Below are 71,644 nucleotides of genomic sequence, written 5' to 3' on the forward strand. Positions count from 1 at the left end.
CTTGTCCCCTGTGTTCATAGTAGTTGTATTTCTGATGTTTAAGAATGTTATGCTTATCATCTGCTCCTAAGAACAGCCAGCCTTTACGTCTTCCTAAGGTATTTGTGTCAATGATGCCTTGTAGCAGTAAATGGATTTTAAAATTAATACCTGAGTGGTTTTTTTCTTTTTAGATTAATTGAAGGTCCTTTGTTTTGCTTTTATTGTTGTTTCATCGTCTCTGCAGGATTAAGTTGGAGTCAGATTTTTAAAATAAATTTACAAGATTAATATTTTCTGAGTTGTCTGTAAGTTTTACTTAACATAAAATTTCTGTGATTCAGAACTGAAGAATTTTATGGAAATGGGTTTTTTCTTTGTCAGTAGTATGCTTTAGAAAAGGAAGCTTATGTGAGATGTTTTTTTCCCTCTTAGTAACCTTGGAATGGATGTATGGGATGCAGATGAAGATATTATCCCACCACCACATGCAATGGAAGGACCTGTAGAGCGGTTCCCAAATGAAGATTTTCAGGGGTAATAGGCTGAAAAATGGAATTCAAAACAAAAAAAAAAAAAAAAAGCCACCAAAACAAAAAAACCACAAGAGAAAAGAATTTTTTCTTATTGAAAATACCATAGATACTCGACAGACATTTTATTAATATAGCCTACCCACATAAAATGTGTTTACAGGATTTGACAAAAAAGCAACAAGATAAGGGTAAGAAAGGGAATGTATGCTGTTAGAAGTCTGTAAGTAATTAGTTCACTTTAGGAAAATTCAGTTTTACTTTGCCTGTCCTTTTTCATTATTCTACAATAATCTGCAGTTATTTTTAATAAATTTTGAATCACTGGTTTTTCCAGTTTAACAAGTACTATAGAATTACAACTGAATGTTTGTCATAGCTTCTGCTTTAACACTGAGGGTTTTATAATCTTACATACAGTTTGGATTATTAATAATTTTGATACCTTCATATTTGATTAAGGTCTTTCATGTAAATTCTTGGTTAAAAAGGAATTGTTTTCATTAATGACTTGTAGGACTTTTAAGAATGATATTCAATACTTCTCAACAGGTCTGGGAAAAGATTAAGAATTTATGATGACCACTCTCACAATGATTTGCAAGGACAGATGCAGTTGCGAGATTTTGACTTCGTTAATAAGGGGCCTGGACAAAGACGAAGACCATTCCATGACCATCAAACTCAGGATGAATTAAGAACATCAGTGCAGATGAGAAACTGGGACTACAATAGGGGACCAGAACAAAGAGCCTTTACTGATCACCAGTTTTATGATGATTATCAAGAAGACACGCAGCTGAAGGACCTAGACTTCAGTAGCAAGGGACATGGACAGAGTTTGAGACCTTTTCATGGACACCAGTTTCATGATGATTTGCAAGCAGACAGACAGTCCTTTGACTTCAACAGAGGACGGGAACAGAGGCAGAGATCCTTTCCTGACCATCCACCTCCTAATGATTTGGAGGAAGACAGGCAGTCAAAGGATTTTGATTTCGGTGGCAGGGGCCGTGGCCAGAGGCGAAAACTGTTCCATGACCACCATTCTCATGATGAATTTCAGACTCAAATGCAGTTAAAAGAATTAGATTCTGCCAGTAGAGGTCCTGGCCAAAGACTAAGATCCTTCCATGACTACGAGTCACATGATGGCTTGCAGACACAGATGCAATTGGGAGATTTTGAATTTGTTAAGAGGGGTCGTAGGCAGAGGTTGAGACCTTTCAATGATCACCAGCCTCGTAATGACTTAAAAACAGAGATGCAACTGAAAGATTATGATAATAAAGGTCCTGGACAAAGGTGCAGACCTTTTCATGACCCTCAGCCTTATGATGGCTTACAGGAACAGACTCAATCTAAAGATTTTGATTATGGTAATAAAGGGCACGGACAAAGGCCAAGACCTTTTCACGATCATCCAGGTCACAATGACTTGCCACGTGAATGGTGTTCAGACAGGTAAAGCATCCTTGAGCTGTAAGAACAGAATTAGAGAATAAAAGTGTAAACCTGAGCAGTTTTAACTTAAATTTCAAATTATTTTTTAAAATAATTTTAAAAAAATCAATCATCCTTTTTCTGTATAAATGATCAGTTCATTAACTTTTCTTGTTTTGACTTATGGAAGTGTTTGATGTAAGCTGGAGTGCCACAGTTTCAAAAGCCAGTGTTTCCTTAATTAGAAGGTTGTGCTTCTTTAAAATTTGTGTTTCCTTTGCCTTTTAGTCAGCTTGAAACAAAACTCTTGTCCCACTTTGTTTTGTACAGAAACTTATGCTTAAAAAGAAGTCCTCTGGGCAAAAGAGGATATGAAATATTATTTATGCCCTCAGATAAACAGGAGTGCTACAAGGAAGTTTGATTTGCCTTTGTCTATTCCATGAGTTAATAATTTGTTAGGAATCTGCTTCAGAACTTGCATTATATTCTCACAGATATGTACATCACTTACTAGTAAACCTGTTGGGTTCTGACATATTTCAAAATACTTTTAATATTGCAGAATGTATTTCAGATTCATTGGACTACTTAAGTTTGATTTAATTTGTTCCATTGTACAGCTAAAACAGAGGATGTTATTACAGTGAAGCATGTGATTTTGAGGTATTAAATTAATACAGTTACTACAATTTTTATTAAAAATTTAAGTAATCTTTGTTAAAAGAAGAAATATTTCATTTCATTTGATGTGTATTTTTTTTCCAAATCTTACAACTGTTGGCAGTCTTCTTAACATGCAGTTCTTTTGGTTATTTGCAGAAGTCAGTCCTTTCCTTCCCACGAAAATGTACCAGAACCTCATTTCTCCTCATCTCCTTCACTTCACAGGGATTACGGGTCTGATAATGATGACTTTAACAGAAATTACAGGTAAGTATCAGGTATCATACACTGTTTCCTGGCTTAGCTTTGTAGTATTACTCCCCCTGTTTCCCAGCTAAGAAATACAAATTAACTGCACAGTGTAAAAATCTGTGTTAATATTTTTGCTTAAATGCAGTTTAAGCCGTTGGATCTGAGCACTGAGCAGATAATTTGTGTTCCATTGCTGCTGAGTTTTGAGTGTTACTATTGTGTGAATCCCTGATGTAATCATTGACAAGCACAGTTCAAGGTAATGAACTACAGAATATGAAAATCCAAGTATCAGTGAGCAAAAAAGCAAAGCACAGATGCTGTATCTAACTCCTAAGTGCTGTGTACAACGAGCTGTGGAGCTTTACTGTGTGGGATGGTGGACACTGAACTGGGCTGCCCAGAGCCAGCGTCCCACATCCTTTAAGAATGGACGTAGCCCCTGTACAAACTCTTCTAGTGAGACTTAGTTTGAGTCATCCTAGCTACTTGCAGAGATCCTTTCCAGTCTAACTGAATCTATGGTTCAGTAAGGGAGAAGATTTAAAAATTTTTAGAGATTGTTTTGAATTGGCTTTATACACCATTTACTTTACCAAGTAAGGAACATATTTGAGAGTAAAGAGAAATTAAATGTGTGTGTGTGCGTGTGTGTATATATATATATATATATATAATATCTGCATTTTTAGACCATTCCATATGTATTTTATAGGAGAATGAGTCTTCTGTTGCAGAATAATTAATAATTAAAATACTTTCCAAAGTACACTATTGCCTGTTGAGGCTATGTACTAAAGAGCTTTTGTTCCATATTGTACACAAAAATGAAAACATGGACTTAGGAAAAAAAGGTCCCCTAGATAAAGATATCCTCAGTAAAGAGGGAATTTTAATGGTAAACAGCACTTGAAACAAAACTTGCTCTAGTAGAATTATTTAATGTAAAGAGTTGTAATTTTAATCACTAGAGTTGGAAAATTAATACAAACAAGTCTGCAATATCCATACAGAGGATTTTAATTTCAGGGGGTAAAAACAAGAATGAAGGTTTGAATTGTTCTTTCAGTGTTAGACACAGTTAATTTCTAGTGGTGGCCATCAGCAATAAATCAACTGGTTTATTTCTAAGAATTTCACTGTCATATGTGTTCTTGCAGTAATCGACCACATTGTCCTGAAGACAATAGGAGAGTGCATCCCTCAGAGGAATTTAATAGAGGAAAAAACAGATTTGCACCATACTCTTCACGAACAATGCACCCGTCTTCATCCATACACCAAGAAGATAGTTCAATAGACTATGAAAGAAAGCCTTTTCAGGGTGAAACTACCAGAAGCATGGAACAAAGTAAAAGATTACCAGTTGTAACAGTTGATTACAATTATGGTCTGCCACTAGACTGTGGACCTGGAGAGGGCAAGAGATCCCATTATGATTTACCGCCAAGAGACCACTACAACTGGAACTGATAAAAAGGACAATGTTTGCTCAGCTTAGAATTGCTTTTACCCATTTTATTTTGTATGTGGACCAATTTTCTTTTCAAAGCAAATTAGTTAAATGAAAATTTCAGTAGTAAAGACCAGGTCTCTATTGTAAGATTAGCTTCTACTGATATTTGGTTCTTTACATTTATTAGGTTGTATTTGTTAAATGTCGTTGGAGACAATGTCTCTGTACACATGGAATTAAAGCAGTCCTGCCTTTTAGTAAAATTGCAACCCTGAGACAAACAGCCCCTGAAAGCAAACAACTTTCTGAGTGATTGTGTTTGGTTTTTGTTTTACAGTTCTTTAAAATACATGTGATTTCCAGATGCATAATAAAACACTGTACTATCAGGTAGACTTGCATTGAAATTATAGGGAAAATACTTAGAAATGAATGAAGCCAGGTTCATGTCCAGTTCATCCTTTAATTTGAAAACAGAACTTTGAATTACTGCTAAAAGTCACTGCAACACCACAATTTACTTCCATGTTATCTGTACCATCCACTGAACTGACCTAGTTGCATTCTTTTTCATAGCAGAATTTTTCCCAGATTGTTAAGAACATGTAAACAAGTGGAATTTGAATATTCTAAATGTCAAACTTGCTTTTCAGTAATTGGAATATCTCATCCTGATTGTGTATTTTTTCCTGATCCCTTAGGTTATCTATGTTTCAGAATAGCCCACTGCAGGTAAATTTCACCAGTTTCTCAGCTGGTGAGAATCCTAAGCAAGGTAGGTCATGTGTGTCACTTTCACTCTCTCGACTGGCCAAGGGACTGGTGCCTATGAACTTACACCTCCTTGTTTGTCAGTCACATCTGTCCTGCTCCTCAGTTCTGTTGTTTACTAGTTTCTTCTTACAGCAGAGCAAGGTAATCAGAACAGAAAACTTACTTCTTCAGGTGAGCTCCTTTTAAGGGCCATGTATTGAACGGTCTCCTGAAATGCCTGTGGCTCTCACAAAGGTAGTGCAACAAACAGTAACTGAATTTATGCCAGCAGCTGCACTGTAGCACCAACAGCTCCTACTATGGATAAGGAAATCATTTCATAGGATGGAAAACAGTATTACTATAATACTTAGGTAAATTAAAATACCTACATTTTTCATTACTATTACATTTTAATGAAGTAATACTTGAAAATGCATCACAATAAATAAGGATAAAGGCAGAGCATTATATTAAAGTAGACAATTCAATGCAAACTACTTAAGTCATACAGTTAAGACACTGCCTTAAAAGCAAAGCTTAAAGCATCAAGCAAGAGAGCAAGAGGGTGTAGGTATACACTAGAAAACTGGGGAAAAAAGCATTTGTACCAAAATCCAGAAAGTTCTTTTTTTTTTTTTTTGGCTTTTAATGGCAGCACAAAACCCACATTTCTGAATTTGTGGTTCTGTACTAAATAAGAAGTAGATTGGAGTATCTTGTAACTCCTGTTGTTTGGTAACACATGCAAACAATTCCCCTAGTCAAAGGACTCCTTGGGTATAAATTCATACTGCAAATGCTTCATTGCCTGTGCAACTGGTAAAACAACTTTGGCTTTGTTCATTGTACAAAGTAAATAGTTTTCTCATTTTCACAGCAGCTTTGTATTTCCCATTAAATTGTATTTGCCATCAAATCTGATGGTGAGCTTCATTCATGTGGTCTCAGGAATGAAGCTCTGTCTGTATAAACCGGTTGTGGAACTGAACACTAAATGTTACGAAAAGGCATTTGTTCCTTCCCTTGCCTGCCTTTTTTTTTTTTTTTTTTTCAATTTGAGCTGTAAGATGAGAATCTTTATCTAGACTTCTTTATTTGGAAGCAAGAAAGATCTGCAACATGGGCTTACAATAGTGCTAGATCCTTTTAAAAAATCAACAATAAAAACATCCTTCCTGGCATTTTCCAACAGGGATCGAAGAATTGCACACTGATATTACAACCATTTGGTTGAGGTTTTTTCTACTATGTATGCAGTATTCATAAAGTGAATAAAGAACAGCAACCATTTGCCCTTTGTATTTTTGTTTTGGGGTTTGTTATTTAGTATTGCAGTGACCCTAGAGTCAATCCTTTGCTACTTCAGACTGAAGAGCTGAAAAGCTGGTGCACTGGAAAGCTCAGTGAAGATGAAACGTGGCATAAGAAGTTAGGATCAGCAGCAGCTCTTACCAGCCCTGGTCAGGTCCTGCAGGACCCTTTGAGGGTTCAGGTGCAAACAACCAGGTGGTGATATTCTGTTATCTAAGAAAATAAATGTCATTTTCCTACCTATGTTGAATGTCGCTCTTCAGGGAATATTGCTAGACATGATGTTTCCACAAGTGGTTTTGAGAGGACTATATGGAAATAGACATAATTTTGTTTATTTATTTATAATTTAGGATAAGGCTTTCCATCTTATTGTTCCTAATGGAATTATGCAGAACTAAGCCCACATAAATACATTATGAACTCCAGCTGACATTTATCTCAAATTCCACAGTTGGTTCATCACTGTGTATTCACATCTGTACTATTTAATTGCTAATTAAATTCACATGGTAGAGAATGAAATTAAATGTTTCTTGGTTTTTTTAAGGGAATATTGTATTACAGCAGCACTCATAAATAAAAAACAATACCTTTATTTATTTCCTAGTTGTATGAAAAGGTCATAAAATTTTTCTGGTCACTTCATGTATGTTCTCAGCAAACATAGAACTAGCTGTTGTTGTATCACAGAGCATAAAAAGCCAGATAGTGTTGGTTTCCCACTGCCCTGAGTGTGAAAATTTTTAAGAAAAACACAAGAATACAGAAAATTCAGACTGAGCACAAGATTATTTAATGAAATTGTAACAGTTCTAATATATATAACTGTTGAACTCAACTCTCAGAAACTTTTCTGTTGCTGTCCTGAAGTTACGTTTTCATTGGATTTCTATCAGATGGTGAAGCTTTCATGCCAGCTTCCCCTGAGCTATGATTGTTCTGAGTTAGGAAATGTTCAGGTAATTCCTGGAAAACACTGAAAGTTTACATGAGCTCTGTGCAGAAGGCTGATTCCCGAGAATGGCTTGGGAAAAGGAGAGGTCAGCTCCAACAGGAAACTAAAACACATGGATACAACTAAATTTATATGTAGAAATCTACAATGTACAGCATTCAGTTTTCTGTGTGAAGAACAAGGTTACCTATAAAAGGGCTAGAAAGGTTTGCATGTGATTGCTTTTTCTCTCAGCTGAGGCAAAAGGGTAAATGACCTACAAGGAGCCACAATTCAGCTCCTTCCCTGTTTATTTGCCTCTGAAGTAACTGATAGCAAGCTGCAGGCTTTCTCTTTGTGTGTGCAAAAATGATCAGTGATGTTACCCATCAAATTTGGGGACACTACTACAAGCAGTGTGCCGGGACCAACAGTTCAATGACCTGAGCAGCATCTTCTCAAAGGAGATCAATTCTTTCTTAAAATATCTTATGTGAAGCATCCAGAAATGCAGGCACCCAAAGGTCATTTGTGGCCTAACAACCTGCTCAATGCTGAGAAAAGAAAGAAGGTATCCCCCATGTGGGGTTTAGCAAGGGGATATGAATTCTTGGCTGCTGTAAAGAGCAGTTTATTTAAAATGTGTGTGCAAACAAAAAGCAATAGCTTCCATGCTGTCACCAACAACTAGAGCTTGTTTCCTCTCCAGGCTGACTGCTACTTGCTCCACTTGTCAGCAGACTGTGCCTTACTGGTTCCAGTGAACAGCAATTACCAAATCAGCAGCTCCCTTTCTTCCTCTCGTGGGGAGCCAGAAAAACAGATGACAAAAACAAACCAGGTGAGCAAGCAACTTGATTCTTTGTCCTGAGATGAGAAGACAATGAAGGGGTTGTGGGGAAAGGGCAGGAAAAGAAAGGTTTTAAAAAACAAAAATGAAGGAGGGAAAATGAAAATGCAAGTGTCGGGGAGAGAGTCACTGGTGTGAGGGAATAAACGTGCAAAAGATGCATGTGTGAAAAACTGGTGAAAGATTACTGGGTATAAAAAGAGGACACATGCTGGAGGAGGAGTTCCTGGCAACTTCTTATCTGGGTCTTCTGAGCTGTGCATGTGGCTCTGTGTGAGCTGATGTAAATAACACTTATCAAAAAAATACAGGAGCACTCAGACCTCTAATCCTACAGTAAAGTCATGTGGGATCTTAAAACTAATTAAGGCTTCTCTCTAAGCTTTAAATCTTGTCTATGTGTAGTATAATATCCTGATGATATTCCCTATAGAATCCAGTGAGAATTTCACACAATCAAGTAAGAAACTACTCCACAAACCTATTCCAGAATTGAAAACAAGCTCAGTTTTTACTGAGTATCAGGAATCCCATCATTTGAGGAATCCGTGAATAAAATTCAATTTGTCTATTACAGGTACATAGTGGTCTTATCTCACACTTTCAGGACAGCACAAAAACACACCATAATGTTGCTATTACTGTATCCATCACACAAAACTTACAGTTATAAATTAGTTAAAGTGTAACAAACAAATCTGAAGTAACTCTCTAAGTAGTACAAGCAGGTCAATAAAATACATACTGAAAGCAGGAGACATTTATTCCTTTATGAGGAACACTCAGGACTGAATGTTCCACAAAGGAAGATGAAAGAACCCTCAACATAGATAAGTCTGATAAAGTTGTTACAGATGAGGATGTTCCCCATGTAGTTCTTCAAAGGGCGTCTTCTAACATAAGCAGAAAGAAGTTTTTATTTTCAGTTATACTACCAAACAAAAGTCCATAAAACAAGATTAACTCTTTTAGGAGAAGAAAAGAGATATTGTTAACATCTGTTTATCTCAGTCCATCTTTGAGATGCACCCAGTACATTTAAAAGAATATAAATGGGTATATCCAAATGCTAGAGCTGATTGATCCTTGTCTGCACACTTCAGATGAAAAATAGGATCATCCCATCCTGGTATCAACATCATGTTGTAGATATTCAGTAGCAATTCTGGTGTACGGTAAATGGTAAATTATGATATTCACACTACATGCTGGAAATCTTTCATAGGCCTAAAAAATATTCTGAGAAACAATATTTGCAGATTAAAGTAAAAGAAAAACAGTTATTGCTTTCCATCACTTAAATATAGGAGTTTAAAAATATAGAGAGCAAAGGGTACGTGCACCAGACTTGTTTTTAAATCTAATTTAAACTCATTAACTGCTGCAGAACTTGTGATGATGGCCACAGATTAGCTTTCTTTTTTATCTTTGAAAAGCAGCAGCTTTTGGAAAGAGCTGGACTAGATGTGAAACCTCTGGCCTTGTTTATTCAGCATTATAGTGTGCTTCTGAATCCTTATGTCCCTGATGACAGAGGTGCTTTTCTATTTATGCTCTTTGTATTCAGTTTGTGCACACTGGAATTATATGCACTTTTTTTTTTTTAACTGCACAGACTAATGTCCCTCTTGCATTAGGTCATGAAAAAATAAAGAACAATCAGACTACTGAAATTAAATAAAGAAAAAAGCCCTTAAAACCACACAACTTTAGATAATAGAAAAACTTAGTAAAAGGTCTCTAGTTGCTTCTCTCATGTTATTTTCATGTTGCATTTTTCCACAGGACTACGTAGAAAGACCTGCAGACTTATAGGAAGAGTCTGACCTCATTATTTCCCTTTCTTTTTGTCTCTGACTGGCTCCTTTGTATCTGTTACGCTGATCCAAACAAGCCCAATTAGATACTAGACATGAGTTTTTCTCCCCTTCAGTTTTCCTTCTGGATATGAAATACTAAATTCATTTTTATATAGGTGTATATATGTATGCATATCTATGTATAAATGAAGGTGTATGTGCATTATAAATATTAAATAAATATATTTCTATGTATAAATTCAGATCTCTGCTATCATAAATGTCAGTCAGAGAGAGCAGGTATAAAGATGCAATTGTCCATGGAAGTTATTACTGTTAATCCCTTAATATTTCAGTATTAAGTTTATTTACTGAATGTAAATTTACTTTAGTTACTTTCTTGACATAGAAAGTGGTGTAGTTCCATGCACAGAGGAGTTAAAAGAGGGAGGCTTTAAATGTAAACACAACAGCTTGTTTTTAAAAAAGACCAACGGTGTGCAATGGATAGATAACACTATTTCCTAAAATGCCACAGGAACAATAAACTACCCAAACTATAAAATATTTATTTAACCTATTTATATCATGGATAACTGCTAGACAAAACTAAGAAACTTACAGTTTTTGTACATAAAAGGTTTCCAAAGGATATCAGTAATTTATGTCTTCATGGGTTATAAGATAGGGTGGAAAATAGAGCTGAGTTAGAAAATGGGAATTTCATGACCATGGAACTAAATGCTGAAGAAATTAGAGTCCATGGCTACTAAAACAAGGTGGTTGTACAACCTTGTACAACAAGGTTGATCAGTTGCACAGAATATCTGTTTAAAATGGAGATGGGCAAGAAGCAACACTTCTGATCAAGTCTGTGCCACCTCATGAGATAAAATCCCTGAGAGGAGAAAATCACAAGAAGAGAAACACAAGTTTTCCCTCTCTATTTGTCTTATCACAAGCCTCTCATTCAGGAAAATTTTTGCAAATTGACAATGCTAAATGTGATCAGAGGTAATGAAATCTAATGAGATAATTACACAGCTCTGGCGACATTGGGAATCTTTTAGATGTTGGTGATTTTCACTACCTAGTGGTTATTGCAATCCACTGAAGCCCATCAAACATTTTTCAGAAATGTTGCTGCTGCATGCTGTGGGTGGCAATGCTTTGCCCTGGTTTGTCTCTCAGAATCCAGCACTTCCTTGTCTGAGGTGTTTCTAAACTATGAGAACTATCAGTCAGCATCCAGCCTGCAGCCACCAGCACTTATTGTGAAGAACTTAAAAGGAAGGCCATGAACAAGTTGACTTTCTATAAAGAAGCTTTCAAGAAGGTTGTGTAGCTACTTAAAAAACCTCCTTGGAGTAAAAATGAGACAATTAAAAGCCATGAGAGTTGGCATGGAAACTAGTGAAAAAATAAATACACCTTTAAATAAAAATCAAGCAGAATAGCAAGAGACACTATTAGCTAGCAAGAAACAAGATTACTCAAGAAAAAAATCCTTCAGCAATTAGGACTCTGATTTTAACAACACTAGTAAAGAGGGGCCTAACCTATAGATATAAAATATCAAATAAAATCAAGAAAGATTAAATAATACTTGAAGAAGAAGCAGTTAAATACATAAAAACAAATAAGAATTTTAAAGCTTAAATGTTAGAAATAGTCTACAAGATATCTAGTTAGTTTGCTGACCTCAGAACAGAAAGCATTACTAAGAAATACATGTTGCAAAGAACCTGCATGGTTTACCTGCATAAGTTCATATTGCATAAATGTATCTCCCAGAAATTTTTCCCCAGATTATCAAAATAATCATAGTGATTAAGACACCAGCAGAGAAGCTGTCTAAGCAAACTGCTAAGCAGGGACAAGCTTCTAAGACTAGCTTTTCTTCAGACAAGTTTTCCAAGGGAATTTGGAAATTAAATAACAGACACTAAAACACATGCAAGCTTTATGAAAATAATCTCTTTTTATCAAACTGAAAGGCAGCAAATGTTATATCTACCACCACAGAGAGGCTGGTGTGATCCTGAGCAATACAAATCTACAAACCTTCAAGACACAAAAAACTAACTGGAAGCTAGTTTTCTTAAAGTCCAGAACATGTAAAAGATTACGTTCTGTCAGGTCTAATCAGGGGGATTCCACCTGAAAAACGGTGCCTCTGTCATCTGCTGTTTGCACAGCTGGAGCTCTTGGAGGCTGCAGCACTTTCTGCCTGGCTCTGGCAGCCAACAGGGCACATACCTGAGCTGCTGTCACTGTGCATCTGCAGCCCAAGCAATAAGAGTTTGCAGGTGAACACAGCTGGCAGGAGGAAGACAGCAAAATAAAAACAGTTGAGGTGAATGCAGGAACTACTGATTAAAACCAAAGGATTAATATCAAAGGAGTGAAATTACTGAGTTTTATTTAATTTAGGAGCAGGTTGGAGAGAATATACTGGCACACAAGAGATTTTGGGGGGATTCTTTTAACAGAAGAGGAAGGAAGGAAATGTATAGGTAGTCCTTGAAAAATAGGTAAAAAAATTGCAAACAAAATTGGTGTGACTTACAGAGACACTGAACAGATGCATGGAAAAAGAAGAATTAGTTTTCATAGGGTATAGGGAAAGGATTGAGCAGAAGATACAAGAGAACAGTTAAGTAATGATGTGCTTTACATAAATGTCATGTCAAAATACAAATATATATGATGTGATACTTGAATGAACTGTGTGTGAGTCCAGAATGCCTGTTATAACAGATCATTCTTTTTTTTGCAGATTGTTTTGCAGGAAGTGCAGTTTATCATAATTTCAACAAGTACTCAGTGCATATGACCCACCACCAATATTTTCACTGCATTTATTTTTATCAGGTAGGAGCTGTCCAAAACAAATTTTATTGCATATTTGATGTGCCCTCTGCCTTGACTGCAATTAAAACTGTTTTTAAGGAACCTAAGAGGAAATAAGGTGTTAGAATTGGAACTATCACCTGAGGATCATTTCAATAATGTCCACAGTAGGACAGGATGGCTGCTGATTCCTGGCTAAACAAACACGGAAATACTATCAGGGATGTTTGCTATACATCCATGTCAACAGCACCAAACATACAAGGAAAATATCTCCGCCCTCAGTCTGTTCCTTGCTGCTCCCTACCCCAATTCCCTGCTTCCCTCCCCATACGTGGCTAAACCAAACACATACACACACAGGAGAGGGCCTGAGATCATGGGCAGGGACCCAGGCAGGTGCACCTGCAACACAAGGGCAGAAAGGAAGGTGTGGGGAGGTTTTGGTGAGAGGCTCTTGGTCTCCAGCTAAATCCACTGTACTTTTTTGTGTGCATTCAGCTACAGAGGGTATATTGATCTATTTAAAGGCAGTTACTGCATCAGAACCATGAGAGGCAAAAGGCATTACCTGGGTCATTGAGTGTGTAGCACTGTGAGAAAACCCATGTCCACCGCTGAAAAACAGGTCTGTGGTTTGCTCTGGCCACACTCTCTGCTCAGAGGCCTCAGGCTGACTCCCACTGCCAGTGTTTGGGGCCACTTCAATGCCAGTTTCCAGTTGCCACAGTGCTCCCACCAAAGGGCAGAAGAGACAGGCAGGAAAGTGGCACCCCGGGCACACTTTAGGAAAGACTGAAGTCTAGGCTGGACCTGCATGGATAAGGATAGATTGAAGCGTTATATCCCAGTGGCTTGATAGAACTGTCAAAAGACAGTGATAATGCAGCCAGCATTAGAATGCTTGTTTGGAATATGTGCTCGTGGAGACGGAATGAGTGAGCCCATGCAAGAAGAGTTAAGTCTCCGGGGAGAGGGAGAAAACCAGAAAGGCTGGGGTGAGCAGAAATCCCTCTAGAAGGGTTGGGTGTAAACACTCACGCCACAATGGGCTTCAGAGGAAAACTTTATCATACAGCACTATGCAAATTCATGTGTTTATCCAAGTTTATGCCACTACAGGAAAAAAAAAATCTATTCTTTTGTTTCCAGCTTATCACATGAAAGGTTACCTGCGTCAGGGCACTTTATGTACCAGTCTGGGACCATTAATTTAAATGATTAGTCGAAGGCTAATTTCTTAATCTGGATCTGATGGAAGCTGATAGCGAGCACTTGGGAGCCTGGTGTGCCTGCCCGGGACAAGGGGCACTGCCGGGCTGGATTCCAGGGATCTTTCAGCATCGCCCGGGACCCGCCGGGCTGGGAGGACGGGCCGCTGGCCCAGCTCAGGCGACGGCAGAGAGCGGGAAAGAACGTGGCCCCTCACAGAGGCGCCGTGACCGGGCCGGACCAGCCGTCCCGTCGATGCCTGGAGTGGCTGGCGACGCTTATAAACCCTTGGGTGTTGCCACCCTCGTGTGCCGTGAGCCCTCAGCGGCACCAGCCCGCTGTGTCACAGCCGCCCCAAGCTGCGGGGGCTCCAGAGCGGCGCCCGCCCGCAAGGACGGCGGGGCCGCGCGACCGAGCCCGGCCACAGCGCAGGGCATGCCGGGAGTTGTAGTCCCACGGCCAGCGACTTCGCGCCGCAGCAGCGGGCATGGCCTATAGACGGCGGACCTTGGCAAGAGGGGGGTGCGGCGTTGGTTCGGGGAATACCGACCGCCCTCTTTCGCCGTGTTGGCGGGGCAGAAGGGCCACCACCCAGTGGACATGGAAAGAAAAGCGTTTACTCCGCGTTGTCGTGTCCTTTTCTCCACCCGGGGTTCGGGATTGGGGCGCTCTCCTTTGAGTTCGCCCCCCTCCATCGCCCTGCAGATAGAACGCCCTGGCAGAGGCCAGCGCCCCCCAAGCCGGCCCGGCGGGCTCCATGGCCGATCCTGCTCAGTGCGGGCGCTGCGCGCTCCCGCCCTCCTTGCTCTTAGAAGCGCTCCCGCCATTGGCTGCGGCTGGGCGCTCTTGCCAATCAGGAAGCGGCTCTCATGGAGGAAGGGAATAAATACAAGATGGCTGCTCATATAAAACCAGGCATTGGGCTTCGCCCTGGTGATGGGGGAATCGAGGCTTTAACCCGCGCTCCGAGGGTCCTTCGCCGCTGCCGCCCACGCTGCCGCCGCCTCGCCCGGGGGAGTGACACTCCGACCGCCGCCGGCCTCTGCCGCGCTCAGCCGCTGCCCGCGGATCGCCGGCGGGGCCGAGGCCGGGTGCGGCGCCCCAGGCCCGAGCGAGGCCCAGCGCCCTCCGCCCGGGCAGCACCCCGGCCCCCCCGTCCCGCCGCCCGCCGTCGGCCCGGCCCGGCTCCGGGCGGCCATGGCCGTCTCCAGGTCGGTGGGAGCTGGGAAGAATGGGGAAAGTAGGGCCGAGAGCGGCGACCCGGCGCTCCCGGCTCTCCGTGTGGCCTCGTGCGGGGGGGGGGCGGAGGAGGGCTGCCTGCGTTCCGTCTCCTTTTGCTTCGGGAGCCTGCGGAGACCTCGCCGCGGCCCCGCTGGGGTCTGGGGGGGCTGCGTGCTCTGGCGCCTGGGTTTGCGTCCTGGCCTGGGGTGATTCCCGTGCCCCCTCCCTTCCTCGGGCCGCAGGGGCTCTGCCTGGGGCGTCTCGGGCTTCCTCCTGAATTCGACACCTTCGTTTTGTTGGCCAGTCTTTCCTAGGGTGGCTAAACTACTAGGGAATAGGAAATTATGATACTGAGTCCCAAAAACTGGCGAGAAACCGTTTTTGCGTTTCAGACCCTTAGTTGTAAAGTAACCAAAATAAAACAGGCTTTAATGGAGAAAAGTGATCAGTGTATTCTGGCTCTGCCTCAAAATGTTGGGCAGTATCTGCTTGCACACATGTGCTCTGGGGTGTGCCAGCGTTTAAAGCACTCACAGATACAGAGGTGTGTCTTAACAGAGCTGTTTTATAAAAAATGCTGAGCACAAATTCCTGTTTGGTTTTTTTTTTTCTTTTTTCTTTTTTTTTTTTTCTTCTCTGTGTGTGTGTGTGAAGCAGGCAGGTTAAGCTTCTGAACAGGATAATTGAAAGGAAACCATAAATCCAAATTAAGCTTGTGATAGATTAGCTTCAAGTCACGTGTTATAGTATCTCTACTTCCTAAGTGCTATCACAAAAGTAAATTCTGTTTCAGTAGCTGTGTGTGAATAAGTTTGCAATTCTATGTAGCAAAGTAAAGGTGTGCACATTTATAATGGAAATCCATTTTTTCATCAAAATTAATGGTAGCAATGCACCTTTTAGAGACTTCTAGTAGCAGGTGTTCTATTTTAAGCTTTGTAGTTTCTACAAAGTATCCCTTTGTTTTTTTCTACTCTTATTTTTTTATCAACTTCTTATATGCTTGTTGTGGCTTTTTCTCATCCTTCAAATCTGTCCAGAAGAACGTGGAAGTAGTAAGGATTGCTGTGACAAGATTATCATGTACATTAAAAAAAGTCATAATGTAGAGTAGAGGAGTCGTCTAATTACCTTCGGTCTGGTCAGTCTGCTTAACCAACTTTGCTACTGTATATGTGATATGGGGGCTAACAGGAATATCAAGATAGAGCTTTTCAGCTGTGTGCTGAGGCTGTGTCTGCTCTGAAGGCTGGTTTCCATTTCAGTTACCAAAAAAGCAGCAGTACAGAGATTTAGTTAACACCTTTTGGGAACTGAAAGTAAAACTTGATGTGGCTCATTCAAAACTCAGTGTGAAGGATTGAAAGTTCTGTGTTAGTAGTAGTGGTATGTATTGCTTCAGATTATAGTTGTAGTATCCAAATGTTGCACAATTGAACACAAGGTATTCAATGTCAGTGGAGGTGCTGTAATACTGGTGAGGTGGTAGAGTCTGTTCAGCTTCACGTGTAACTTAGGTAGAAGGATACACATTTTGCAGTGCTGTAACATCTTTACTATTCCTGGTGAGCACCAATGTTTATGTAATTGTAAGAAGTGATAATGTGTAAATTTTGTCTGTCAGTGTCCCTTTGAAGTTAGACAGCAGCTCCTGATAAATGGAGTTTCCTTTCTGCTGCTGGACCATAGGGGCACTGATACAGTGTCAGTGCTGCTTTTGTAAATAAAGATACCTTTCTTCACCTCTTACTTCAGAACATTGAACTTCAAAGCTCCTTTCAGACCGCAAATAATTGTTTGTGCATTTGTGTATATAACCACATAACTATTTTTTGTTCGGTTTTAGTTGGTCCAGCATCTGTTCTAATTCCACTTTTCCTCTAGGTATTTACTTTTACATTATTTTTATGGACTACCATAATATTTCATTGTTGAATGCCTCTTTACCTGTACAAGTTTGGAGAGTGAGGAAGAGGCTGACTCAATTTAATCTTTCTCTAAAGCCTGCAGTCCTTGTGGAGTGCATACCAAGCATTGCTATTAACAATCATTTCATTAGGGGTAGTTCTATATTGGAACAACTATTCTAAAAATAACTTTTTTTGGAAGTGAGGGTTGGAGTAGTTTTACATTCTCAAACTAATAAATTATCAGGTGGTTGTTTTCCCAGGAAAGTTTAGTTTCTGTTTTTTGGTCGATTGAAAACCTTTCTCAAAACCCTAATCTGTTCAGGGAGATGCAAAAAAAACATAGGGAATGCTTTGAAATACCTCCAAATTAGATGGAGAAGTTGCAGCTTTGCTATTAGTAAGGTCATCTCCGAAGTAATTGTAACCTATTGACAAAAAAGTCTGATATTTAGTTCTGCATTTTATATTACATGGTTTGAAGACCTTCTCTAAAACATTTGTGTTGATGCTTCAGAAAACAGACATAAAGCGAAACAGTAGATACCTCATCCCAAAAGATGTTGCAGAATATTTGTACTGTATATGTTCATCTCTTTGGTAGTTTGTGCTGGAGAGACTAATGAACACCATCCTCCAGAAGTAGGGGATAGGTGGGTGGGAAGGTTGGTATTCCTTCTGTGAATGTGCAAACTAATTTGGTAGGACTTAGCTTCTGTCACCAATCTCTGCCACTTACTTCATCTTACAGATGAAATAGTATAATATTTGCATAGCTAATAAAAAAATCCCAATGTTTTTGATAGTGGAACTGAGAAGGAAAAAAGGAAGTGAGAAGTTTTGCTTCAGCTTCATTCCTGCAAAGTGCATGATCCAAGTGAACAATTGCAGTGGCTCACTAGTGATCTTCTGAGATACTTCAAAAGGAAAAGTAATACTTCCAAGAGGATGACAATTCATAGATTACTCAGGATGGTAGAGTTTCAGTAGGTAATAAAATGATGATAGTCCTTCAGTATCTACTAAAACTTTTTTTCCAGTTTCTTAATGTGTTCAAAGGCAACTTGTGTTATTCTAACACCAAAGTGTTAATGCCTTTCTCCTGGTTTTGAGTGCCTTTGCAGTATGAAGGAGAACCAATGTACTTGTAAAATGTAACAAAATTAAGAGGCTGGTAAGGTGCATTAAGAGTAAACAATTTTATTTTAGTTGGTGTATCCTTTTAAGTTCTCACTGAAGTACCTTGAAGACAACCTCTTCAGAGTATGTTCAAGATAGTTCCTTACAGAAATACAGAGAGCGTAATGTGCTCCTCTTGCAACCCATTCCTGGTTTGATCTGTGTAAGATTAGTACTGTTTTCTAGAGTTTTCAGTGGTTTTGTTTACTTGAATTTTTGTATGACTGGTAATGTGTAGATTAGGAACCTAGTTTTTATTTTAAAATAAATAATGTCAAAAGGCTGTGAGAGTAAAGCTCCTGGGAACTAAGCAGGCCTCTTGTATTGCTCTCAGCTTCTGAAGTTCAGGGCTGTGACTTCCCAAGAACAAGTGGCTGCACTGGCTGGCATCATTACTTATGTAACATTTCAAATTGAATACTGCATCAAAAATCTCTTATGTGTACTGTATACCTTTTAGAATTTTTTTGAGGTTATCACAGACTTTCTCTATGAAGCATTCTGCTTTTAGCTTCTGTGGAAGCTATTACTTCATGGCTGCTCTTGCTTAAAAAGCAGGAGTTAACCTGAGCAAGTATGTGTTCACTACTGCTTAAAGGCCTGTGCCCAAAGCATTAGAATAGATGTTCTATAACCAGTGTGCTTATGGGAGTTCAGACTCAAAGGTGGGGAGAATAATGTAACTCTTCCCTTATTGGGGAGGTTAACTTGAAGACCAGAACAGTGGACTGCCTTCTGTGCTGCTCTATGTGGGAGGGCTGATACAGTCTTAGGAAGAGGGAAAGCAGAGCTAGCATGTGCACTGCTGCCCAAATGAGATGGAGCTCTCAGTTTCTCAGACACACTTTTCCTTCTAATGGATTGAAGTGAAAATTGAAAGTCAGGATTGTGTGCTGATAAGAATGCCAACCTGCTCTAGCAGATGGAATTTGAATAGTCATTGAGGTGTTCACTTTGTAACTTACTGATACACATCTTGTGTTAGTCTGTCCTGGCAGCTGCTTCAAGTTGCAGTTCTCACTCACAGGTTTTGTAATGTAATTGGTCACATTTTGGGTGCATTGTTAGTTGTAGATACATATGTAATAGTTAACAAGTAAAACTTGTACAGCATAAAGTTGTAGGTCATACATGAAATACACAGTCCATATGGAATTAATTATACTAATTTTAGCATTTGGTTGGATTCCATATGCAGTGTATAGTACTGTGACCTGGTGTGGTCATGGAGCTGTTGTTTCATTCCAGATGTTCCTTCAGCTGCTGTGTAGGAAACAAGATTTCTTCATCGCCCACAGTCCCACCTTCATAACTGTTTGCACACCTAGGAGAAGTAAAATCACAATCCAGTCTTTGTGTGTCATTGCACTTCTGGGTTTTGTTCTGAATTCTGTTGAGTGGTTTTTTTATTCTTACGGGCTGATTCTATATTTGAAAGTTGCTTATTTGATTACTTAACTGTTCATGTGAGCAAGTGTTTAGAGCTGACCAAGCTGGGATTTGACCAAATGATGACAGCAGAGGGCTGTCAGGTCAACAAGAAAAGTCAGACTCCATTAGGACTTAGGTTGAATTTCACCCTTGTCAAGTCTGAAGTTTAATTTAGGGATGTTTTCAAGGTGTCTGGGCTATTTCTGTATTAAGAAATAGTGCCTGGGAGGAAGTTTTCTGAGTGTTGGAAATCTCAGCTCCTAAGAGGATTCCCTTGCCTTCTGATGGGTGCTAGGTAGCAGCTTTTCAAAGAGCTCTAGGCAAAGCTTGGCATTACTGTTCCAGGGACTATGCCAGTAAGGATTTTTTGTACAGTCACACAATTTTAATGGCTTGGAGGATATGCTAAGTATTGAGGATATGTAGTTGCATGGTGTTCATACCAGATGGCCTTTACTATTAGAGGTTGCTGTCAGGACAGTTTTACATGCTGGGGCACAGAGATGTAAAGTCCAAACAGATTGTTTCATGGGCAGCAGTGATCAAGTCACTGTCCCTTTTATGCCTCCACTCACTGAAAGTAACAAATGGGAAGTTTCATCCTCTGAAGTCCTGTGGGCATCCAGTCCAGTCAGAGCACTTACACTGGGACAGTTGGGATCTTTATAGATTGCAGCTGCATGTGTGTGCTTTTGGAAGCATTTTGAAGAGGCTGTTGCTTACACCTGTACCTTGGCATTAATTATCCATCTACTAGCTTTCTAATGCCTCTGGAGCTGAAGGGCTCTCAAATCCACATCATCCTGTTTCCACAGGACTGCCATAAGGTTCACTTTAAATAGTATGACAACTGTCCCTTCAAATGGAGATCAGCCCTCTGTTTGGGGCAGCAGCAAAGATCTGCAGATTAGCATGAAGAACAGAACATGTCATTTATTTTCCTCCTGTGCCTGGGTGAGGGTTATGTCTAGCTTGGTTTAATGCTGAGTGTGCAAAACTGGTGACCAGAAGATGGAATCACTGTGGTACCTGGAAAGTGCCACCACTTAGTTGTGGTGGCTCTTCTGTAGGTGAAGCACCTCAAATGATACTGGATGTCTGTTCTTAAGCACCTGCACTGATGTCTGTGTCAGAAACATTTCTAATGGACTATATGGACATTTCTAATGTTCATAATAATGTACAGTTATTTTTCATAATAATTTATAAACATTTTTTGTTTTAATCTTTTTGCCCCCAAAGTATTCCTTGTGTTTCTGTTGTTTGCTTGTGTGTTCCATAGGCTTAGAACAATTTTTTTGACAGAATTGACATATTTAATAAAAAAATTAAACATTTTATCTGCATTGTAGAGCATCTCACTCTACCACATTGCTTCACACTTCTGGGAATGATGTGAGGCACGTGGTGCCCTGCCTACAGCACTGTCTAGCATGAGAAGCAGAGAATCACATGCCACTAGAAAACTTGGTTCTCTTTGGCTTTAGTAACTTGTTTAGAGACTGCTAATTTGTTCTTAAAATGAAAACCTTGTCAGAACTTAAGAAACTACTTTTTAAACTGCAGGTACTCAAAACTAATTTGTTTGGAATTTTTAGTGGTTTTTTTCATTCTTAATGAAACTCAGACTGAAAGCTTTAATTTGAAAAACAACAACCACTGCTGATCATAGACAACTTTTTCAGTGCTACCCTTCCAACTCATGCAGAATTCAGGCTCCGCCATACTCTGCTGCAGCAGCACCAACACTCAATTTGAAAATCTTAATAGTTCCAAGATATCAGTTTGGGAATTCTACATCCTCTTGCGGGAGGAAAAGAGTGTGACCAGGACTACTGTTAGTCAGATCTTGTTGGCTGTGTTCGCTAATCCTGTTTCCATGTATTTTGCTGGAGTTGAAAGCTGAAACCTTCCTGTAGTGATGTCAGACAAGTGAAAGATTTTTTTGTTTGGTTTGCATTTGTGTGTAAGTTAAGCAGATTACAATTTAAAATAACAACTGCCAAACCAAGCACACTGTAGGTTAAAGAAAACTCAAGAAAACCAGTTGTATTTTGCAGGTAACACAGCTTCAGAAAGTTGTGGGTTTCAGGAGTGAAGGTGTAGTGTTGTAACTACGTCTGGAATTCAAGATGTGTTTTTGAGGGTAGGCTGACTTAGTGGTTTCCTCCTGTTTTGACTCATGAAGAGTTCTAGCTGGGGAAGTGGTCACAGTTACACATTGTGCTTGACTTTGAGATAAAAAAAGATAATTTGATGATTAAAGGAGCGTATGATACTAAATGGCAAACTTGTGTATGGAACACCGAAGTTTCACAGAGAGCTGAAGAATGAAAGCTGTAAGAAGGAGCAAGTTGGAGCAAACAGTGGTTCTTTTGAAATCCACTGTGCTTTGTATTGAATAATAGTGACTGCTGCAAATCAGGTTGGGTTATTACTGTCAAAAGTACTGGAGAAAAAATACTGGTATGTTTCTCATGACTAGTCCACTATCAGGGATTCAGAAGTGTTGTATCTGTGAAGCTTTTTTCTTCTTGACTGTCTGATCACACAAAACTGCTGGGTTGCATATATCTGGGGTTTAATTTTTGTGTCTTTAAAACAAACTTACTAACTAGTAAATCATAGTAATTGAAACTCTAGTTTTATCTAACAGGATTGAAATAAGCTCACCTATTTTAGTAGTAGGAAGAGAATTATTTCTAGGATGGCAGATAGCAGAATTGTGTCTAAAAAGTTATAATTTTAAATCTAATGAATACTTGATCTAATACCTCCAGTTATGAGTATTTGGGTTTTGGTATTGCCTTGGTCCTGCACTGCAACTCCTATTGTATTGTGACCCATTAAGGTATACTCAGGATTAAGTGCTGTTTAAGCATGCCAAAATCCAGTGATGCTGGAAAGAGGTTTGTTATTATTTGAGCTAATGTTAAAGGCAATTTACATGAAATCTAATTAGTAGCAACAGACTAACAGGGACAAGGCATTTGTCCTTTCCTGTGTGTGCTCAAACCAAGAATGTGTATTTATGAAGACAGGTTGTCCAGGATACCTATATCTTTATTCTGCCAGGCTGGTCTAGGTGAGCTTCACTGTTGTTCAAGGTCTGGTTTTGTATTGTTGCAGTTCTTGGAGGAGTACTTCTATGATAAGGCTGGAATGAACAATTTTAATTGCACTGTGTGAACAGGTTCTAGATTCATATTCAGTAATAATGTCATACTGCCCAATAACTAAAGCATAAACTTGGCACTCATTGAGAACTCTGATCCACCCACTGATAGTGGAGGGAATAATGAATACTTCAGTCATAGATTTGAGTATCTAGATAGTTATGTGAATATATACGTAAAGATACACTTTATTTATCATTCAATAACTAAACAAGGAAGAAATTAATTGGTCTACAAATAGATGATTGAAGTCTTTCAGTAAATACAGAGTTACTGTGCAAACAAATCTGCTGGTTAAATCCCTGTATTTTGTGGGTAGAGCAGAAGCATCAGAGGACTTCCAAGCTGTAAATACAAGAGATTTGGTTTTATGTATTCTGGGTAACTAGGGGAAAAGATGTGAAAAGTAAAAATTTGTCATCCTGGAGAAGCAGAGTTTGGTGTTACAGATAACAGGCTGTGAGGCAGTGATGCCAGTAGAAGTGATAATGCACAATAGGAGCAGCTGAGTCCTCTGCTTTTTCTATCAAAAAGAATTTGATGATCACTTACAGCGTATTTGTGTTTCAAGATTGAAAATGTTCTATCACAGAACAAAGACAGGAATGATTGATTTTTTTCTTGTAACTGAAGATTTTTTAAACTAGCATTTCTTACAATTACTTTTTTTTGTTATCAAATTAAATGTGCTTTTAGAACAGCTATGCTTAGTATTAGAAAAATAATACATTATTCACCCTGCCAACTGACAGTCTTCAGGCAGACATCTCTTCTCTTTGAGTTATATAAACTGAAAAATGTGGGGGAATATTAATAGAAATGGACAGCTGAGCTATGAATAGCATAACTTTTCGGTTTTTGTCAATCACATTTAGGCTTGATCGTCTCTTTATTTTACTGGACACTGGTACAACACCTGTAACAAGAAAAGCAGCTGCACAGCAACTTGGGGAAGTAGTGAAACTGCATCCTCATGAACTGAATAATCTCTTATCTAAAGTAAGCATATGTTTTTCCCTAGTACTTTAATGGTGAGAATCAAACTAGTTTAAGGAGGTGTGCTTCTTTGGGAAGAAGAAAATGCATTGTGGTCTTAGGTTTTTCAAAAGTAAGAGAATGAAGAAAATTAGGGGCTGCTTCTGTTAAAGGTACTGTTCTGTCAGCTTCTGAAATGATTATGTAAGTGAGGTTTCATATTCAGCATTTGCTGTGAGTTCAGACCTTCTATAAAGAGAAGCTCTGCTGCCTTACAAAGATTTCTGCACTTGCCTTTAAAGTTTATTACTTGTGTAATAAAGCATTAAAAAAGTCAGAGACTACATGTCTTTAAAAGAGTTGGAAATTGGGAAGAATTTTCCATTAGCTTGAGACTTCAATCTGACCAAGTCTAGTAAAACCAGCAAAAATAGTCTATCTGACAGATGGAGATGGCTCAGTGACCTCAGTTCTGTTCTTACTGAACCTGTGTTCTCACCACAATTGATGCTGTCAACAGAGTGGCTGGGGAATCATGTGTATCAAACTGCTTTCAGAGAAAGAAATAGTTTTTCCAGATGTGTGACATAGTGATAAATTAGTTTTGAAGAGCATATATTGCTTCAAGTGACCCATGTTGTATCTCTTCTTGGGTTAAATGACTTCAGGGTTTTAAGGTCTGTTAATCAATTTTGAATGCTTCCTTGTAGGAAAAAACCCAACAAACCAACCAACCCAAAAAATAAAAACATGTCTCAAGCCTTGTTCAGTACCTCAGTACCTGGAGGAAATCAAGCTTCAGTTCAACTGATTGTACTAAATATATCTTACAAAGTCTTAAGATCTGGCTCTGGCAAGTGTTCTGCTAAGCACTGAGCAATATAGAGAAGGCTGGTGGCATTTCTTGGTTTGTTTTTTTTTTGTCCTTTGTATTTTTGTTTTGAATGTTGTATTAATCCGTAGCATTAAAGTAATTGTGTTTTCATAGAGCATAACAGCTGATGGATTTTTTGAAAGTACATGTTAAGCAAATATTTATTATTAATCTCTCCTTCAAGGTGTTAGTGTATTTAAGAAGTACGAATTGGGATACTCGAATTGCGGCTGGCCAGGCTGTCGAAGCGATAGTGAAAAATGTACCTGAGTGGAATCCAACTCCAAGATCAAAACAAGGTGCTCCTTAAATTAATTGTGTATAACTCATTGTTTATCTTAGGCAAACTGTCTGTGATATGAGACTTTTCAAGGCATCTGTGTCATTTGGTTTTTTAGGAGTGTAAACTTTTATTTACACGTAAGTTGTTTGGAGCAGTGTGCTAATAATGCCAAGGTCATGGGTTCAGTCTCTGTATGGGCCACTCACTTAAGAGCTGCACTTGATGATCCTTCTGGGTCCCTTCCAACTCAGACTATTCTATGATTCTGGAAGTAGGACTACAAGTAAACCTTTGGCTTTAGATGATCCTGATCAGTTATACCTGACCTTTATTTCTTCCAGAATTCCTGTGCTTGTGCTTTGTACTCTCATAAAGCTTTTATAAAGAAAAGGAATAACTAGTAAAATGGTGATATGTTTAACCAATCAACTTTGTCGTGATAGTTTGCAGAAACTCTTTTGTTCACTGTTCGCTTAATCTGAGCACCTTTCTGAGAGAGGTGAAATGGCAGTTTGCTCAAGTGTGTTCTGTTTCTTTTCATCTGAAATCATCGTATTAGGGATGTTAGTTTCTGTAATTGTTAAGTTACGTACTAAGTGATTTTGTCCAAATCCATTGGTACTGTCTGTGTTCACAACTTTGTGGCACGGGTTCCAGAAATTCACTGACTTGTTTAAAAACAGACACACGCACTCCCTAAAACAGCAACAATGAAACTCACATCTGTTTGAGATGATCTCATATTTGTTTCACTTGATGCCTCCCAGTTCTGTTGGCTTTGAATTTGACAAGCAAGTTCTGCATTTTCATTGTCCATTGTCTTTATTTTTGTAAGCCATCATATTTGCTCTCCTCCAACAACTTCTCTTCATGTTGAAGATTTGCAGTCTCTTCAGTCTTTCCTCACAAGCTACTTTGTCTTTTAGGTAACTTACTTTTTCTCTGTGCTTTCTCTTACTTGTGTCCTCCTTGAGATGCGCAGAGCTCCACACAGGCTACCTACATCTCTGGAGTACTGAAATTTACACATAGCGACAAAATGATGTGCTTTGTCCTGCCATCAGGGTCCTTCCTGGTGAGACCCAGTACTTTGTTGTCTGCCCTGGCTTTCACTGCTCAATAAACAGATGAATAAAGCTGTCAGAAATGCCTCCAAGATTTTCATTGAATGCAGTGTTGTGTAGGCATGGTTTAGGTTATTCATTTTACATCTTACATACTTATTTGTCCATTAGTCTGTTCTGAGAGTCCTCCTTAGATTCCTTAGTGCCATTGTGACTTTGGGCTACCCGAAAGAGTTTAGTGTCACCTGTGTGCTTGCAGAAGAGTGCCTTAGTGAATGTCTTTTCCATCAGTTGAAGGATTGGTGCCCCAGAGGACACCAGAACTAATTTCTACCTTTCAGTTTGTAAAAGGATGTTATCCCCAGCTCTGTGCTAACCTGGTTCTTTTGATTTATTCTTTCATATGAATCCTTGCCAAAAGCTTTTAAATGTATTAAGTTCACTGGATGCCCTTTATCCACTTGTTGCAGCTCTTTAAGGACATTGATAATCAAGTTATTGAAAGATGTTTTTATCCAGAGCAATTCTCTTTCCTAGTGAATAATATTTATCCATATACTTAATAATACAGTTATAGAATCATAGGATATTTTGAATTGGAAAAAACCTTAAAGATCATCTAGTTTCAATCCCGACTACCACAGGTGGGGACTCTGCTACTGCATACTCTATCTTACCAAGGATAGAAGTTCATTTCACTTGTCTGGTTCAAGGATTACTTTTAGCATGTCTTTTGTACATGGAAGTTGGGTAGCCTGTTAGTCTTAGAGTACAGCATCCTTTTAAATGCATTGTCCAGTTCTGGCATGTCTGCCTCTTGGATTGTTAATGAAATTGAAAAGAAAATTGTGTGTTTAAGAAAAAGGTACTGTTTGAGAAGAGCTCACAGCTAGGTGTCAGCAGCCCTTTCTCCCATACCTGTTTAGACACTCTCCAGGTTCCCAGCTTTGGTTGCTTGGCTGGTGGGGATGTGCAGCAGTGTTGGTGTGCTTGTGATACTATTTGTGAGCCATGTGCAGTTCAAAACTGTAAGCTGGCCCTATGTGTACAGAGAAGGCCTGGTGGTAGGTCAAGATTTTAAAAAGCTACATTTATCAAGGGAAAAACATTAATTTTGTTTCTTTCTATTCAGGTACATTTAGTGACCTATTTCAGTTTGTTTTTGAGAAAATGGAGTCTTTATACTTGGAATTAAAGTGCTGTATGTCTGATGATTCTTTCGAGGAGAGATATTAGATCTTGTTTTTCCTTTATCTTCTGCCAGAATGTTGAACAAAAATTTCATCATGTTGTCCTTAATATTATTTTTATTTCCAACCTAGAACCAGGCTCAGAAAGTCCTAATGAAGATTCACCTTCAACAGATCGGTTGCGTTTTGATAGATTTGATATATGTCGGTTGTTAAAACATGGTGCATCTCTTCTTGGATCTGCTGGTGCAGAATTTGAAGTCCAAGATGATAAATCAGGTATCTATATTTTACTCGCAGACAAGAAAACTTAGTGATTTGAAAAAGTTTATGACAGAAACTATTCCCCAACATATGGTTTGTATTTTCTTCCTCAAGTAATACAATTTTTTAGGAGGGCTGTATTGTTTATCTGGGTTTTTGCCATAACAGTCTTACTGCATGTACAGTGGGGAAGAAGGGGTGGAAACTTGAAAAAGCATCAAAGATTTCTGTAGACTTCTTTAAAAGGAACAGGCACTATCGCTGGTTGTTCTTTACCTGAACATGTTCTTTACCACATACAAAAGTAGGATGTGGCTTATTTAAAAGCTTGAAGGTTTCAAGTACAGAAAGACTGCATGAAAAATACTGTGATAAGACTGCCAAAATTGGAAGATCAAATACCAGTGCCTTTGTGATGTTTTTTGTTTCAAGTGACTTGTCTAACATTTTTCTGTAATTTTTTTAGCTGAGAGTTGCTTTGTCAGTGTAATGGCACTGAATTATTTTAATCTAAGCAATTTTTTTGCTATTACTGTACTTCCCTGTTCTTAATTCCAGGCTAGCTACCAGTTTCTGCACCAAATTAAATGATGCTATTGATAAGAATCTGACTGTGTAGCCCTGATTCCTTTGTTCCCTGTGTGTGATGGGCTTCTGTGCAGGGTACTCAGAAGATAAGTAGCTCAGCAAGGAGCAGAACATGTGGCTGCTGAAACTTGAGCAGTGTCCTGTCTCTTCAGGCTGGTTGCTAATTTATTGCTTGCCATCTTTTAAGCTAAATTAATAAAGTGGTGTACAAGTTTCACCTCATCTAATGAAACCCAACCCTTCAGTTCATAGAAGCCTGATGTTTATTCCAGTGTCACATGATTTCACATAAAAAACTTAAATAATTAAAATAAATAAGAAGTACAATATCAAAAAAATAAGAAAATGAAACAAAAATCTTTAGTTGCTGTTTTTTTTAATTCATGGGAAAATGTACAGTCTGCTTTCTCTTCTGTGTTCTGTAGCAACTTCCCTTTTCAAGTAAGTAGACAACATGAATGAACATAATGTAACTTAATCTTTACAATTAGCAGTCTTTGACAATTATTCCTGAGATGCTGTTAGAAATGAAAAAATATTTTTTAAAGAATGGAAGTTGCTTGTATTTGCTTGTCAGTTAAATGTTTAAAAAAAATGTACTGGTATAGAGAATATTAACTACTAGTTGCTACTCAACCTGTAGTTGGTGTACACCCCAAAATCGTGTCTATATTGGTCATCTACTTAAAAGTTTGTGCTGGTAATTGAAAAAAAAAAAAAAAACAACAAAACCTCACAACACCAACAAACCAAAACAACAGAAAATCATCTTCTCCTTACTGGTTTCTGTACTGTGCATGTAAAGAGTGAAGTCTGACAGCCCTACCAGCTGCAAGTTTTGGGTTGCTTGGATGTTTTATTCTACTTGGATGCTAAAATCTTATATTTTTAATGTAATTGTAGGTGCTCCCATAGCCTAGGTGTTCTATAGTTATGTGTTGAAACTTCACACATTCTTGAGGTGGCATCTCTTAATTTCCAAAATGAACCTTGCTTGATCACAGTTGAAGTACTTGTGTAGTTACAGTAGCAGAAAAGGTCTTCCTGGGTATCAGTGTGATTTGTTTTAGAAGATTGTATTAGCCAAGTACAATTTAATCCTGTAAATTTTGGCTTTGGTATGTACATTCAGCAAGTTGTCAGTAAAATATCTGGTTGGAAATCTGACACATCTTCTTTTAAAATCCCTCTTTAAGGTGAAATTGATCCTAAAGAGAGGATAGCACGACAGAGGAAACTGCTGCAAAAGAAACTTGGCTTAGATATGGGTGCTGCAATTGGAATGAATACCGAGGATCTGTTCAATGATGAAGATTTGGACTATTCTCCTTCTTCAGTTTTACTAGTAAACAAACAACCTGTAGGTAAAACCTTGGGCTATTTGATTGAAAGGAATAATACAGTGGGTTTGCTTTGAGCTTCTGTGGTTATAATATTTCTATTTTAAATAAGATTATTGGCATCTAATGTGGTGTGCTTTGGCCTCCTGAGTTCTTACATCCCATAGTTGCCTGTTAGTATTATTTGATGTCAAGCTGCTGAAATGTTTGAAATGAAGGGTTGGGGAAGTTGAGAGCATTGTGGGTTTGAGAATTTTTCAGGACTTCCATCATAAGAAGAATTGACAATGAATGACTTTTCTTTCAGACTCTTCAGGCTGCTGAGTTAATTGACTCAGAATTTCGAGCTGGTATGAGCAGTAGACAAAAGAATAAAGCCAAAAGAATGGCTAAGCTATTTGCAAAGCAAAGATCCAGAGATGCAGTGGAAGCTAATGAGAAGAGGTATAATAGTGAACTGGTTTCCTTTTATTTCTGTTAAGCTGGGATTGTGATTTGATTTATCTGTTGAGAAACTTCCTACAGTCTTTGCATCTTAAATCTCTTATGTGCTAATTGTGCTGATGGTGGAAAGTTTGCGTGCAGTGCTTGTTCCCAGGAGAGCTTTGTTGAGGACCCAGCTCCAGAGGCATCTGGACATAATGGGATGCTACAGCTGAAATGTGTGGTTATTAAATATGGCTTGAGAGTAATGCGTGAAAACAGGGCATTTTAAGAAAATGAACGACTGAAAATTTAATATACAATTGTCTGATTTGTGCTGTGTTCTTCACTGTAGTTTATAATTCCATATTATTGTATCTACTGTGTTCATAATGAATGATGAACAAAATTCTTGATGTTATTTAGGAATTGCTGGGTTTCTTGGATAAATCTGATACGGATTGTGAATTTGGGACAGCATTCTGCTGTCTCCTCACTGCATTTTTTGTTTTTACATATAAACTCAGCGAACTTGCATATTTCAGTGTTAAGCCTCTTTGTTTTGTATTCTTGCCATACTTTATTGTATCTGAAGACATCAGTTGTAGATGTAATTACTTCCCTTAAAGCATACTTCAAGTTCATAAACATGTACTTGCTCCTTCTCAGCAATGACAGCACTGATGGGGAACCAGAAGAAAAAAGAAGAAAAGTTGCAAATGTTGTCATCAGCCAGCCTGCCACAGATTCAAAAACATTGGTAGAAAATGCTCAGGAAGAGGTATGAAGTATTGTTCTGCTGTTAGAGGGAGAGATCATTCAGTTTTTCAGCAGAGCAATTTGAAACAAAATTCCTTCATGTGCCCAAATTCTTTAGTCCATTTAGCATTCAGGGAAGTGGCATGAAGAATGTCATGGCCAGCTTACTTTTATACATAATGAAGCAAGTGAGCTTCTAACTGTGTTACAGCATTGAGGAAGAAAACACATTTAATCCTTTGGTAGCAGTTTGTGACCCAAATTAACACGAGTAGGTGGCTACAGGTGTCAGACCTGGGTATTAAACTGGAAAACTGTGCTAAACACTTACATGGTAGGATTACAGCAAGCCACAAATAATTTAATCTAAATGCTTGTTTAATCTTTATTTAATCTTTGCTGTACTTTAATTAGGCTTAATTTAGAATTAGATTTTATCTTTAATAGTTGAAGATTAAAACAATTACCTTAGTCTTGGAAAAAACTGCATTTGTTTCAACAGACTGAAAAGCTAAAAATTAAGAAATGTTAAACCAGAATACAAGTGACACATAGAAGTTTATTTGAGAAGACTTTATCTAGATACATCTGTATCCTACAAAAATAGTTTTCCAGACATAGTTTAGTAATTAAATTTTTATTTGCATAAAAATGGTTGGAAAACTAATCTGAAATATTAATAACTGCAGGCTGAATAGCTGCTGGTTTTTAGCTGTCTTTCAGTTGCTCTGTGTATGTGATGATGTTAACTTACTAATGGTAGTAAAAATTCCTTTCCACAGCCAAGTCAGTTTCCTTGTAGAAAATTTTGGGATAGTGAATATGCTTTGGTTTTCAAAAAGTGGAATGTGTTTGCAAAAGGGTGCTGTTTATTGCTAGATTCACTTACCCAATTTTGTTATGTTTCAAACTGAGACTTACCTATTATGTTCTTTAAAGGCAAAGTTCATAAACTTAAAGGATCACTAGATGGAATAAGAAACTCTGCTTAATTTTCTTTAGCATGGTTTCTAAAGGAAAGGTGAATTTCAGAACATTAAAATTAATTCCCATAGAGACGAGGTTACACTGTTAACAGAAACTTCATAAACTTCTTGAGAGATCCAGTGCTAATTGGTGAAGTTTCTGAGCTGGGCAAGATTATTTTTTCAATTCTGTCCAGTAATGAAGAAAAGTACTTAAGCTTTTGGAGTTTTTTTATGCCATTTAAGTGTGCACAGACAACAATATAAGAAATGTTCATGATTCCTTTCTTTTTTAATCTCATACTTAATAATTTTTTATGGATTTAGGCAAATGAATGGCCTCTGGAAAGCTTCTGTGAAGAGGTGTGCAATGATCTCTTTAACCCTTCTTGGGAGGTAGGACACATGCACTATTTAAGGTGGAGCTAAAAGTTTTTTAAAAAGGGCTTCAACAGAAATGCAAACATTGTATGTGTAGAACTTAAGAAAATTTTGCCAGATATCAAAACTTGTATCATTTGTGCATACAGATTACGTAGTCAAGGCAAATTTGCTACTAGCAAACGTGAGTGTTGTTTAGACTCATTTAAAGGGGAATGGAAAGCATGTGTAATATATACTTGTGGAGAGTGAGAAAGATATGAAAAGGGGTCATTAAATAAGTGTGAATTATGGGAGTGTTAAAATTCAAGCAAAATAAAATCACATCAATCTATGGTTAAAAAGATTAAGCAGTTAAACTTGGATTCATCAAGACTTCGAGGAATGTTTTGTGAATCTGTTGCTGGCAACAGTGGTATGTTTGTCTAATGCTATGCTGGTGGAAACGGAAGGGGAGTCAATCCTTTAGTAACTACAAAAGCTGTATGTTTGGTTGCTTAGACCGTTTATTTTCAAGATTCAAAATGGTTCACTCACCTTTTTATTCAGTCCTTACACAATTTTCCACAAACTTTGGTAGAAATTTCTGGTAAAAATATGCCATAGCTGATAATGATCTAACTTCCTTGCTCAGAAGGTAGACATAACTGTTGTCAGCCAGCTTCATTTTCTGAAGTTGATCTTATGGAGGGTTAAATATTAGCAGCTCTAACATCCTTATGTGTATCTGTACCACAGTCTCAGTGATGTCAGTATGGGCAGAGCCAGCTTGCTCTCAAACTTGGAAGCAGAAATAGATCATATGCAGCCAGCATAATTATTTTGGTCCCAGAAAAAGAATCATTATATTTGTGTGGCACATCACTGCATCTGAGCTAAAAAGCCTCACCTTATTTGAAAGCAGGCTGTTTGCAGTTGAAGGCCAAGTCCAAATGTCTTCTGGTATGTGGATGTTCTCATAGCTTTCTTAGTACATTTCATATAAGGCACATATATCTTAATAGGGGAAGTAGATCAATACAGAATCATTATTACAGTATGTTCTTGGTGAAAAACAGGCTAACCTGCCTCAAAATGTATGTTTAAAGTGGCCCCTTGGCAGCATCTTGCAATGTCTAGAGGTTACCTGGGTGACTACTTCAGGCTGCTTGCCACACTTACAGGCAGCTGAATTCATGCAGGGTGAATCCTACTACCAGTATTGCCTTTATGCATTTGTGCCTTGCTGATTTGTGTTTGCAGAAGCTGAGACATTAACTAGCAAAGTCTCCTTCTTTTGACTTGTAAAATCTAGCTCATGAGCCATTTTGGACCAAATAAATTGTTCGTTTATGAACAGTTAGGATTTTAAGACTAGACTCTCTGGCTATTTTTTATTGGCTTGCTTATAGCTTTAACCAGCAGGCACTGAGCTGTACATAGGGGACACATATGTTTGCATTTCATGTAAGATATTCTGGTGAAGGGAGGAGCTACCAAGTACTCAGTTCTAATTGTTACTGCAGTGAAATGCAACAATTTTTTGCTAGCAACAAGCATGTATATGAACTGCTATTAAAAGAGTTGATTCTCTTCTAACTTATATAGAGACCTCTCAATGAGAACCCAGTTCAGAACTCTGCTTTTGCAACTTTGCCTGTCTGTTGAGTGAGCTTTCCTTGAGAAGCCAATTACTAGTCCAGTTAGGCATCAAAAATACCAGAAACAGGTGTGTCTTTAGCACATCCTTCTGCTGATCTTTTGTGATTTCCAGAACTCTTCCTAGTGTGTTCAACTGTTCATGTTTTGTGAGAGCATGTGAGTGCCTATAATTTGCTTTCCCATATCGTTTATTCACTTATTTCTAAAATCCAGTCAAGCAGGGCAGGTTTGTAAGTTACCCAGAATAGTAATTCCCAGAATTTTGTTTTGCAGCCTCCAGAATACTCAGTGAGGATCCAAACTCTGTTTAAGCAATACAGAGGAGTGATAGAAAATATTAAACATGAAGTGCTTGAAACTATAATAATATTGAGTGCTTGAAACTATAATAATATTGATTTGCTTTAGCTTATAAACTTAATAAAAACAGTAATGTCTCCAAACTTGTCTTTGACAACTAGTGCCATATAGCATAGTGAGGTAAAAGTAAATGAATGTTGGCTACATTACTGCAAATATCATAACCTGTTAGAAAATAGCAGTTCTTAATTGCTTTTGTTCATAAGCTGGCAAATACTTGGGGAATAGGATGTTGATTTTTGGACAGGTGAATATTTTAATAGATGATTTGATGTAATAATTCCCATGAGTCTGAGTAGTGCTGGTTCTGCAGCTCTTGAAACATCTCTGTTCAAAATACAGTAGTATTATTTCAATTTTCTAGCATGGGTTTTGACTTCTGTTCCCTAGGATTTCAAAACTGACTTTTTATTTCACTTTCTTAGGTTCGACATGGTGCAGGTACTGGACTGAGAGAGATACTTAAAGCTCATGGCAAAAGTGGTGGTAAAATGGGAGATAGCTCTTTAGAGGAGGTAGGTTTCTAGTCATGTAGACTTAATATTTTACTTAAATGAAGTTTAGAAAAGAGACTTATTAAAATACTTTGCCATAGGTCTGTGATGTGGGGGAATATAAAGACTTTTCTGCTCAGAATCGTCTGGATGACATCACTGTATGCACTGATGAAACATTGTTTTTAAAAGGCCTATGCAGAACCCAACACTACTGTATAATTAGCCATTAATATGTTTGCTGTGTATAAAGTTATTAAACATTAGTTTCCATATTAGAATATACTGTTTTCATGTCCTGGTAAGGCTGTATTGAAACAAAATTGACAAGTTGATTGTGTTACTCTGGTAGTGTCTCAGACCATTTAACTCTATTTGCTTAAATAGTAAGAGGACTCTATCAACATGGTCTCTTTATTATGAGAAAAGGAATTAAAATAGTCTTCTTAAAAGGAGAACAATTGTTTAAAAATATCCTGACTGTAATAGCTTGTTTACTAACAGTGAATTTCATCCAGATTCCTACTGACTCCCCTGCTGTAGAAACAGGTGGAAGAGCTTGTGGCTTAGAGAGTTGAAGCATGAGATGCAAATCAGTGTACTTCAGCATACTTTGTAAATAGAGAAAGCAAAAACTTCTCTTTGTCCTTGCTTCCCTGTAGAGTAGTATTTGTTCCATGGAGATGGCTGGGTGGGTGATAACACAATCTGCAATCATAAAATACTTGAAACCATTCCTTTACTACTTATGGAAAGTGTGTGTACTCCAGCTGGCTTCACAGCCTGCTGTGTATACCCTGTGCTGGGTATAATTCTTTGGCATGTATGGGAATATGAAATCTAGAATATGCTTTAAGTTTTGTCCATTAAAAGGGTAGTTCTCAAGGGAAGTGGTGACCTAGTAGGCACATAGTGGAAATGAGAAGGGTGATGCCTGAGCAATTGTTTTTATGGGACTTCTGCTCTGAGATAGAAAATTGAAGTAATTGGTCTCTAGCAGAGGCTGGAGCTTCAAGATGAGCTTTGATAAATGTGGAGAGATGGGTCTGAAAAAAAGCTCCTTTCACTGGGTCTCCCACAGTAAGGTACTGCTTTAGAGTTTTACTTGTAAATATGCTTCCAGCATATTAGTTAACTTCCTAGAATGTGTTGCTATTTGTCAGTATAGAATATCTGAATTACTTTACTTTGTGCTGTGTAGGAATAAATTGTCCCCTTAAAAGATGCTCTCAAGCTATTATGTTTCATCTCTAGCAGACAACAAAGCATCACATAGTCTTTGTCTCACTCCCTCCTTTGGTGGTGTGGGGAGGGTTAGGGTTAGGGGACAGTCAGGAAAGAAATAAAATTCATGGGTTGAGAAAACAAGTTTCATAATTGAAATAAAGTAAAATATTGTAATAATAGTACTAATTGCAGTAACAGTAATAACAATAATGAAAAGGAGAGAGAGAATTAAAATCCAAGAAAAACAAGTGCTGCACAATATACTTGCTTACTCTCCTCTGATCTATGCCCAGCCTGGCCCCCACTCAGCTCCTTCTGGATACCTCCCCCAGTTTATGTACTGGGCATGACATTCTGTGGTGTGGAATGTTCCTTTGTCACCTATCCCAGCTATGCTTCCTCTCTTTTTGTGTACCTCCTCACTGGCAGAGCGTGAGACATTCAGAAGTCTTTGACTTAGGGTCAGCATAATGCAGCAGCAAAACATCAGTGTGGTGTCACCATTATTGTTATGCAGACTCCACAGTCTGTACCAGCTACTGCGAAAAAACCCAACTCTGTCCCAGCTGAAAGCAGGACGCTAGCCTTTTGATAAAGGTACTGTGTTTTTAGAGAAGAAAACATCCAGGTTGTGATGTTTATAACAATCCAAATGAGATGAATTAGTGCTGACTACTTGGCCTGAATTGTCTCTGCAAGAGAACTGTATTGAGTCAATGTGAACATTTGTTGCCATGTCTATTACAGATTTCAGCTAAAGTAAGCGTATCAGAAATGCTTTATAAATAAATGTAGTCAAGGTGTTCAACTTTTCTCTTCTTACAGATGATTCAGCAGCATCAGGAGTGGCTAGAAGACTTGGTTATTAGACTTCTTTGTGTGTTTGCACTAGACAGATTCGGAGACTTTGTTTCAGATGAAGTAAGTTTAAGTTACCTTTGCATGATCAGGTAGATCAGCAGGCTTCTGCTGGAGATAACACTGCAGGAGCTTGGCTGTGCCTTGTATAGTGCTACTGCATGTGCCTGTTAGAACTGCTCAGAGATGCTTACTAAAAGGTAGCTGATACATGAACTTCACCTTGTTTGTATAGCAGTTTGATCATCTGACTTTCTTAAAGTCAAATTTCATACAGAAGTATCTGTTTTATTGTTTACTTTTTCCTAGGTAGTGGCACCAGTACGCGAGACTTGTGCTCAGACTTTGGGAGTAGTATTGAAACACATGAATGAAACTGGTGTTCATAAAACTGTGGATGTTCTCCTGAAGCTGCTTACACAGGAGCAGTGGGAAGTGAGACATGGTGGTCTCTTAGGAATAAAGTATGCTTTGGCAGTACGTCAGGTAATAACCCTCATGACAAATTGTTGAGAGCATGGGATCAAAAATCTCTGCTCAAAGTAGAGGATGTGGATGAACAGTGACTAGGTGTGATAAAGCAAATTTGCTTGCAGTGCAGTCCTGTGGGTTGAGATGTGTGACTGCACTTCTATATCCATGCTGCAAGTATATAGTTAGTGCAAGCTGTGCTTGCAGAAAACATTAGAAATAAGAGGATATGCCTGCCTGGTCTTGGTGATACTCTCATAGGTAACAGAACAGAGTCTTACAAGAAGTTTAAGCTATCTGTGGTGGTATTCTGCAGACACTGAGCTTTCTTTATACCAAAACTGAGCTGATTTACAGTTTATTAAATGTATAACCTGTGTTTGATTTCATGAATGGTAACTTAAAATACTTAGATTACAATGTTGGACTTGTACCATCCCTTTGAAACAATTAGGTTCATTCACACACACAGAGTGCATCTTATTTGATTGTATCTTTATAAGCTTTTTCAGTTTAAAAATGCTTTTGGTCTTTTTGACAGGACATGATCAACACTTTATTGCCTAAAGTGTTGCCTGCAATAATTGAAGGTCTGCAAGATCTGGATGATGATGTCCGAGCTGTTGCTGCAGCATCTTTAGTACCAGTAGTGGAAAGCCTGGTCCAACTTCAATCTCAGAAGGTGACTGAACTGTTTCTAAGTTTACTTTTGGTCTAAATGAAGAAAATAATATTTAGAGGCAGCACTGGTTTAGTTGATTTTTTAAAATTATAATCCTCCTCTGCTTATTTGTGTAGGTGCCTTTTATCCTTAATACCTTGTGGGATGCACTTCTGGAGTTGGATGACTTGACAGCTTCCACAAACAGTATCATGATCCTCCTTTCATCCCTTCTGACTTACCCTCAGGTCCGCAAATGCAGGTAACTTTTCAATTGCTTTTGCTTCAGTATTACAGGTCTGAGTGTCCGCTTACTGTCAGATTGGAATTATCAGTTTCTTTCAAATCATGTACCAAGGAGATTATTAATTTAACTCAGTATTTTATTTCTACTCTGGTTTTTCCATGAAGTGGGGGTTACAACAGTGGTTCTGTTTTGATTACGTTAGTGAAATGCAACAGAGGAATGAAGAAGTGTATTAGACGTGGTTTATATGTGACTTTTTTCCCTGTCTCTGTGCATTTATCTTGGGTGTTTTAGTACAGGCTATTTGCTCTACTCACATGGTGGTCCTGCCCACAAACATCTTGTTTGTTAACAAGGAACAGACAAACTCCAAACGAGACCAAACTGTGTATATTGAAACACGTTTATAAGCCTGTAGAATTTTGCTATTGGAACAGTTCTGAAATTCACATCAGTGAATTTGTGTTTGTAGCTTATTTCACAGTAATTCTGTGGCTGGTTGACAACCCTGCCTAGTTGCTATCTCCTTGGGACTCTGACAAATTAAAGGAACTGCACCTTAGTATGGTAAATTTTTCATAGTAAACTCACAGTATCTGCATTTAAGGTAGATACTCTACACATTTGATTTTTCTCATCCTATATGATTAGCACTGTTGAAGCTGGTGGTTGCCCAAATCTAAAATAAAGAATGAAGTTTTGTTACTAATTCAGTCTTTAATTCGGCATGTACTGCTTGCATCAACTGGTGTGCCAGTTGCATCAGTTGATATGCCAGTTCATGCAAAAAAGATGCAAGCTTGTTTTAAATTATTTGTAAAGTCATAACTGCCCAACAGCAACTTCAGAACAGGAACAGCCCCTCCTTTTTTCTAAACAGTTGAACAAAGCCTAATCTGTGGAAAAAACATCGTAAAAATACATGCTTAAATTGACTAGTTCTCTGTACCAGTTTTAAAAACCCTTCCTGGAAAAGGATACCAACTCAAACTATTTTAAATGTGTAAGCTGTAGTAATTTAATACTTCACTTAAAATCCCCAAGTATATGCAATACTTTCTTTTCTTAAAGCTTTTTTTTTTTTTGATAAAATGAGAATAAACAAAATTAACTTAGCTCTGTGTGTATGTATGTTTTTATCCCTGACACTGCCTCTACCTCTCCCTCTCCTGTAGTATTCAGCAATCCCTGACAGTTTTGGTCCCACGTGTGTGGCCATTCTTGCATCACACTATCTCTTCTGTGCGAAAAGCAGCACTGGAAACATTGTTTACACTGTTGTCTACCCAAGACCAGGTAAGAATTAGAGTTCTGAATGTCTTACCATGATGCATATTGGAATATACTTGGTCATATGATATCTTTGTTTCAGAGTTCTTCAACATGGCTGACTCCAATTCTGCAAGACATGTTGAGGCACATATTTCAGTTTTGTATCTTAGAAAGCAACCAAGAAATTCTGGATCTTATTCACAAGGTATTTGCATGACTTACTCCTGGATATAGTGCTTGTGTATCCCACTCTTTCAAATCCTCTGTACTTTTGTGCAGATGAAGAATAGTGTGCTAATGTTAAATACTTTGATGCTTTACTGTAGAGCAAATGAGAGAGTGTTCCTTCAGTTTCTCAGCATGTGTATGATCTTATGTAGACCTGGTACAAATTTGTCATGATTTCTACTGTGGTTCTTTCCCAAGGTGTGGCTGGAACTGTTAAACAAGGCATCTGTGCAGTATGTTGTTGCAGCTGCTTGTCCATGGATGGGAGCCTGGCTCTGCCTAATGATGCAGCCATCTCATTTGCCCATTGACTTAAACATGTTGCTAGAAGTAAAAACAAGGTCCAAAGTAAGTGAAATGTGGTCTCACTGACTGTTCTGAGGAAAGCAGGAAATTGCTTAGCTGTATATAAAACATTTTCTAAGTGTGTTAGAGGGGAGTGGTGGTGCCTTTCTATAGTTCTAAATGTAAACTGGCTTACAAGCCTCAATTCTGTAGAGCAAAAGGGTTCTTGTCAGGTTATCCATAAAGAATTAAGTTCTGCTGTGTAGTATTCTCCACATGGATACTTGATAAAGTCTTTATTTACATGGTTCTAAAGCCATCTGTTTGCAGGTTAAATCCAAAAGCATTGTGTTATTTCTGAAAAGATGCTGAGAGAGGTTTCCTTTTTCCTCTGTGTGTTTATCAGCTGTATGTCAAGTACTAACCTTAATATTATAGTGAAGGAATGTAGCATACATTTAATTGGATTACAGAATGCTGTTAGTGGAGAGATGATTTACAAGTATTGATTGCTTTAAGAAATCTGTTACCCAAGAAGTGTTCTGTCTTAGTCCAACTTTTTCATGATGCGGTGATCATTTGTATTGTTATGGAATATGAATTCCTCTTTTCATTACAAACACACTTTCAACCTTTCCTTTATTCCACAGGAAAAAGCAGGTGCTAAACTGCGTCAAGGTCAAACCCAGAACAAGGAAGTGATTCAGGAATACATTGCTGGGGCAGACAGCATTGCAGAAGATGCAGCAACCAGGGATTACGTTGTCATGCGTGCTCGGATGATGGCAGCAAAGTCAGTTTACTGGAAATGTGAAAAAAATACTTAAAAGCAATGTATTTTTTCATAATATGTAGTGGTTTTGCTAAAATCTAATTAGCGTTTTCGCATCTTCATTTTAAATAATTGATTGCGGAGTAATTATAGCATTGAAGTGACTGTTCTTTTTCGTCTTGTCAGGTTGCTGGGAGCACTTTGTTGCTGCATTTGTGACCCAGGTGTAAATACTGTTACTCAAGAAATAAAGCCAGCTGAATCATTAGCTCAGCTACTGCTCTTCCACTTGAATTCTAAATCTGCCTTGCAGAGGATTAGTGTTGCGTTAGTAATCTGTGAGTGGGCAGCCTTGCAAAAGGTAGGATGTTTCTGCAGCAAAAATATATTTTACTTACTATCTCAATCTACTGCTCGTTGTGTGGTACTTACCTACTGAAATCTTATTTCAAGCTAAGCTAAAATGGTATTTATACATCTTAATACCAAAATCTTGATTGTTAGACAGTGGAGGAATTCAAGACTCAGTAGATAAATGCCAGCTGTCAGAACTATGAATCAGTAAATATGTTCACATTTTTCTAGAAATAAATCTATTCGCAAGATGCCTTTATCTAAGGTCAGTGATTCCTTTTAAAATTACTGTCTTTTATCTATTCGCTATCATTTCTATTGGCAGACTTTTTGTTCATAATCCTTTATCTTTAATATTCTGGGTTGTGTATGTTAATAGTCCCTCTGCAAACTGGATTTTTGTAGCTAGATTGAGCTGCCCAAGACTGAACAAAAGAAATTGTGATTATTCAGAAATGCAAATTTTGTTTTTCTGTTACAGGAGTGTACAACTGTGGCTATTTGTGTTCAGCCTCGTTTACTTGGGGTCCTTTCTGAGCATCTCTATTATGATGAAATTGCTGTTCCTTTTACACGAATGCAAAACGAATGTAAACAACTCATCTCATTGCTAGCTGATTCACACATCGACATTGGAAACAGAGTAAACTGCAGTGTATTTACAATAGATCAAGCTAATGAGCTGGTAAGTAGAGGCATGCCTGCCTTTCCTCCAAATCTGTTCTTGTCTTGAAATACACCTTCAGCATAATTATTACATAGACAGTAACTTGCAGAAATAATGTTGTGGCCTTTGCATATCTCATGAAAAAGAACGTGTAAAGATTCTTACTGTTTCCCCTGAGGTGTGTTTACAGTCTGACAAAACTCAAATGCAATGCAAAATACATACTCAATGGGAGAATAAAACAGTGTTCTGATCCCAGGTGTGGATTCACTATTGAAATCTACACACAAGAAAAGAAAGCAGGCTTCAAAACCATTGTCAGAAGACTTGTAAATAGACTGTGTAAATTCTAGACCTTCTCCTCCCTTGCCCGTGACCTTTTAATCAGCTTTTAATCTTTCTCCAGTGAAAGATTTAAGCAACAATAGTCAACCATTTGTGAGTGGGGAAGGATATGGAAGGTTCTGCAACTACTTTGTTGTGCTTTTTTCTTAGATTTTTATCCCAGTCACTTTCCTCAAAAGAAAATCAGCTGAGAAACATCTTGTTCGTGCACAGGACCTTGCACATTCTTTCTGGATTGTTGTAGTCACATTCTGCTTTGCTAATGTCACATGCTTAAATATTTCCAGAATATCTGGACAGAACTGGCAGATATGGGAAAATCTAAATTTGCAGGAGTACATAAACTGCTAATTTAGCAGTAGCTCTGGGAATGTAGACTTTAAATGTCTGTGATATACCTGATTTTATCTTTGATCTGCAGTTCAGGATTCCCAGAAATACATTTTGGAGCATGGAGATGGTGGTATGTGGTCAACTGACTCATGTTGTGCCATGAGGATATCCTGTTTTATAGTCAATGAAACAGATTTGTAATTCCTTTTTTTTTTCCTTTCTCTTAGGTTACTTCTGTTTTCAATGAGGTGACATCATCCTTTACTTTGAATCCTAAAGTTCTGCAACAGTTGGACAGTAAAAGGCAGCAAGTCCAAATGACAGTTACAGAAACAAATCAGGAATGGCAAGTGTTGCATCTGCGAGTCCATACCTTTGCTGCATGTGCAGTTGTGAACTTGCAGCAACTTCCAGAAAAACTAAATCCTGTTATAAAACCCTTAATGGAAGCTATCAAAAAAGAAGAGAATACACTCATACAGAACTATGTGGCTTCATGTATAGCAAAGTTACTTCAGCAGTGTACAACAAGGTCTCCTTGTCCCAACTCAAAGATTATAAAAAATCTCTGCAACTCCCTGTGTGTGGATCCACATCTTACCCCACTGGCAGCATGTCCTGCACAGCCTCAGAGTAGCCATGAAAACTCAAAAGGTATGACATCTAAGACTGCCAGGATTCCTAATATGTCAGTGCTTATTTCTGAGCTGTTGAAATGAGTATTTGAATGAGGGTTGTTTTCACTGATTTTTAAAATGCCAGCATCTGAGTATTTATTAATAGTGATTTCATTTAGATATTTTAAACTGTGTGCAACTAATGGGTATTGTTTTATATCTGTATATATCTATAAAATACTTTAATTCCAATTTCCAGGTATGGATTCTTATTTGGTCAATATCTAGTTCTGATCACGTTTCACTTACAGATGTTATTGAGTAAAAATGGAAATCAAAGCAGCCTGTCAAAAATGTGTGACTTGTGTTACATTCCATGGGCTAATTATAAGATAAAAAGATGAGGACAGTGTTCAAAATTAATAAAATAATCCTATGCATGCGATGGTCATGGATTTTTTAAATGGCTGTCCATTATGGAAAATGTATGGATTGAATGAACAACCCAGATTAACCCAATTAAGACCTTAATACTCTCAAACATTCTAACCTCCTTTAAGGTTTGACTATTGTATGTTTTACTCTTTCTTAATGAATGTGTCCTCCTTTATCTCAGAGTAGAATAACATTCATATCTGATTGAAAATTAAGCTCTCTAGTATAAATGGAAGCATCAACAAATGCAAAGATACTGATGGCATCTTTTATTGTATCATGATAGAAGTATTCTATCTGTTCTATTCTATTCTGTTTTAAAAGACACAGAACATAGATTAGTTGGAACTTTAGAACATAATGTGTTCACAGGTTACATACATGTTACCTCTGCTTCTTCCTGAATTATAATTTCTGGCAGTTTGCACACTTCTCATTCAGAGTCTGTAATGTGGTCCTAGCACAGTAGCTGTTTGTAGAAGCTCCATGGTCCTCAAGGGTGGAAAAAACTATGGGTTTTTTAAAGCACAATCAGCAGATGACTTGTAGGTAGCTCTCACTTCCCCCTATGTGTTAAACTGCAGCTTAAGTTGTTGTCAGCTGTTCTCCCTTTTCTTTTAGGGCCCAACTCTGATAAAGATGGGATGCAGCACACAGTTACTAAGCACAGGGGAATAATTACACTGTACAGACATCAGAAAGCTGCTTTTGCCATCACAAGTCGGCGAGGTCCTACTCCAAAAGCTCCAAAAGCCCCTATTGCAGATCTCCCCACAGGCAGCAGTGGAAGCATTCCTACAGAACTTGATGAGGTACATTTCAAAAGCTTGAATTTGCAACTTCACATCCACCCCTCCTTTCCACTTTGAATTCACTGGAGTTGATACCATTGTAAGTAGGGATGGCAGAGGTTTTGCATCACAAAACAGGTGATGCAAAGTGATGCAAGCAGCTTATGTTTGATGTTTTAAATGTTTGTCATTAAGAACATTTATAACTCCTGAAATGTTGTATTTACTATAGAGTATGAATATAAGTTCATGCAGATGGATTTCCACAATGGGTGGAACAAACACAGGAGGACACGAACTGTCCCCATGTTAGTGTTGGTCCATCTCAATGCCTGGTGGATGCCTCTGAAGCATTAAAACCAGCAATTGAACTATGATTGTGTCAAACAGCATGTCTGTGTGACTTCCATACCTGATGTCCTAAACTCTTCCCTTTTATTAATTTCAAACTTCAGCATGTTTTAATAAGATTCTAGGCAGGACTGTAAACTCCTAAACAGTGTTGTGGATTTTGTTCTTAATTACTAGTGGTTTTTATTAATTCTGCTTGCCAAAGAGGAGTGGGAAGAAGAGAGGGAGATAAATAACAAATCAAGTATTGTAAATTTTCTAGTAAGTACTGTTCTTGGTATCACTGTATTGGCCATATCTGAAGTTCTGGAACTGGAACCACTTTGAACTGTCTTGTTGAAATGGACCAGTACCAGCAAAGACCAAATCTCAAATTTATAGACCTTAAATAATTGACTAGGAAAGATTTTAGGTTTTTTAATATGTGTATAAAGAATAAAGTAATTAACTTGGGAAAAAATCTATTGGTGAATGTGTTGTAGGTAGGTATAAACACCATCAGAATTGAATGCCTATGTAATGAGAGGTCACCCTTGACAATAATTGTTAGTAAATGTATCTCACCTTGCTCTTTTGTTGAATTGTTTAATCCTAGGCTCAGAAACCTTATGTTGTACAGAGAAGAGGAGCTGAATTTGCCTTATCTACTATAGCTAAACATTTTGGTGCTGAAATGGCAACAGGATTGCCACATCTCTGGGATGCTATGGTTGGTTCGTTAAGGAACAACATTCACATAAATAATTTTGGTAATTACACTTCTGATTTAAGCTGGGACGGGTGGCAAGCCAGAGTCAGCGTGTCAGTCTTAAACTGAGCACCTTTTCTGTTTTTACTAGACCGAAAGGCATTACTGGAAAAAGGAGATGCTCCTGCCCAGGAGCTGGTGAATTCCTTGCAGGTTTTTGAAACAACAGCAGCTTCGATGGACACTCAGCTACATCCTCTGGTAATCGGCTTTTGCATGAAACACTTCAGTCTCCTTATTGCTAGTGTTTAAGTCTTTATTTTTCTGTTTTAGATGCTTTTCTGATTTTGCTCAAATAATGTTTTAGTCACTCACTAAGCCTGCTGTTCTCCACGGCCTCTGTCCTAGTCTTGATAAACTGAAGACATAGCCTCCAGCATTAAAATGTGCCATTTTAAAGCTGTTTTTTCCCCCCTGTGTTCTGTAGGATGTTAAATTGTCATTTATGCAGGTTGTAGAATAAACCACAAAAGCAAACAGCTACATAAAAGTTAAGCCTTGGCCTACCCTTTTTTGGACGAGATCCCAAAGAGGATTTTGTCCGATGTTTGAGTTATGATAATACTTGTTGTTGTGTTACATTGGAATCAGCATCTCTGCTCTGCTTTATTCTAACTCTTTATTTCCTAAACCTGGAGAACAGACTGGTAATATGATATCTTCTGTTTGTTATGAAAGTACAGATAAAAATGTGGTTATGCAGCACTGTGTGGCTGAGTGAAAGACTTTTTTAATACATGCATTTTATATATAGGTACACATAAATGTGGTATGTAGTTAATGTGTAGATTGGTTTTGGTGATGCTAATACTGTATGCAGTTTAAAAAAAAAACTTGTAGAAAGTCAAAGAGGCTGAACTTGGTTCATCAAAGCTAGTATTTAGGGACTTTCACACTAGGAAAAACCTGACCATCTGTTTAGGTATCTGATACAAAAGTATATCTGCACTGATTAAAAGGAAGACACATACACATACCAGACATAGATGTATACCCTGCTGGGGAGATGCAGATTTCCTTCTGGGTGTCCTCCTTGTCACACAGAATTATTGAGACTCCCAACATGAGTAATTAATCTGCCTAAACACAACGGGAATGAGTCTAGGACAAATTTGCTAGCTGGAATTCTTAAATCTATGTATCTGTATTTAAGAAAAAATTCTTTATTCTTTAATAAAAAATTCTGGGTATTTAGTACTATATTTTCAGTGTGAAATATTTCCTTGCTAACTAACGGCTTCATCAATTTTGATTTTGACTGATAGGCTGAATATTTTGTTACTCTGAATTTTATCTGTATTGGGGCGTAATACATGTTCAAATTGTCTTGTCTTCTGAAATAATTTTTTAGTTTAAACAATTATGTCTTGCAAAGGAGCCATTTTAAGCATTCTTAAATGACTTTAAAAGACTCTGTAATTCAAAAAATCTCTAATTTTTTTATAATTCATATGAACCTTTAATCCCCACACCTTTTTCTTTTGTTCAGTTAATACAGCATTTGCCTCATCTTTACATGTGCCTTCAACATCCCAGCACTGCTGTGAGACACATGGCTTCCCGTTGTGTGGGTGTCATGAGCAAAATAGCAACCATGGAAACAATGAATATCTTCCTAGAGAAAGTTCTGCCGTGGCTGGGAGCAATAGATGACAACACCAAACAAGAGGGTGCAATTGAAGCACTTGCATGTATCCTTGCTTGGGTATTCAAAAATGCAGAAACTTCTTTGCTGTTGTTTCATTTGGGTGAACAAACATGGTTGCCTGCAAAAATGGGAGGAGGAATGAAATCAAATATTAAGCTGCTTTTTCTTCTGTGGAAAGAAACAGAAGAAAGTTTTATTTCCATTGCCCTTATTTTATCTGCCAAGTGACGTTTTGGTGGAGGTAATTCAGCTTTTCAAACTAAGCACTTTGCTGACTAAATGTAATTGGGTAGATCAGACTTCCCTGCTTCTGCATTGCTTTGTTACTAGAAATTTCATTCACCTGAGTGTAACAATTAATGACTCTTTCTTACTGTGTGAAATCTCATGGGTGTGTATTTGTCAGACAAACCTGAACTGTTAAAAACTATTTCCTTAATAGCCACTCCAGGTGTAATGGAGCAGCTGGATGTTGGTATTGTCCCATACATTGTTCTTTTAGTGGTTCCAGTTCTGGGTAGAATGAGTGATCAGACAAACAGTGTACGTTTTATGGCCACTCAGTGCTTTGCCACGCTGATTAGACTGATGCCTCTTGAGGTAAGCTTGAGCTGTGAGTATATGGATATGTGAACTGTCCTGTGTCCACTCTCACCAGCTGCAAAGTCCAGGCTTCTGGCATATTAAATGCTGAATGAGTAACTGGTTTTATAGGTGTTGAGTCCATGTCAGATTATAGAAGATGTGCCCTTTAAAATGAGCAAAATTGGACCCTGTGCTAGCAATTTTCTAATTTAATGTTAAAATAAAATTTCTCTTTATAAGAAGCTCATGTTAGCTGTATATGCAAAATTAAACGGTAGATTCATTAATTTTGTGTGTAATGCTGCTTTTCTTAGTTTGGGTTTGAAAGTTTTAGGCATTCTGTGTGCACTGTCCTTAGGTATGTGTGTTGCTGAGTATGTTGTCAAGAGAAATGCAAGAAAGCAATACTGGTTTAAAAGCAAAATCAAAAATAACAATAATAGAAATAGTGTGGGGGTAAGTAGGGTCACTTATTACTAGTTCCTAAAATCAAAAAACCACCTACATATTTAGGCAAAATATTGTATAGTATGATGCAGTAGTGTTTAATCAGTACAGATCTGCTTCAGTCTTTCATTCCTGCTACAACTTGCATACCTCAGACAACTTCTGATGTTGTGCATCAAGGACTACAATGCTTCTAAGTAACTTAATGTGACCACCAGATGGTAATAGTAGGCAGTTTAGAATTTCCACAGCAATAATGAAAAGCAATTGCTAGCTTAGTGCATTTTTTATAATTTCACTTTTTAATTTAGCATAATAGAACCTCAGAATCTGATAACTAGTGAACTGCCTTAACAGGAGCACATTTACTTTGTGTGCTTACACTGAGATGTTCAACAAGTTGAAAGTGAGCAAATAACTTAATTTCTAGCATGTTCATTGCAGTGCCACTTGCACCAGGGCTCTTCTTCATATGCAGTCCTGTGAAATACATGCAGCTTAGGACTTGGAGAAGGGTTAAAGCTATTCTAATAAAGTTTAGTGAGCATCTCTTAAAGCATACTGTACTTGTTTTATTAATTGCATGCATATGCATGATCACTTCATATTACTTTTGCATAGTTATGGAAGAAGTGCCTTCACATTTCTCCTTCTGGTTAAGTTCAATATCAGATATTGAACTATATTAAATATGTAAGCATAGACTGAAGCAGATTAATAGTGAGAGAAAATGCTTGTATTGTCATGGAACAGTATTTCATTTAACAATAAATAAATAGCATTAAGTGAGTTGGGGCAACTTAACTATGCTGTATTTCCTGCATCTTTATGCTCCAATTGATTATTCTTGCGACCATAAAAATGAAAGTATAACTGAGAGAAGGACTGTAAGATAAATGTTCAACTTGATCAAACTTGTATTGATAAACAAGTCTGTTGCAAGTTGACAACATATTAGAACCAAATTACCTGCCATAGTGTTCATACTGCAGGTAGGCCCTTCTAAAAGGGTTAGAGTGTAGGCAGAGCATTGAAAAAGGAGGCTGCTGTCTCTGTATGTGTGTACTTAAATATCACATGGGGCAGTACTAACATCCCCCCTCCTTACTGACCACATACATGGTGGAAGGTTTTTTTGGTAAAGGTTTTTTTTGTTAGCCAGGAGCCCTCTGTAGGTGATTAGTAAGATGGGTTTTGAAGTAAAGCTGACAAAAAATGGAAGAGGCCCAGAAAAATGGGGTGACAGATGTGATGGTGGGCAAATGGCAGTGCCTCTGCTGCTGCTGTATGTTATTGGCAAGCAAGAGTGAACAAATTTGGCCCCCAGATGCCTTCTTTGGGCTTCTGGCCTGGTATGAGGAGTACCTAACAAGTAAAGGTCTGCTGTTACAAACCTAGAGGGGTTGAGGTTTTTTTTTTTCTCCCAGCAGTTTCCAACTGCTTGAATTCATCCTGCGGGTTTCACTATCACTTTAGATCTAATTTTGCTGAGTGGGAGAAAAATCTATCAAACGTTGGATGGTAGCTTGTGGCTCAAGAGGAGTGGGTGTCATAGGATTCTCTAGCCAGCCAGATAAACCCTCTGATTAGAGGTAGAATAGCTCAGTCTCTGTAGACTCTTAGCAGCATGACCAGAGTTTTCCATCTCTTGTGTAATTTTTATCAGTCTTTTCAATGTGTCCTTTTGGGGCAGGATTTGTCTTGCACCTTACAACCCTGCATGTGTTGACCTGTAAGTAATCAGACAAGTATAGCTAAATATAGTATTTAAATTCTGAGTTTAGAACCATACAGTTGAGAAGACTGCGGATCTTTACTGTGTGTTTCAAATGTCTTGAGTAGTATGAGGTTTAAGTTCTTCTCTTCTGTGTGGCAGTTAAATCCTATAGCCTTTACATGACTGCTTTAAAAATGTTACCCTAGGCTGGTATACCAGACCCACCAAACATGTCTGAAGAATTAATCAGAATGAAGGCTAAAGAACGTCACTTTCTGGAACAATTACTGGATGGAAAAAAACTGGAAAACTATGAAATTCCAGTACCAATCAAAGCAGAGCTCAGAAAATACCAGCAGGTAACAGCTTATACTTTTCTTTTTAAAGTCCCAGTCTGATATTGTTTCATGGGATAGTAGGAGTTGTTCAGATACATTTTTCTTGTGGATTTTTTGAGTGTTTGGTTTCAGTTGTGTCATGTGTGTCTTGGACTCAGGGTAAGGAAGAATAAATAAAGTAATGCATGCTTCTTATACTGTTTCTGGTGGGTTTTTTTCCCCTTTCTGGGTTTTGTCTTTTTTCTGGGAATGACCAGTGGGCTGTGCCTTGCTGACACTGACTGTGGCAGCCCACCACTGCAAAGCCAGGCCTCACTGTACCATTTGGGTGTTTGTTTTTCCTTTAATTCCCCCTGCTTTTAGTGAGTGGGCTGTAGTGGATGCATTTGTAGTGGGAAACCAGCTCCTAGTTTGATGGGGCTGGGTCATGGAATATATGGATGTGTGAACTGAAGCTCAACTAGCAAAAAGCCAGGTTTTACTTGAGGCACTCTCCTTTTCTGATTTCAGGATGGAGTGAACTGGCTTGCATTTCTCAATAAATACAAACTTCATGGAATTCTTTGTGATGACATGGGCTTAGGAAAAACTTTACAATCCATTTGCATTCTCGCAGGTGATCATTGCCTCAGGTAAGCTTAAACAAATCACATTCTGTCTTAGACTTTAATGATAGGTCTTGTGTGGTAATGAATCTTGACATAGTCCTGGGCAGCTGTGACTGTAGGTGGCTGTGCTTGGATAGGGGGGTTTGGACCAGGTCTCCACAGGTCCCTTCCCACTTCAACTCTTCCGTGAAAAACAATTTTTTAAACTGTATTTTATACTCTTCAAGGGCTCAGGAATATGCAAGAACAAAACTGGTGGACAGTGTTCCTCTTCCCTCCTTGGTGGTGTGTCCTCCTACACTCACAGGACACTGGGTGGATGAAGTGGGCAAATTTTGCTCAAAAGAATATCTTAATCCACTGCACTATACAGGACCTCCTACTGAAAGAGCAAGGTAACCCATCTTGCATTTATAACTGGTTTAGAGTAAAATATCGCACAAGGAATTTTTCAATTTACTTTACCACTACTGCTGAAGCATAGTCTGTGGGCATGGGAATATTTGTGGTGGTATTTTTAAAGGCTGAAATAATAATGTCTAAGGTACACTTCGATTAACTCCTCATTTTTTTTCTTAAGATTGCAACACCAGGTGAAAAGACACAATCTCATAGTGGCTTCATATGATGTTGTAAGAAATGACATCGACTTCTTCAGGTAAGAATTGGCTTGTTTTCTGAGGTTTTTAATAGCTTAGAATTTTAAATGCTACTTAAGTCTGTGTTCTTCTTTTCTAGAAATATTAAGTTTAATTACTGCATTCTTGATGAAGGCCATGTAATAAAAAATGGAAAAACAAAGCTGTCAAAAGCAGTAAAACAGCTGACTGCTAATTACAGGATAATTCTTTCTGGGACACCAATCCAGGTAACTGATTTTCTGTTTTGGATGAATAGTAGAAAACAAACAAGATGGGTCTATCTTGCACTCAGTTTTATTGTACCTTTTAACAATCATCTTGTTCAAAGTATACATTGTAAAACAGCTTTTCATTTCTAAATGCTCAAAACAACATCTTTTCACTTTCCTGGTATACCTGTGTGTAGGGGAATGAATGCAAGTTTTGTGTTATTAATGGGGTTCAAAAGTTGGCAGCAAGACTTTCTCTACCACTTCCTCTTTAAGTGTCAGGCAAGGAAGAGACCTGTTTCCCTATGCCTCAAGTAAAATTAGCAGGAAACTCAATCCTAAGATCTCCAGATTTTGAGCTTTGTCCGAATGACTTGGCTGTGCAGTATCTGTCTCGCCCAGGACTAAGACCACTGGGTTTTGTTAACCAGGAAGACTCTGGGTGTGGCTTAAGGCACTGGACACAGTGGGAAGTCCATTTATAGATTCAAGTGCATGCAGAGGTATTTCTGTTACTCAGATGGATGAAAGAGCAATCAAGCTCCAGGAGCTTGGGACTGGGTTGTAGTGTGAAGTTTGTAGGGTTTTAAATATGTATGGAAATATTTTCTGATACCTTGCAACAACTTACTACTTACGAAAATAATTTATCAAATGTTTCTTTTATGTTCAGAACAATGTCTTAGAGTTGTGGTCGTTGTTTGACTTCCTAATGCCAGGATTCTTGGGCACTGAACGCCAGTTTGCAGCTCGTTATGGCAAACCAATCCTGGCCAGCAGAGATGCCCGAAGCTCCAGTCGAGAACAAGAGGCTGGTAAGGATGAAATGTTTAATCTTTGTGGTTTTGTTTTAGCCCTTCAAATGAGAACTGCTAATGAAAAGAAGTGTGGTTATTTCTAACATGAGAGATTGAGGGGGAGCTGAATGTTTTGAAAAATGTTTTCCTTCTAAAACACTGGTGCTGTTGCCCTCACTAGGAGTGCTTGCAATGGAAGCTCTGCACCGCCAAGTCCTGCCATTCCTGCTAAGGAGAATGAAAGAGGATGTGCTGCAAGATCTTCCACCCAAAATTATTCAAGATTATTACTGTATTCTCAGTCCTCTACAGGTATGCTTAAAAAGTGGCTGAAAGATTATTTTTCAGCACAGTTAAGACCACAAAGGTATGACTTCTGTATTCCTGTGTCAATCTGATATCAGCTCTAACGTTCTCTGGATGTGCTAAAAAGAATTTTTTAGTATGTGTTTAAAACACCAATTCCAGTCCTGTAGTAATAGAGTATTTCTAGAGCTTAATTTTGGGCATTGTTCAGGAACAACATGTAGGCATCTGCAGACTGTTTTTCAATAATACTTTCCAAGTTGAAAGAAAATAAATGGCAAGAGATTCTGTTGTTTATCTTCTGTTTATCTTCTTGTTATCTTCTGTTGCATATGAAATAGCTTTTTTGATGTATGATAATTCTGAATTTTAACTTGAAACTCAACTTTAAATAGGACTGTCTTCTGTCAGAAAAAACACACCCATGTCTCTTTCTCATACTTGTCTTGTCTGGTCTGCAGGTTCAGCTTTACGAAGATTTTGCCAAGTCTCGTGCCAAATGTGATATTGATGAAACAGTTTCTTCAATTTCATTGAATGAAGAAACTGAAAAACCAAAGCTTAAATCTACAGGTCATGTATTTCAGGTACGGATTTTTTCAGTAATTTTTATTACCTAGTACGTACATTGTTGATAACTGTATTTATAGATTTAGTAAAAAATTAAAATCAAAATACTAAACTTAGACATTTGTGGTCATATGATCTAAGTAGACTATTTATGGCTGGAATGTGAAGTATAGCTGTTATGTTTAAATTATGGGTTTGTGTCTTATGAAGCATAACACTACCTCATTTTTAATGTGACCTCCTCAGTTGGTGTACAGCTATTTTGTGGATCTTGTAAAAACTGAGAGCAAAACCTCAGAATGAGGGAAGTAATTCTGACTGTATCAGCTCTTACACTTCAACATTAAGATTCTAAAACATGGACAAAACGTTTCCTTAAGATCTGAATTTATGAAGGTTCATGATCTTATAGAATTGAAGATTAACTCTTGGTTAATGGGAAACAATTATTCTCAAACTTCTGCCACAGCCATTTCCTCTATTGCAGACACAGGTGAAAGTGTGGGAAATGGTCATCCTTGCATTTTTCCTGAAAGAAGGGACCAAGATCACAATGAGTGTAACGGTGTTTGGATACAATTTGAAATTAAGGTTTTTAAATGTGCAACTTTGAAAATACACCATAAAGTCCAGATTGTGGAATGCAGCAGAGCCCTGTACTTACAGTTAATTCTGTTAGTCCTTTTTCTATAACTGTGTTCTTGCTTATTATTTCTTTGAACTTCATTTCTTAAATAATTAAAGGCATTGCAGTACTTACGGAAGCTCTGCAACCATCCAGCATTAGTGCTCACAACCCAGCATCCAGAATACAAGAGAATTACAGAGCAACTTGCAGCTCAGAATTCATCCCTTCGAGACATCCAACATGCACCTAAGCTGTCTGCTTTGAAACAAGTGAGTTGTGCCTTAAATTCCCCTAATGTCTCTACTGCTGTTACAGTTTAGGATGTTTTATTTAAGATTTCATCAATATGGAAAATCTTTTTAATAAAATTAAGTAGTAAATGAAAAAGAATGCAAGGGTGTTTCAGGGATATGCCCTATTTTCTCCGATAATTTAAGAGGGAGGGGGAAACACAATCTTCATGGAGATGATGTTTATATGTTGGCATATGAAAAACTTCTATTTTATTCTTGTCCCTCTTGTTGCAGAATTATTTCATTTTTATTACACAGGAGGCTTCTTCCTTGCTAAAGTTAGATTGCATTACCATAGCTTTACTTACAATAGAATTTAAGTAAGTAAAGAAAGTGGGGTTTTTTTGTTTTTTAATGACTCTTAAGCTTTTCATAGTTTGACAGGGAAGCCAAACTTTGCCTTCTTGCCATTTAAGTGACTGTCATTTCCATACTTCCTTCTGCAGTTTGCTTCCCTAATTTCTACATTTGAAAATCAATGAATGTCAATATTTTCATGAGCTCTACAGTCATTTTAATGACACACTTTAATGTTCTTTTACTTAAAGCTGCTGCTAGACTGTGGTTTGGGGAATGGTGGATCTTCAGAAAGTGGTACAGAAGCAGTTGTGGCCCAGCACAGAGTGCTTATCTTCTGTCAGCTGAAGAGTATGCTGGATATAGTGGAGCATGATCTTCTCAGACCTCAGTTACCTTCAGTTACGTACCTGCGACTTGATGGCAGCATTCCTGCTGGGCAGAGACATTCCATTGTTTCCCGGTATGTGTTACCCCCTCATAACCAGTGTGAGGCCAACTTTGAAGAACTGTATTATTTATATGGTGCAAAATTGGGTTTTTGTCTGCCTCAAAGTAGATGAGATTCATAAATTCTTTATTTAAATGGAACTTACCATGCTTAACTTTTTCTTGTGTGCAGGTTTAATAATGACCCGTCTATAGATGTTCTTTTGCTCACCACTCATGTTGGTGGACTGGGACTTAACTTGACAGGGGCTGACACAGTTGTGTTTGTGGAACATGACTGGAACCCGATGAGAGACCTGCAAGCCATGGATCGGGCACATCGCATTGGGCAGGTGAAAACCTCTTTATTTCCCATAAGGGTGGCTTTTCTCATGCTGAACTTGCTTGAGAGAGTTTGTAATATATAACAAAGTGACATCTGTAGGTTTCTACCAAGCTTCCATTCATACTGATTTCTTGCAAATATGCCAGCTGCTGAAGTGCATACTGCCCCCATCTTGATAAGTTTTCTCTTCTGTACTTCCTGAGCTGCTGGGGAGAGGCCAGACAAGAATCACCCTTTGGTGGAAGAAGAGATGACTGAGGACTGAGCCAAGGAACTGAAGGGACAGGCCACAGGGTTGTCCTTCTCTGGTGCAAGTTCGGGCAAGAATGACTGCTCGTAGTCTTCCCCTATAGCTGTAAAAATCAGTGAATTCTTCCAGAGTACAGGGGCAACTGAAGATGCTTCTTCTATGTAGTGGCACAGTCTTGTGCTTTCCATCTAATGTCTGTCAGACTGAGTAGAGTTACTGAAGGGTAGCTCCAAGCCAAACTGCTTCCAGACTGTCCATGATAAACACCAAAAGCTTATGCTTTCCTGAACACCTAAGATACTTTTTAGCTAAGTGTGTTTTTTTTTATTTCAGAAACGTGTTGTTAATGTATATCGCCTGATAACCAGAGGAACTCTGGAAGAGAAGATCATGGGTCTTCAGAAGTTCAAAATGAATATTGCAAATACAGTGATCAGCCAAGAAAATGCAAGCCTACAGAGCATGGGAACAGAGCAGCTTCTTGATCTGTTCACTCTTGACAAGGTAAAGAAAGTTTTACAAATACCTACCAAAAATAGTCAGCTTAGGGAAAAGCTTTGCTTTGAAATGTAAAATTTAATCACACGAACACTTTAAGTTGGACTGATGAATAGTAGACAGCTCTCTGAACAACAGGAGGAAGTGATACTTCCCCAGAAGAATTATCAGACTTGAAGAACTTATTAGATTCTTGAAAACATTATTCTGTATATTAACAGGATTTTTTTTTTCTTTTGTGAAGGATGGCAAAACTGAAAAAGCAGATACCTCTACCTCTTCTGGGAAAGCATCAATGAAATCAGTACTCGAAAACCTTGGAGAACTATGGGATCAAGAGCAGTATGACACTGAATACAGTCTTGAAAACTTTATGCATTCATTAAAGTAACCACCACATATTTGTAATACAACTGCTGCTAGTTCACATACTTTTCTGCTGATATTCAGCAAACTTCAAAGCATATAGAGTGAACCTTTAGCTTAATGTGTAAATAGACTTACTGAAAGAAGAATCTTCAAAAGACTGGCATGAAGTAGTGTCAGCTGTTTCACTGGGAAGTTATTCTGTCTTAAACGTTTGCACTGTATAAAAACTTTAAATGTAAACTTTGTGAGGTGGTTCAAATTTTACTTGTTCTGAACAGCTGCAAATTCTTACTTGGTAGATGAATTAAAACAAAGCAGGTTTTTACATCTGTTAACAAGTGTGACTTGTGTTTGCAGTTAAGTCCACCATTATTTCTTTCTGTATCTATTATAGTTTTGTACAGTTGTTTCAGTGAGTACTTCAGGCTGTTCAGTGTACATTTTTCTTTTAAACACAAGTTGCTTTTATGGTATATTTAAAAAGCAGTTTTCAACATAAGCTTTCATTCAGATCATTTCAGGAGTTACATCACCAGAGGCAAAGCCTAGAAGCCTTGAAAGTATTGAAAAATGGAATGGCACTAGGCCTGTGCACCCACCTTTGTATATTGTCTATATATATATATATCATGCTCTTCAGTCTTTTGACACCATCTTGTGAGAACAGCTGACTTGAACTTTTTAATGTAATGAGCTCTATTAAATACAGGTAATGGCCTATTTGATGCCATGTTTGCATCCTGTTAGCAGGGGTGTACTTTTTTAATTTATCTATAAGGCTAAAATATAGCCACTTTGAGAGATGCATGTATTCCATATGTTTCAATCCTATATATTTTTTGTAACTAAAAGAAGAAATTAAATAAACAGACAGACATTTTCCAGAAGTAGATTTTACACTGTCTAGGATTCTAAAATCCATGCTAAAAGTGACTGTGTACTAAACCAATGCATGATTTAAAGCTTCTTAAAGGAATAGGGAGGACTTTTTTTCTTTAGAAGATATACACAGAAATGCCTACATTCAGTTTGAGGTAATTGAATAGTTAAAGTTGTGTAACAAAGATAGTAGAAGACATTAATAGCAGTGAGTGAGAATAATACGGCTGTATGTTATGCAGCCTTTTATAAAAAAGGGAGGCAGTATAAAAGTGTGTTTCTAGATGTGCATATGTACCAGTATATGCACTTTTTATAAATATTAAGTTATCTATAACTTACAGCAGTTGTCTGAAGACATAGAATATATGTATAAATATAAAACCTAAGGTTTATAGCTTGCTGTGTGCTTAAGCATCAGAGCGTAAAAACCACCAGAGACCTCAACTATTGTAAAATAAGATTGTTTTAAAACTATATAAATCAAGACAGTTCTATAGCATTGGTGAAGAATTAATGTCACATTTCAGTAGTTATGAACTGCCAGATTGTAACTAAATTAGCATTCCATGAAAATAAAACAAACTGGGAATATATAAGTTGCATGTTGGGTTTGTCCATGTTTAGTTTTGTTTCTGTAGGGAAGACTTATCTGGCTGTATAAAAAACCTAATGCTTTTGGAAATTACAGCTAGATTATGAGTATTATATTGGTTTAATTTCTACCTTCAGACTATTTCTGTTGTGCTTTCAGCTGATCCAAGCAGGGGAGACAAGATGGGGCTTGGTGGTGTTTGCAGAGAAGTTACAATGCTGGAATAATGCGTACTTGAAGATAGATAACTTGGTGCAGTAATTTGGTGATAGTGCCTAGAAATAACAAGATATTTGAATAAAGAAACTTCTTTAGTGGTAAAAATTGCATATGTTTTTCTTCAAGAGTTTTATTAGGTGCAGTGGTAAGAAACTCTCTGGGTCCTGTTGGAAAAGAAATAGCCTAGGACTTTTTAAAGCCAGTTATTTATCACATTGTGGTTGCTATGGAACCATAATAATTTTAGCGATGGCTCTCTTGGATATCACATCAAGAAGACTCCTGCACCTGAAAAACAGAGGAAGGCAGAACCTACAATAATTATTTCCAGATTATTGTATGTACTGGCTGATCTTAAGTGTCATGTGAATTAATGCTTTGAAATGTAACACAACAGGAACACTGCACCAACTATATAAAAAATTAAATTTTGTTACCTTAATATTTAACAAAAAGCTCTTCTGTGCTTTTCAAACTAGCAGAATATTTGCCAAGATCTGGGTTGTTTGTGCAGTGTCCTCAGTGCACAAAATGGATTTGCTTACAGCAAAATTCCAGCAAGAAATAGCTCTTACAATGCTTCTAACTGCATTTGATCTCTTTAATGGGTATTCAGCTGGATCAGACCAGGATCTGGGCTGGAATAGGTAAGTTTATTTATTTCTAGGCTGAAATGAAACCTTCAAATATGTCAGATTCTCAGCACCAACCATTTTGCTCTCCAGCTCTGCCCCTAGTACAGGCTGTTACTTGTTAATGAGGATACAGCCTAAAGCCTTGACTGACTGCAGGTGGAGTCACTGGAGGCCCAAAGAAACATGAACTGAGTAGAACCATGCATAGGCTCAGAATGCTTTGGGTTGGAAGCAGCCCTAAAGATCATCCAGTTCCAAAGCCCTTCCATGGGCAGGGACACCTTCCACTACACCACATTGCTCCAAGATTTGTTCAACCTGTCTCTGAACACTTCCAGGGGTGGGGCATCCATAACTTCTCTGGGCAGCCTTCTCCACTACCTCATACTCAAGATTTGATGCATTGTGTGTAATTTGCACTGAGTTAAAACTAGTCTCATCATATAATAGCATCAAAAAATCCATTAATAGTTACCAAAACCAGACCTCCAAATTAATGTAGTTCCTGATTCAGAGCTTGCTAACCTGTGAAAAAACTAAGTACCTCTGACTGGTGACCACATTCTGGGCTGGAAGGAATGACTTTGAAACAAGTGTACACATAGTGCTGCTTTCCAACCAAACGTAAGGACTGCTTGAAATCCTGCTTAAAAGTAAATGGAGAACTACCTTCTGCAAACATGCACCAGGTCTGCATAAACACACCTTCTGCTGTGTCTGTTGTACTTAGACTTGTTAGATTGAATTCCTAGTTTAACTTTCTCCATGCATGTTATATTTGGAATTCACTTAGGCAGGAAGCTGCTTGCTTTCTGCAAATTTACTTACAACTATTGCAGGTTTCTAGGTTTTTTTTTTATCCTTCTCCCTAATGCTTTTGTATGGGTTTTTTTTTTCCCTAAGCTTGCTGAAACCAAAATAATGCTGAATAGCCAAGGTATACACAGTGATTTAGTTTAACTCAAATTAGTTCAAGTTGAGTCTTTTGCTTTAGTCCATTATCTTTACAAATCTTATATTTTACCTTAAGATTACCAGATTTAAAGACAAATGCTTACATTAGCCATTAGTGGTATCCCCAACTTTCCTACTGTCTCATGGTTCTGCAGGTTGTAAGGCACAGAGCACACAGCTTCTAAACAAGCCTTAATTCAAGCAGAAGTAGGGCAACTTTTAGGCCGTATTAGAAACTGTGGAAAACTTCTAAGATGAAAACACATTCACATACCGAAGTTTTTATTACCTTGCTTACATATGGTAAATAATGTAGTGTTAAATCTAGCTTGGTGTGCAGTGTTAATAGAGCTTTGGCATAGGGCAAGCTTTAAAGCTCTTAAGGATCACAGCAGTAACTGACTTGTGCTAATTTGCTTTGTAATCAAAAGCTTGGAAGATGGAGTTCTTTCTTTAAACCAGGCAGAGAATGCTTTAGAGTAAACATTATTTTTCAAATCGCATTTAAGTGAATTACTCTCAAGGAAAGTTCTCTGAATATAAGGATTTTTATAGAGATGATAATCCATCTAAATTCTTTCAGTGGTCTATTAAAAGACATGACCTTTGAATTTGTGTCAGAAACCCTTTCAGTGGCTCCTTATCTTCTAGTAGCTTCACTAGTTCTCCAGTATTGTCTTGTACAGCAGGTTTGAAGTATCTGTTCAGTTATGCTGTTTTTAAGGCCAACTCCCTGTTCAGGAATCAGGATTTAATTGATTCTCTAGCAGCCAGACCAGACTCAGGGATTGTGCCCAGCAAGGGAAAGCTTCCTTTGGTGTGAAACTGACAGCACTACCCTCTCCAGTACAGGAATTCCACTCCCCTCCTGGGAGGACCAGATAGCAGTAGGGTAACAGAGCTCTAAGTTCACACTGACAGTCCTGTTATCTTGTATGTCACTCAAAAAGAGATGCTCTTCATCTGCTGTGTGTGTGCATGGGCAGAGCTCTGCTGGTATGAACCTTGAGATGAGCTCTGTTGGTTGGAGCAAGCATGGTGCTCATAATGCCAAGTCCTCTGCATTCATAAGCCTTATGCAATAACAACAAAACCTTAATTTTCTTCTATTTATAACAGGTACCTTTAATTTAACATAAAGAGTAGAAGGTCCAAGCTCCTCTGTATCTTTTTTTCTTGGGCAACAGCTAAATACACTATGCTTACACTGTGCATATGCTGCAGTAGATAGGCAAGAAGACGAGAGAAAGTTGTCCTTTGCCTAGGCTAAGGCATTTTTATTAACCTGTTGTAGACACTGGGATCCAAACTTGCAACTTTACATCTCAAGTTGTACCCACCAGCCTTGCATCTGCACAAACCAGCACACAAGGGTTTAGGAAATGTGTTAGGCTATTCTTCCTTAAGACTATCAAACCTTTAAAAAGTCATATGTTCAAGACTTGTTCTGTTTACTTAGCTCAGTCATGTGGGTAGCTGACTTGGAATTGGGTGTCTGACAATTTACAAAGTAATCAACAATCACAAACTCTTACAGATTATGACCTTCAGTATTTTCTTTTAAAGTAAAATTCAGACCAGGATTTGCTAAGTTGTAAAAGAAATTCCACATACTAAATGAAAACATTTACTGCTCATTTTCCCTTTTCAGATGAGGGAAGGAAGTTGATCCAGAGAGCAGAAACTTCAAACCCATGAATTCAGCCTCAGGTGCGAAAGCTGCAGGAAGGGGGAGAAAGGAAGGATACAGTACATCCTGCCAAATGGCTGTTCCAGGGATGCAGCAAAGTGAACTACTCTGCAGTTCACTGAGAGGCTCAGAAATAGCTGAGCTATCAGAACATGCTGGCCATGTCTCCAATGCACTCCAGTTCCAGGGGCCTTTGCAGGGCTGTGCTGTGCTGTCCATGCCAAGGCTGTGCCTGCCAGAGTTTTCCCATATGTCAGGGTAATTACATTTCACAGTTTATGCAGGCTGGGTGCTTAGATACTCCATTGAGAAAAGGGACTAGTGCTCAGTGTAGCGGCCCAAGCATTTCATGTGGTTAACTTGTGTGCTTTTTGCTGCTGTTTCAATGTTAGCTCTCTCTGAGTAAATACTGTGCTCTCCAGAGCACATTTATGTATTCTGACCCTGTTTCTCGTGACTCATACTGCACTTACAGAGATTTAATTATCAATCACAGCCCAGCATCTGAGAAATAAAGGCTTCAAGTAGAAATCACAGAATGGCAAGCCAAGGGAAGAGCTAACGCAGATGTTAAAATCTGCTTTTGCAACAACAGAGCTTGAAAAAAGTCAGTTGAATTTGTCATGATCTCTGCTGTAGCCAGAGAGGGAAGACATTAAAAATACATCAACTCCCAGAAAATTACACTTTCCAATTCCTGCCTTTCTTCTGAATCAGAGCTGCCTCACTTAACAGCAAAACTGACTTTTAACTTTGCATTACCAAAACAAGTGTGCCTTTAGGAAAATGCTGCACTGTGTTCTGATCTATTTCTCCATTCTGCCCTTGCCTCCACACAGTCCAGATTATAAAACTTCTGGGACATTTGCAACTGTTCATTCTTGGCCTCTATTTTGCAATTATTATCACTCACAAAGCACAACAATCAAACTGAATCAAACTTGTCAACTAAATTTCAGGTACTCAGGTGCTATTTCATGTTCATTTGGACATATTTGGATTCATATGAACACAGGCAAAGTTCACTTCTGGGCATAAAGTCAAAATGCAGCCCATGCTCATTTTCAAGAGAATGTGTTTTCAAGAGATGGCAGAGGAAAGAATCATGCAGAATAACAAAACCCACAGTAAGTGCCAGCCCACCAGTGTCTGTCTTCATTTATGACTAATTTAAAGTTCACCCACTTAGGCATCATATCAGTTAAATCATCAGTTCATTTGCAAGCTGGAAAGGACAACATGACAGAATTCAAAGTTGGTACTTCTGCTTTCTTTGCTGCCCTGGTGAGAGCTGCAAGATGTGATCAGCATTTCAGGCTTCTCACGGCCGACACAGTCAGCAGTAGTTAATTATTGTTTATAAAATGCAGAACTCTGTGTTCTCACAGTTAGAAGTTGCATCAGTCTTTGGCTGTGCCTGTTATTTATCAGCTGAAGAGCAAGGCAGCAAATAAAGCAAGGAGAGTGAAAAACCACCAAAACCCATGACAGTTTACATGGGCTGTGTAGGGGCAGGGAAAGCAAAGGAGGAGGAAGGGACACGGGATGCACTTGCCACCAGCCTATTTTCCCCAGCACTAGTTTATTTCTCTCAGTTTCCCACTGTGCAGTATTTTTGCCTCCAATATAGATGTGGTCACAGCTGGCAAAGCCACCGAAGTACTGCTGTGGAAGAGATTAGAATGCCTTACCACTGGGAGCCTGGTGTGTGCTGCTTCATCCCCTTCCCACTTAAGCAGGAAAAGTAGCTCCGACCACCACCACAGGAGCCTGCTGTGCCACCCCAAAGGAGAAAACAAACCAGCCAGACTCAAAGTTCCCATCAGTTTAAGTGGCAGATGGCTACAAACACCCCACAGCTTCTTGCACCTGCACGGAAACCTAGAGAGAACCAACAACCCTTCCAGACGAGCTGAGGCCCAACACCGGCCGTGAGGATGCAGCAGCCAGCACAGCCCCCATGGAGTCATGAAACCACGAAATATCCTGAATTGAAGGGGACCCACAAGGCTCATCGAGTCCAACTCCTGGCCCTGCACAGGACTGCCCTAAGAGCCACACTGTGTTCCTGAAGGCATTGTCCAAACAGCTCTTGAACTCTGCCAGGGCTGGTGCTGTGACCGCTTCCCTGGAGAGCCTGTTCCAGTGCCCAGCCACCCCCTGGGTGAGGAACCTTGTCCTGATATCCAACCTAAGCCTTTCCTGCCTTCGTGCCCTCGCTATCCCTCACTCTCCAAACGACGTAACATTAGAAAGGGCCTCAGAACCACGAGTGCCTCCCTGCTCCTCGGGCTCCTGCCGTCGCCCTCACGGGGGAAGGGATGGAGGCACGGCCCCTCAGCTCCTGCGGGGCCGCGCTGGCTGCGGGGCTGGGCGCAGTGTGTGATCCCCGCAGCGCCCTCAGGGGTGCCACTGATGGCGGCTGCCCAGTGCAAGCCGGCCTCAAATTCCCCGTCTTCCCATTTCATCCCGCTCCTGGGTTTGCCATTGTGACCCCAGCCGCCGGAGCAATGCCGGCAAGGCTGGCGGTGCAGGGCCCGGCAAGGCGGGGCCTGGCGAGGACTTTGCGCTGTTGGAGCGTTTGCAGAGCACTAAAACCGACGGCTTCAGCTGCGGGTTTTTGGATTCCTGCCAGGTGAGGATCAGCCCTGATTTGGGGCCGAGTTGTACACCTTGTGGACTTTTCTAGTTATCCCCCCAAGGTCTCTGAAGGCAAGGAGAGCCCCTCTGTGTTTCGTTAGTCTGCTGCTGATCTGTCACAGAGTAAGTCTTGCATCCATGGCAGAGATGTATTCAAGGCACTAAATGGCTTTTGCAATTATTAGATGCCTTTATCAGCTTTGCTTTGGCACTTAATCAGCCGCAAAAGCTATTTATTGCCTCATAAACTCCTCTGCAGCAAACATTATCCTTTAATTAATCCCTGAAAATTACAAAGGCTGATGAGGTAACCCCTTTTTCACACCACCCAGTTAAGATGAGGAGGATTTGTTGCTGTTTTCCTCTTTCATTTTGTTTTTAGACGTTTGTCAGCTGTCTCAGTCAGAGGGCTTGTTAGGACAGGTCGCAGCAATTAAGCAGCATGTCCCAGGTAACAAAGACCACCAGCCAAATCGCTGAGCTGTGAGGATTATTCACAGCTGGGAAAGTTAGGAGATGAGTAAAAGTTAAACCTTAATTTAACTCACATTAAAATAGGAAAGGCAATCTGAATGGCATGTTGCTGCAGAGTTGAAGGATGTTACAGACTCATTAAAAGATTGGACCAATTGCTAATTAGGATTTTTTGAAGCTAAGGACACAATGGCAGAAGTAGATTTCTTGCATACTGAGAGACTTCAAATGCATTCTTGCTTTGCATATCATTAACTCTTGTATATCAGCACTCAGAGGAATTCAAAGTAACTGAAAAGCATCAAGATCTGTCTCTGTAACAACTCAATACCTTAAAATTTCCACTAGAATAGTGTTTTTTGATCTGGATACAAGTTTTCTTTACAACACAGATGTTAAATTCTGCTATTTCCATATACCCATACCCCCACCAGATTCAGACATTAGTTTTAAAGTAAAGCAGTTCACAACATAAAATAACAAAAATGTTAGGCATCGCTGTTTCAAACTTTTATCTGACCTTATGAGAACTAGAATTATAGCTGGAAATTCAACGCTCTTGTGTAAACATGTTGATTCTACCTTACAGGGGGGTGAGAGGAGCAAGAAACATTCCCCTAAATATTTGGGAGTTGGCAATTCTGAGTCCTATCTCTTTGCTTCCCATGGATGACTGATAATTGTTGGGGAGTTACCATCAGCTGCTCGGAAACACGATGTCAAGAGAGAAGGTGTTTCATCCAGGTCAGTTGCTGAGTTGCAAAAAGGTGTTGGGACCATGTAATCAGCCAGTTCTCTGCAGACATGCAGAAAGTGTTTCGTGAACTGTAAATAGTATTTTAGGAAGTATCTAGTGATACAGGTAGTTAAGGTAGAATAAATTTGGTAGGGGACTTGAAGTATAGGAAGGAAGGTTGCTCTAAAAATTATTGCAAATATCCCAATCAGCTTTTAAAGTTTCCAAAGCAAATTCTGAAAGGGGAAAAAAAAAAAAAAAAAAAAAAAAAAAAAAAAAAAACAAAAAAACCACATGAAAAGAAATCTCTTATGTTTGAGAAATAGGAAAAGAGAAAACTGGAAAAAAATGTTGACTTCTATGTCTCTTAAAGCTCTTTATTTTTCCTCATCATTGAAAGAAAAAACACAACCCAAACCCAGAAAACCCTCAACCTTGTTCTAATCCTAGCTCACAGCTGCTAGGGAATTTACATCTCCTGTGGCAGGTGTTAATCATGGTGAGACTAAAGAGCAGTTCCACTTCAGTGAGTCTTTCTGTGTATTAGTAGGTGGTAGCATAGTCAGGACTCAAATTATAAGAGATTATGTTTTCAGAGATGTGTTGAAAACCCCAACCCAGCAATTATGTTTTCCAAAGTAGTCCATTTGTTACTGCTGGAGACATCCTGCACTGCTGAGTGGTGTGTTCTTGCCGCCTGAGTTTCTGAAACATAAGTAGGGGGAAAAGGATTAAGTAGGTGAATACTGTTAAAGCAAAACTTTGGAAGCTGGAAAGTCTGAGGCTTTACATCCCGGGAGAAGGTGTGGTGAGGTGCAGCTGGTGCAGTTTTTTGCAGCATTAGATGGTCCAGCAGCCATCTTGCTGCCCTGCTGGGGAGGGCAGGGCAGGGCAGGGCAGGGCTCTGCAGTGGTGCAGCAGCAGCCCAGTCACCTGCTCTAGCCTCAGGAACAGTCACACAGGCAGTGGGACATACCCCAGGGTGCAGGAGCACCTCGGGACCTGGAGTCCACAGCTTCTTGAAATTAAAGGAACCACAGTAAAAAACTTGAGTTCATTGGGAGTTACAGTGGGTAACTAAGTTAGTTCTGATTTAAGATACTTCTGAATTATCCGTGGTAGTGAGAACACATGCTCAGGAGCAGTGACTTTCAGGATTCCCAGGTCTGTGTCTTGCCCTTTGGCTAAAGACAAGGCCAAAGGTCCAGACCTGTGAGTGACCCCACTTGAGGAAATGCCAGCAGAGGTCCCTCACTGTGACGGGTTTGGTGTTTCTATGCATTTAGTTGCAGCTTTCTCATATGCCTGTAACTTCCTTTCTGAGCAGTTTGGTATTTTTGTCATGCCTAAACCAAAGGATTTGTATTTAGGAATAATGTTCCTCATCCTGGTTGCATAACAGAGCACAAATACCAGCTGCTGTCCTTTTCTTTTAGAACACAGCTGGAACACCATGAGGAAGTGGTAGTCCCAGTCCTATTTCCATTTTTATGGACAAGAGTGATTGTTCAGTGATGTTAGTGTAAAGGCCTGCAACATGCTAGGATATGAGTGGATTTGTCTGGGATTCCTTTCACCCTGAAACTTTTCCACAATGCAACACAATCTGAAGTATGGGGAGTAAAGAATGTGAGACTGAATGTGTAAGGATATCAGGCTGCTCACTCTAGTCTGGGTTTTATGTGCTTCCCTATGGAAAAGAGACTGTGGTTGTGTCTCTGCATCACAGGCTGTTCATTTCATGCATGTTAAAGCAAAACTTCCTTTGGCTAAAGTGTAAAAAAAGTCCTGGTAATGTAATTGCTACTTACCTGCAGTTACTTGAAAACATTCTCTTGACTCTCCAGGGGATACAGAAAAAAAACAAAGAGAAGGGATTTTGTTTCCCCCAAATGGCATCACATCACACAATTTTCTATTAATCTTCTTTTCAGTGTAAAGAATATCCCTGTTGTTTCAAAAAGTTGACAGCATGCTGCTCAGTGGGCCAAAGGAATGATAATGCACTCTTGGAGCCTGAGGAAATCAGCCTTGTTAGCTCTTCTTCCAAGAGTAAAGCTGAGCAAATAGGTTAATGCAGGGTTGAATCCTTTAGAGTAATTCATCAAATATGTTAATGAGAGCACCACTTTGTTATCTTTTCTAAAAAAGAGAGGTTGGATCAGAACAACTTGAAATTAGAAACAATCTCAGCATACTGACTCTAGGACTTGGTAAGATACAGAGACTCAGAGTTGCCTGAAGAGTCCCCTGCATCACTGAGCCCAGCCTTGCCCCACCCGAAAATCTCTGAGCAGGAAGCTGCAGGTGAAGTTTCTGTGAGTGTCCTGGGTGGGGGGCATTGTCTCCTACAGCTCCAGCAGCAGTGAGGTGCAAAGGCAGAGCTGTTATTCATGCTTTATTTGGTACAAACAATACATTTTAACCTGCCTAACAGAAACTGAGCTAGACTGAGTCAGAACTGTTGTGAATTTGGATTCCTGAGTTGTTCCTAATGTCTGAGCAAACCTTTTCTTCCAGTTTCTGCCAATCTGATTTGCAATCCAAAGGGGTCTGTAGAGTTAACCTAAGTACATTGAAAAGGTTTTGACTAATTCAGTCTCAGTTGGAAATGTGTATGTAATGGGATATTGCTGAGAAACAGCTCCTTGTATTGTGCTTTTCTGTGTACAAGTTTTGTTTGAATGCTGCCAGTCCTTATTGGACATCACAGCCATGTCTTTGAAACACTGACCTAATAAAATCCAGTGCCGGGGATAGAGAGCCAGTGAAATGTTCATAACCTCTCTACCCAACACAGTCCTTTCAAAGAGGAATCAGACTTTCAACCTCAGTTCTTTACACAGTGAGAAAGAACCAGCAATTAAAGCTCTTTATATCCTTGTAGTTGTTAAGTATAGAAATTAAATGATACCAATATGTCTTCTCTACAATGGAGATGGAGGCAGAAAAAGATAATCACATTAATTAGTTTTTTCTTGTGGAAAAAGGACTGGCTTTATTGAGTATTACAAGTGAGACCAGTGCATTCCTGACTGTCTGTGAGATCTCAGGCAAGTTATTTCTTTTTGGTCCTTTTGTTACTTTTATGTGCTCATTTTGTTTTTTTGTGCTTAGACTGAAAGCACTTCAGGACAGAATCTTACTCTCTCTGCCTTATGTAATGCCAGGCCTAACAAAGCTTTGCTTTGGGGCCTTTAGACACTGATGAAACATAAATACTTTCAAAGATAATTAACTGCACTGACTTTAAATGGAAAGTTATAGTCTGGCCTGAGAAAAAGGAATCTTTGCTGCTCTGCCCTATCTGCTGATGAGTATTCTCTTGGAAGGGAGGAGACTGGAAATTTTTGCAAACATTCTAAACGTTCAAGATGCTTTCAGAGTTGCAGCTGAGTTTGAAGGACCTGGAATGTCAGTGGTTAAACTGTGTTTGGCTGAAAATCAAATTAACTTGATACCTGCATGTCTCACTAGCACCAAAAGCCTAGAAGAGTTTTCATAAAAATTAAAGAACTTCTTGTCCTACACAGACAGCTGTGATTGCTTACAAAACTTAGCCATCAAGCGCCTTGAGGGGCACAGGGTTGCAGTGTGTTGGAACTCTGGATGCTGAGAATCCTGAGCTCAAGAATCCACAGCAGTGTGGTAATATTTAGGATGTAAAACAAACAAATTAAATCAAAATAGGCTTTCCTTTGAAGAATTATATAAATTTTCCATTCATTCTTTTTTTTCTATTATTTTTATCACAACATCACCTGAAAGTCCAGTCAGCATAAAGAGCAAGGCAACATAGAAACCCTGCCATAAAATTCTGTTCTTCCTCTGAAGCACAGTTGGTCTTAGGGCACAGTAAGAGGGGCAAATTAAGTTGCTTAAGAGATGCTTGGTCTGACTACACCTTATGACTTTTTCTTCTCCAGAAGTTCTTGTCATGTCAGTTCTGCCAGCTGATCTACTTTGTTAATTTTTTTTCCAACTTGAGTTTTTTGTAGAGTGAGATTGCATTCTGCAGTAATTAGATAGATAAGAGCTGAGATAGCTGGAACTCTGTCAGAGACGTAGGATTAAGTGTCCAGGGAGTGGAAACTTCTTAACCATGATCAGCAGCAAAAGACACAGCAAATGAACATGCACTGATTAGATTAAGTCAGCCCTGGTGGCACAGGTGTGGGAAATAACTGCAGTCAGAGATTCCTTCTCACTGTGTTAGTGCCAGGCTGTGATGAGGAGTACCTGCAAAGACAGTTACTGTTGAAATTACTCTGGCCTTTAATTTTTTTTTTTTTTAAGCTAAAGGAAGTCCCCTCTAAAACATTTTAATAAATAGAGTGACTGTTGTCATCGTAGAAGGGCACATTTAAATATGGGTAGAGTATATACAGTTTGCTTTACCCACCCCCCCCCCCCCCCCCCCTCACTGTACAAGGCACTTTAAACATAGGAAGTGACACTAATTAGTCCACAGATGCAACACAAAAAATGTGGTCTGTGTGTTTTCCCTCAGAGGATTTATGACTACCAGAATGTCCTCTGTAATCAGAGAAAATATTTCTGTCATGGAAGTGGTCCAGGTTTAGATACTTTGTTGGTATCATCATGGTGGACTATTCTAATTTGACTTCTAGTTCACTAACAAGCATTCCTAGTAATTGCAAGTTTTTGAGAAATAACACCAGGTCACCTGCTGATCCTCAAGGCAGGCTCATCATTCACTTACCTGTAGTGCATATAGGGGCAGCTAATAATATCTCAAACCCCAGTAGGGCAGGTGCATCTTTATAGGCTGTTGGATGCCTGTTGGGTGGAATTTTGGGGAATTCTGAACCTGCCCCCTGTTGAGGGCAGTTAATGCTTTCATCCTTGGCAATGCAACTTCACCAGGAGTAGCTAAGAGGAAGTGGTGTGGACAGCAGTACATCTGACATTTTGCCCTTCTGTAGCATGTGGGAATGTCACGTGGGACTCACACCTGTGTGTCCTTGCAGTCATCTATTTTTTTTTCTTTTTTCTTTAATATATCATTGCAACTGAAGCTTTCTTATCAATTGTGAGAAAAGGTGGAGGCTTGGTGGTGGGAAATGAAAGTGTGCAATGCAGGTCTGCAAAAGCACTTGCTCTTTGGATTTTGCTACTTTTCAGGCAGCTATTTTATAGTGAACTACTCTGCTTTGCCAGGGCAGGTAGTTCTGGGTCTGTGCAGAGGCACCTTTAGGCAACTAAGTCAGCCAGAGAGTTCAGACAGCTTCAAGGTTATGCAGCAGCTGAATAGGAATTTTCAGGAACAGTTTTGGACTTTAATTTTTAATTGCATCCTTTTTTATTTTTTTCAGTTTGGCCCTACAGTGAAATTTGATTAAGACAGTACTAAAGGTTTTTCCACACCAACAATTTCACCTTCAAAGACATTTGCAGCTGTGACCTCAGATATTGTCCCTGTTTCATGTATTTCTCCTCTACTGACAGAAGGAGGAATTCATGTTCACTGTTCATAAATAGGATCATGCCAGAGAACATCCTGACTCCGTGTGCAGTCTGTCTGCTTGATCTGCCAACCCTGAATTTTCAGCTCCCCACCTGATATGAAAAGTGGCAGATATTAGTTTTTCTCTGAAATGAACTGCTGAATGAACAACTCTCTCATCTGAGGGCCACAAATGGAAATGAAGAGCTAATCCCCTGTGCTGTGGTGCTAGCTCTGAATGATGTGGCAGGCACTCAGAGCAATGTGTATGATATTCTTAGAAACCGTTTTGATGAGGTGTCATTACATCAGCCAGGAGCAAATGCAGGTGAAAGGCTCAACAGATAACAAACCAGAGGAATTTCCTTCAGTCCAGGGTTCATGTCCTCATTCAGAAGTTGGATATGGAATCTGCTTGTCCTGGGTGTCATCAGAGTATGTTTTGAAAGCACGCACACAGCTGTCCAGAAAATCTGAGAGGATTGCTGGCCAGCTCATTTGTCTTTACAGGTTATATCTGGCTTTGATGAGCTGCACATACATGCATATGATCTTTGTCCAGGTGGACAAATGTCTAGTTTAATGTTTAGCAATAGGTCCTTCATAGCCTTTCAGTCAAGGCTTCAGTTACATATTAATGGCACAGGTCTTTCTGCAGATTCAAGAGCAGGAAAACTGGGACATACTGGGGTAGGGAATGTTTTGGCTCACCCTGTCAGATATAGCTGTTGGCCCCAGTTTGGCAATTACTTCAGTGTTCATGTAATTTTAAGCACATAAGTAATTCCAGACAGTCAGGCTTGTCTTTAAAAGTGCATTGCTGACTGGGGAATTTCTGGCTTCTGTAGCTGTTCAAATCTTGGCTCCCAGGAGTCTTCCTCCAAATTTAATGTTTCTGCTTTACTCTCTCATGGTAGAAAACTGGTAGCCTGCTTTGCTCTGTCAGCACAGACAGAAAATTTGCTTTAGTTTCCATCCGGTGAGACTCTGTCATTTATGGATTGGACAGATACCTTGATGGGCATAAACATAGGATGGTTTACTTGAGAGGCCATGCAATGTAGATTGCTGAAGCTGAGACTTGTTAGGTTGAATGAAAGTGCAACCCAGAAAACTGGCAAAAATTTTACACACACTTCTACAAAATTGGGTGCT

At 38.8% G+C, this 71,644-nt stretch overlaps 2 protein-coding genes across 4 annotated transcripts in view; both read left to right on the forward strand.

Moving 5' to 3' along the window:
- Nucleotides 1-5,173, forward strand: part of LOC121350118 — a gene marked incomplete at its 5' end in the record, with an annotated part of 13,236 nt that extends 8,063 nt beyond the window's left edge. The window contains 4 exons of the mRNA XM_041461155.1: nucleotides 415-516; nucleotides 1,065-1,976; nucleotides 2,778-2,888; nucleotides 4,034-5,173. Of these exons, the coding sequence (XP_041317089.1) occupies nucleotides 415-516; nucleotides 1,065-1,976; nucleotides 2,778-2,888; nucleotides 4,034-4,346 (1,438 nt within the window). The remainder of the gene's footprint in view (nucleotides 1-414; nucleotides 517-1,064; nucleotides 1,977-2,777; nucleotides 2,889-4,033) is intronic.
- A 9,607-nt stretch (nucleotides 5,174-14,780) lies between these two features.
- BTAF1 (B-TFIID TATA-box binding protein associated factor 1) lies at nucleotides 14,781-57,998 on the forward strand. 3 transcript variants are annotated; one of them, XM_041461519.1, is made up of 38 exons: nucleotides 14,966-15,258; nucleotides 23,837-23,960; nucleotides 24,995-25,109; nucleotides 27,480-27,626; nucleotides 29,396-29,559; nucleotides 29,847-29,983; nucleotides 30,632-30,743; nucleotides 32,014-32,082; nucleotides 34,494-34,583; nucleotides 36,615-36,710; nucleotides 36,957-37,133; nucleotides 37,660-37,800; nucleotides 37,917-38,041; nucleotides 39,202-39,322; nucleotides 39,399-39,503; nucleotides 39,725-39,874; nucleotides 40,462-40,604; nucleotides 40,770-40,944; nucleotides 41,419-41,622; nucleotides 42,510-42,936; nucleotides 43,956-44,146; nucleotides 45,072-45,225; nucleotides 45,316-45,425; nucleotides 46,714-46,915; nucleotides 47,324-47,472; nucleotides 49,828-49,980; nucleotides 50,470-50,591; nucleotides 50,795-50,962; nucleotides 51,148-51,225; nucleotides 51,306-51,435; nucleotides 52,091-52,232; nucleotides 52,396-52,526; nucleotides 52,982-53,107; nucleotides 53,835-53,987; nucleotides 54,560-54,771; nucleotides 54,931-55,090; nucleotides 55,667-55,837; nucleotides 56,076-57,998. In XM_041461519.1, exons 1-38 carry the CDS (start codon nucleotides 15,245-15,247, stop codon nucleotides 56,220-56,222), a joined length of 5,535 nt encoding a protein of 1,844 aa, XP_041317453.1. In that variant the 5' UTR covers nucleotides 14,966-15,244; the 3' UTR covers nucleotides 56,223-57,998. The 3 variants fall into 3 exon arrangements, with proteins under 3 accessions (XP_041317450.1, XP_041317451.1, XP_041317453.1); XM_041461516.1 differs by lacking the exon at nucleotides 23,837-23,960 and having other exon boundaries at nucleotides 14,781-15,258; XM_041461517.1 differs by lacking the exons at nucleotides 23,837-23,960; nucleotides 34,494-34,583 and having other exon boundaries at nucleotides 14,781-15,258.
- Nucleotides 57,999-71,644: the final 13,646 nt, after the last annotated feature.

This window comes from Pyrgilauda ruficollis, unplaced genomic scaffold, assembly GCF_017590135.1.
Source record: "Pyrgilauda ruficollis isolate IOZ18807 unplaced genomic scaffold, ASM1759013v1 scaffold15, whole genome shotgun sequence".
Taxonomy (NCBI): domain Eukaryota; kingdom Metazoa; phylum Chordata; class Aves; order Passeriformes; family Passeridae; genus Pyrgilauda; species Pyrgilauda ruficollis.

Excerpts from the sequence above, each read along its gene's own strand:
- BTAF1 (XM_041461516.1), top strand. The coding sequence starts at position 14,917 with ATGGAGGAAGGGAATAAATACAAGATGGCTGCTCATATAAAACCAGGC. Across the intron at positions 29,560-29,846 it reads TACTAGTAAACAAACAACCT|ACTCTTCAGGCTGCTGAGTT; the intron begins GTAGGTAAAACC and ends CTTTTCTTTCAG. Across the intron at positions 30,744-32,013 it reads TAGAAAATGCTCAGGAAGAG|GCAAATGAATGGCCTCTGGA; the intron begins GTATGAAGTATT and ends TTATGGATTTAG.